Genomic DNA, 72089 nt, shown 5'->3' on the forward strand with positions numbered 1-72089 from the left:
CTTGACAAATGTATAATCTATTGAGCGTTCAAAATCTTATCTTTAACGTTTACCACTTTAAAAAAAACTTAATTATTATAGTTAAAATGTTTAAATTACACTCTGTGTGCACTAAGATTCTATATATTACACCTATTAAAACTTAATATTTCCGGAAAGTGCGTCAAATATCAGATTTTGAACAATATATCTTAATGTTAAATGGTGTGTATAAAGATCTCAAATTTATTGTTAACTGGTGGTGAATCAGTTATATTTGTTAATTGGCAATTTATTTTATATACTATGTATGTTAAACCTAGAATAATAGACAAATGCCGGTTAAAAGTTTAGGCCAAACGTATAAATGGTAAACTTAGGGTTAGTGCATAAGCTAAATAGATTATACGGTAGTTATACGTAGTGTATGGCTGTTATAAACCGTTTAAATTTCAAATACTTATCCTGATATATGCAATGTATTTGAATTAGATTATGTATAGAATTTGATTATGTATACATATATAGGAAATCCTCTATATAAGTTGGTAAAAATATTGATGCATCTTTTATTCTTCATATATTTTTCCATATTAGTTTTTGTTACCATAAAATACAGTAAGTTCTTTTTAAGGGGGGGAAAAACTTATCGTATTTTATGGTAACAAAAAATACAGTAAGTTACCATAAAATACAGTAAGTTGAACATATATTACGTGATATTATTGTGTTGTAAAATATTTGTTGCTTAATTTTATTTTTTTAACTTTATTTTTTTATATTAAAAGAGAGGCCAATCAATGAGTGACAAATGTCATCACCACATTGATTTTCTCTCTTTTAGTATAATATATAGACTAGTATAGTACCCGTGCGATGCACGGTATATAATCTAAATATAAATTTATATAAAATCGGTAGACAATTATTGTCAAAGTAGAGCTTATATTTTATACGGATTAAGCAATATGGCCGGTCAATAATAATTTTAGAATATACGGACTATGTGTGTGCACGGGATATAATCTAGTTTTGTATTATAATCGATTATTACTATACGTAATTAGAAGGTTTTACGTATTTTTTTATGAAATATGATACTCCATAATTATTTTATTGTAGGACGATTGTCATTTACAGCTATAGTGTCTTGACATATGTATAATCTATTGAGCGTTCAAAATCTTATCTTTAACGTTTACCACTTTTAAAAAAAACTTGATTATTATAGTTAAAATGTTTAAATTACACTCTGTGTGCACTAAGATTCTATATATTACACCTATTAAAACTTAATATTTCCAGAAAGTGCGTCAAATATCAGATTTTGAACAATATATCTTAATGTTAAATGGTGTGTATAAAGATCTAAAATTTATTGTTAACTGGTGATGAATCAGTTATATTTGTTAATTGGCAATTTATTTTATATACTATGTATGTTAAACCTAGAATAATAGTCAAATGCCGGTTAAAAGTTTAGGCCAAACGTATAAATGGTAAACTTAGGGTTAGTGCATAAGCTAAATAGATTATACGGTAGTTATACGTAGTATATGGCTGTTATAAACCGTTTAAATTTCAAATACTTATCCTGATATATGCAATGTATTTGAATTAGATTATGTATAGAATTTGATTATGTATACATATATAGGAAATCCTCTATATAAGTTGGTAAAAATATTGATGCATCTTTTATTCTTCATATATTTTTCCATATTAGTTTTTGTTACCATAAAATACAGTAAGTTCTTTTTAAGGGGGGGAAAAAACTTATCGTATTTTATGGTAACAAAAAATACAGTAAGTTACCATAAAATACAGTAAGTTGAACATATATTACGTGATATTATTGTGTTGTAAAATATTTGTTGCTTAATTTTATTTTTTTAACTTTATTTTTTTATATTAAAAGAGAGGCCAATCAATGAGTGACAAATGTCATCACCACATTGATTTCCTCTCTTTTAGTATAATATATAGACTAGTATAGTACCCGTGCGATGCACGGTATATAATCTAAATATAAATTTATATAAAATCGGTAGACAATTATTATCAAAGTAGAGCTTATATTTTATACGGATTAAGCAATATGGCCGGTCAATAATAATTTTAGAATATACGGACTATGTGTGTGCACGGGATATAATCTAGTTTTGTATTATAATCGATTATTACTATACGTAATTAGAAGGTTTTACGTATTTTTTTATGAAATATGATACTCCATAATTATTTTATTGTAGGACGATTGTCAGATTTACAGCTATAGTGTCTTGACATATGTATAATCTATTGAGCGTTCAAAATCTTATCTTTAACGTTTACCACTTTTAAAAAAAACTTAATTATTATAGTTAAAATGTTTAAATTACACTCTGTGTGCACTAAGATTCTATATATTACACCTATTAAAACTTAATATTTCCGGAAAGTGCGTCAAATATCAGATTTTGAACAATATATCTTAATGTTAAATGGTGTGTATAAAGATCTAAAATTTATTGTTAACTGGTGGTGAATCAGTTATATTTGTTAATTGGCAATTTATTTTATATACTATGTATGTTAAACCTAGAATAATAGTCAAATGCCGGTTAAAAGTTTAGGCCAAACGTATAAATGGTAAACTTAGGGTTAGTGCATAAGCTAAATAGATTATACGGTAGTTATACGTAGTATATGGCTGTTATAAACCGTTTAAATTTCAAATACTTATCCTGATATATGCAATGTATTTGAATTAGATTATGTATAGAATTTGATTATGTATACATATATAGGAAATCCTCTATATAAGTTGGTAAAAATATTGATGCATCTTTTATTCTTCATATATTTTTCCATATTAGTTTTTGTTACCATAAAATACAGTAAGTTCTTTTTAAGGGGGGGAAAAAACTTATCGTATTTTATGGTAACAAAAAATACAGTAAGTTACCATAAAATACAGTAAGTTGAACATATATTACGTGATATTATTGTGTTGTAAAATATTTGTTGCTTAATTTTATTTTTTTTAACTTTATTTTTTATATTAAAAGAGAGGCCAATCAATGAGTGACAAATGTCATCACCACATTGATTTCCTCTCTTTTAGTATAATATATAGACTAGTATAGTACCCGTGCGATGCACGGTATATAATCTAAATATACATTTATATAAAATCGGTAGACAATTATTATCAAAGTAGAGCTTATAGATGTTCTCCAAATTAGAATTAATGATGGATAAATTTGTTATTGATCATTCGATATCTTATTTATTAAAACACTTAAGGGTACATAGATAGAATTAATTTCATTCTTATTCACCAATTGTGTTAAGCATAAAGTTATCTTATTCATCTTTACTTCGATAGTAATACCCACAAATTCGCCCCATCAACATCATTACCCAATTACCCCCGGGTCGTGGCTCAGTTGGTAGGGGCGTTGCAGAATGTGCCCACAAGTCACGGGTTCGAATCCCCTTCCCCCCCCGTGACTTGTAAAGCTGTTGCTGAGTCCTCCGCGACTTACCTCTCATACGATGGCCTAGGGGTGGGCACGGTATGGGCCGGTGTGGGCTTCCGGAAATAAGCCTTTTGCAGAACATCATAACCCAATTACTTAACAGCAACCTACACCATTTACTTTATTTAGTTAGAGATGACTTTAGGCGCGGGGGGGGGGGGCGCAAACCCGTACCCGCCTACAATTCTCATCCTCATCCCAACCGTCCACGATTATAATGATACCTACCGCTCCCGATCCCATTTCGAGAGATATAAAATAAAAATCATCGCTTCATCACCCCCCCTCCCATGTATCTACACCCGCCTTTAACCCACCCATCTGATTAGGATAATTGAGTAAATAAAAAAAACATTAAAATATGTAAGTTAGTATTAATTTTTTATTTATATATTCATAATCAATTATATGAAGGATCAATGACGCAGGCGGGTCCAATCTAAAATCCATCACCCGCAACGAATACAGTTTTAATCTCGTCAACCACTAAACCTTCCTCCTTCTCCGCCCACTTAGGGTGGGTGCACATGGGGATCCCCCAAAAACTTGCTCCACTGACAATCTGACATCCCTATATTCGAAAAATAATATATCTACTTTTGGCCAGCACACCCGTACCTGCCTACAATTCACATCCCTATCCCCTCCATCCACGATAGGAATGATACTCAGGACTCTAAATCCCCGTTTCGAGAGGTACAAAATAAAATGCATCCCTTCTGCATCACCCCCTCCCATGTATTCACACCCGCCTCAAACCCACCCCTAGACTCAATTTGTTTTTTTGATAAGAGAGTTTTTGAATTTTAAAACTCTATTCTAAAGTCTTTGACAATTCGTTTATAATATGAAAGTTATTAGTAAAGGATTTTATATGTAAGTTATTAGTAAAAAAAATTATATTCGTAATCAACATAGTAACACTTTTAGTAAGTGTCAGTTATGCATATTATATATATTTGGTAAAAAGTAATGACCTTTTGATATTACTATTCTCACCCTTATTTTTGGGCATATATATACTATTTGCGTGAGATTATAAGGTTGTAAAATATTTGATGTTGTAATTTTTTTAAGTTTAATTATTATTTATATTAAAATAGAGTAGAAACAATGAGTGACATTGTCATCACTACATAATTGATTTCTTCTCTTTTAGTAGAATATATAGATAAATTACGATATATTAGTCAAAATTTCAGTAAACGCCCTTAAGACTTCTATAATATGAGTGAATAATTATTACCCGTGCTCCGTATAAAAATATTACGATAATGAGATTGTGAAAAAAGTTATTTTTGAAGTTTAAGATTTAGTATAGGCTAGGGGCCGTCATACAAAACTATAGGGCCAGGGGTCTCATTTTGTTAGTAAACATTAAGCTTTACTAAATATTTGAAACAACCTTGTTAAATATATTTAAATCAAGAGTTAATGTTTGTTATGCATATCTGTATTTTATAGGACACAAATCTTTAAAAGGTTGATAGTATTATATTCTGTCTTTTTTGTTCCCAATGTTATATATAAAAAATAGAATAATAGGTATATAAAAAATATGTTAAAGATGGCTGCTACTATGTAATTGCTAAAGATAAAACAATATCATTTCATGTGTAATTCTAATTCCCTAATAAGTTTGACTCCTTGTCAAAGTTTTTTAATACGTAATATATCCATTATTTTAGAACTCTAAGTTTATAATAAGTAATCAGAATTATAATTTTTTTCTATAAAAAAAATATACTTTGACTTTACTTAACTTTAATTATCTCTGATATATACGAAATATTAGAATAAACTTACTTTTACATAGCGAAAGTTAACAACAAAAAAATATCATATGGAGTACAACAAATAATTTTATTCCGTATTATTTTTATAGATGTAATCCCATAGAATCAATTTTTTTTTTCAATTAAAAGAGAGGACAGTCAATGAGCGACATTTGTTATCACCACATTGATTTCCTCTCTTTTAGTATATTATATATATAGATATATAGATTCTCACATGTCACTACTTCCTAATTTATAACGGGCATGCAATTTGCATAATATCTATAACTTAATTTCAAATATATATATTCTTTATATATATTCTTACAGTTTACATTAATAGTTTCGTATCTCATCCAAATACTTCCGCATATATATCTCATTCAAATACTTTTGTTAAGACAATTTTAAAAATCTAATCTATATACTATACACTTTTCCTATAATTAATATTTTCTAGAAAAGATTATTGGAACATGGAATATTTTTTTTTTTTATTGACATAGGCTTATGGTGAATATTGTTGCAATTGTAAAACAAATTATGCTACTACGTACTTGTAGCTAAGATGAAATATTATCATTTCATGTGTAATTTTAATTCCCTAATAAGTTTGACTCATTGTCATAGTTTCTTAGTACGTAATATATCCGTTATTTTAGTATTCTAAGTTTGTAATAAGTAATCAGAATTATAATTTTTTGCTATAAGAAAAATATACTTTGACTTTACTTGATTGCAATAATCTCTGCTATATACGAAATGTTAAAATAAACTTACTTTTACATAGCGAAAGTTAACAACAAAAAAATATCATACGGAGTACAACAAAATATTTTATTCCATATTATTTTTATAGATGTTATCTCATAGAATCATATATTTTATTATTATTTTAATTAAAAGAGAAGCCAATCAATGAGTGACATTTGTCATCACCACATTGATTTCCTCTCTTTTAGTATATTATACTAGTATTATATGCACGCGATGCATGCGATATTACATATTATCCCTATAGTACTATGTATGACGTATCTCTCTTATTTCGTATCACCTCTAATGCGCCCTTATTAGAAAATAAACTTTCTCTCTTTTATTTGTATATTTTGATTATGAACGACTCGAAGGACGGTCACCATCAAAAAGAAAGAAAAATTAACAACGAGATTAAATGTGATCATCCAATATATAAAAAAATGAACCATTACGTTCTTTTTGTTTGACAACCTAATACGGAGTACAATATTAGAAGCTCTCACAATATCAAATGGGGATTGTAAAATAAAATTGTGTAAAATCATGCATGAAGCTTTAATTTTTCGAATATTTGTCTTCCGACCCTTTTCAATTTAAATTTGACTGATAGATTGTATGCATATTTTGTATATTATTCTCTATATCATATTTAGCCATATATATTATTGGACGATATTCCTTGATTGATGAGAATGATATAAGTCAACATATATACAAACTAATCTACGTAATTATAGGCTATAACTTAGGTAACGACTAATCATCTATCTAATTACATGAGATATGAAAGGATTGCAAATCCTCATATATTTACATTAATGGTTATATTTATGGGGTATTTCCATTAATAGTTATGCTTAAATAACATAGAGGGTAGTTTAGTAAAATCCTTAGGGACACCAAAAGCGTGATTACGAAAATAACCCTCCCCTCTTAACTTATATAATAGAGATAGATATAGATATAGATATAGATATAGATAGATTAATAATATACGAACTTAATGATTGAAGAAACTTATTCTACCCTTACTAAAATTTTACCGTCCACTCTCTCCCCTTCACTCCTTCAGGCCTTCACTCCGTCCACTTAATTTTTTTTATATATTTTTTTTGACATTAGACTCTGTCCAGTTTAAACAGGTAGGTTCCTAGTAATTGCTGATGTGGATTAGTAACATTTTAAAATTTTGTACGCCCCCTATAAAAGATTTTTAGTTGGTCCATCAATAAATATTTCATGTGGTAGGTGAATTAAAAGTTAAGATGATGGACATACAGACTTGGTTGCTCAATCACTCGTGTTGTTTTCGGTGCTCGTTGTAATCACATGCTTATAAATGCAAATCTTGATTTTATTCTCAACTCACTAAAGTCATGCTCATTGCTCTATTTCTTACCCTTTGCTTTGTACTTCACTACTTTGGTTTTACTTTTTTCAATTTCTTCTTTTTTTTTCCAAAAAATTAATCATAGCCACTCAAAAATAAGAACTTACACAAGACGTGATGCCTTTTCGTATTAAAAGTTCTCGTGTACCAAAATTGAGTGTTAATAAGGTTTATCCATTCATGCATTGGGGTCACAATATAACACGGCATTTTAGTGAACTTTTGTAAGTTTATAGCTCCACTCACACGCATATACATTGTGGTTACAAATCGTAATTCACAACGTACACACCACGGTATTAGGACTAAATTGAACTTTGTCGATAAGGTTTGAAAGTTTTAACTTTTGACTTCTCGAGTTCTTGGAGACCAATGAATATTAAAGTTACAAAATCAAGGATTGATGTATTAGATTTAGATTCTTCTAAAGTTGTGGAAATGGATCAAGTCGGCTCTTTTGGGATGGTAATTAAGATCTCTTTGTCCTTTAATGATCACATCCATATACCCACTGACATATCCAGCATTTTGAAACAGGGTAGACACTTTTAAAATAAATAAAAACTATTCCGTATAATTTTTTCAAAAAAAAGATACAATGAAAATGACAATTTGCGGAGTACTAATTACAATGTTTACATAAAATTTATCAATTTCACTGTTCACTCTTATTTTATAAATTGTAAGATTTTAAAGATTATACAAGATAAATGTATACGGAGTAATCCGTGTTATATAAGCAAATAACAACAAAACTTTAAAATACACGTAGTAGAAATTAAAAATCAGATGAGAATATGACATGTCATCCCCGACAAAAAAAAAAAACTAGAATTTTAAATACTTGGCGAACTAAAAATAAGGTTTATATATTTAATCTGCAACATAGAAACATAAAAGCAAGATGCTAGAGTGGTTAGCAAGGAAATCTAGTCATGATATTGTTCCCTTTGGTCCATGAGTTTGACTCCTATATTGAACAAATTCATGTTTATTTTTCTTTTTTAAAACTTAGCCTATTAAAATAATTTTTCAATTAAAAACCTGGGTAGACATTTGTCTCCCCAGTTTACACTATGCATCGGCCCCTGCATATACCATCTCATAAAACGTATCAGGTTTCATATTACAAAGTACTCCCTCCGTCCCGGAATACTCGACCCGGTTTGACCGGCACAGAGTTTAAGAGACTTGAATTGATTTATTTAAATAGGTAGTAGTTGATAGTGGGGTATTATTTTAATGTAGTTAGTGGAAGGTGGGTTAAGAGGTGGGGTTGGGGAAGAGCAGGGGTTGAATTTTTAATTATTTTTTGTATGGAGTAGGAGGTAGGTGGGTTAATAGGGGTGGAGTGAGAAATAATATAATATTGTTAGAATATTTTCATTTTTAGAAACATGTCAAGTATTAAGGGACGGCCCAATAAGAAAAACAAGTCAAGTATTCCGGGACGGAGGGAGTACATCATTAACCTGTGAGTACGGGTCCACAAAACACAACCTTTAATACGGTTTACCTAAACATAAGAAAAGATGACCCAACCTATACAACCTGTTCAGGAATCAGGAGACTAATGAGCGACACAGCAAGAAATAACCTAATTTTCGACCGCCTAAAGTGGTCGTTAAAACACGAAAAACGGTCGCTAAATGTTTTGGCGACGGCCAACGGTCGCCAAACATCGGCCAGCTTTCACTTGGTCGGTATTTGGAAGAACTTCGACTGGTAAACGGTCGCAAAATTTTAGCGTCTGCTTTAACGTCTGTTTAGCAGTCGTTAAATTAACGATCGCTCCAGTAGTCGTTAAATTATCGACTGACAAAGCAGTCGTTAATTTGGCGACTGTTTAAGCAGCCGTTAATTTTACGACTGTTATATCTGTCGCTGATTTACCGACCGTTTTAGCTGCCGTTAAATTAACGTCTGCTTAAACAGTCGCCAGATTAACGACCGACTTAACAGTCGTAAATTAACGACGGCTTTGTCCGTCGTAAAATTAACGACTGTTATTTCGGTCGTTAATTTGGATTTTTTTATTTCCCCAAACTTATTTGCGGTCGTTAACCTGTCTGTAGTGGTCGTTGAATTAGTATGCAAATAGTATGCAGGAACAATTGTCTTATGACCTGTACAATCGTATGACAACCCTGTTCAAACTCAACCAACAAAACTCATGTTGATGTTCCAACCTGTTAAACATATTGCAATTAGTTCAAACCTGTTAAACATGTTGCAATCCGTTCAAACTCATACATACATAAATACTAAGTACCTAGCACAATTAGTTCAAACTCATACATACATAAATACTAAGTACCTAGCACAATTAGTTCAAACTCATAAATAAATACTAACTACCTAGCACAAAGGTTTCCCGCCGCCACTGGGATCTCGAGGGTCCTGCGACTGCGAGAAAGGAAAACCAGAACACTGACTGAACATCCTCTCATAGGACTCCATTGTCCTTTTCAACTCGGCGACGTCCCTCTGACGCTCTAGTCGCTCTTGTTCTCTCTCCTTTCGCTCTTCTTCTCTCTCCCTTTGCCTCTGGAGTCTCTCATCATCCATAGCTTTTATCATCTCAGCTTTTGTTGTTTCAAACTCAATGGATTTTTGAGACAGCTGTTGTTGAGTTTCTTCCAAACGGGCTGAGAGTTGAGAATACATAGATGGAGTGTATGAGCTAGAAGAACTACCACCCCTTCTAGTAGATGGTTCATAATATAGAGCTGCTCCACTCCCTAGACCAGGAACTTTTCCCTTTTTTCTCCCACCTACTGTCTCAAAGTAGATTTGATTGGGATCTTTATTAATGCCTTTTTCACGGCATTCAGCAACATTCTTTTCGTATGCTTCCTACAAAAATTGAAATATATTAACCCAACTTAATGTTAAAGATAGCAATAGATGAAAAATCCTCATTCAGCAAGTAACAAAAGAGAGTTGTGCACATCCATACATGTATTAAGGAGGACATATAATAAAATGACCAGTGTATACCCTATGTAACTCTTATTGGAAGATAAATGTTCCGAGAAGAACACTGTAATTGCATTAATCATAGTAATAACAGTAGCTAGGAAAAGGTTTTCAAAGTTCTGCCATGGAACAGCAGAACAATGATATTTTAAACCAAAAGAAAATTTCGAAAATGACATATTTATCAATATAGTAAGTAACATATTTAGTTCTGCCATGTTTAGTGTTGGAGAGAGTAACATATTTATCATCTCAAATCTTGAATTTTAAGTCAAACATTGCTGAACTAGATGAAATTAATCTCTAATTTAGAACATGTATCCTAAGTTATAAGAAACTAAATATGTTGATCTTAGAATTGATTAGTAGCAGCTTACAGATCTATTCCATAAAATCAATAAATCATCAAGAAAAAACACAATAAATCAACAAATTAAAAAGCCAGAGCACAATTCCAAATGAGCCATAAAATCAATAAATCGTCAAGAAAAACACAATTCCATAGGTCATATTTTGCCTAAAATGGCATTTTCTCGCCCAACTTTATTAACTTTCTCGCCCAATCCCATAGATTTTCTCGCCCAATCCCATAGTTTTATTAACTTTCTACGACATATTCCAATCTATTTAAGCTACAAATGTTTAAATAGTTTACTTAAAAGAATTAAATAACAATATAGTAAGTTACCTTGATTTGCTTTGCTTTGCTACTACAAAGGACTTTCCCTTTACCCGGCACCTCCTTCGTGTGCGTCTTCAAGTACAATTCACCGGCTGTAGGCATTTTACCTCCATTTTCCTTTGCCTAAATATATAAGTAATGTGTAAGTATTTAAAGTAGTAACAATGTAAATTAATTTAAGTTAAATCATTAAGTTACCATCTTCTTTGCAGCCTCAGTTGTTGAAATGGAACCTTGGAAATGTGAGGGTTCGACCTGAAGGAAATAATGCCCTTGGTCCAAGTATGCATTCTATGTTAAGTCTAATAAATGCGGTTCAGTATTAATTAACAAGTTAATAATTCAGTGAGATCAAGTGAGCTGAATGCCTAGCTAGAGGCCGCTTCAGTTCAAGTGGAATTAATGATATTAATCCACAGCTTACTCTTGACTGAACCCGTAGGGTCACACAAATAGTACGTAAACGGATCAAGTATTTAATGGCATTAAATACTCCATCTATGAATATTCGGAACCGACGGATCTTGGTTTCAGTGGGAGCTAAGATCGTCACAGGCAAGAAATGAATACTCCGGAAACGATGATATTGCCGGAAACGGAAATATGGATCGTATCGGAAATATGAATATTATCCAAGTCGTAGATGTTGCCGGAAACGGAAACATGGTACGTATCGGAAAATATTATTGGAAATGGAAATATTACCAGAATCGGAAATATTGCCGGAAACGGAAATATTGTCAGAATCGGAAATATTGCCGGAATCGGAAAATAATTCCGGAAATGGAAATATTAAATATTTGTTCGAAACGGAAATTAATTCCGGAATCGGAAATATTAAATATTGTTCGTATCGGAAATAGATTCCGGAAATGGAAATTTAATCGGAAGCGTATCGTACGAATTAGCATCGGACGAGGCCTGCCGGACGAAGGCCCAGCACGAAGCCAGGCCGTCGCCCAGCAAGCACGCACGCCACAAGCCCAGCGCGCGCCAAGGCCACGGATGCGTGGGCCTTGCTGCGTGGGCTGCAGCTCGCACGCATGGGCAGTCCTTGTGGCTGCCGTGTGTGTGTGAGTTTGTGCTCATGCGTGATTCCTGAATCAGCAAGAGTCAGTGTATGATTAAATGTCTATTCCTAATTGGATAAATTAATTAAATAGAATTCATGTAGGATTCTAATTCCAATTAATTCGCATCCTACTAGGATTACGATTCCTTTTCCATAACTCTATAAATAAAGGCCTAGGGGTCATAATTTATACACAAGTTTCAAAGTATTCAAAAGTGAGTTTTTTGAGAGAAAATTAAAACACATCTTGCTCATAAAAGTGCCGAATTTTCTAGTACCTTAAGGGCGATTCTAGTTGGTCAATCTTAAGGCGGATCCGGACGTGCTGTGGACTATCTACGGAGGGACGACATTTGGAGTCCTAAAAGACTTGTTCTTGTTCGGTTCGGGCGCAGCTAGGGAGGGCACGCAACAAAGAGTATGCATCTAATTATGCTATATGATTATGTGTAAATAATATGATTCCTGGGTTAATGGTTGTTTCCGCATGATTTATGTAAATGTCATATGTATCATAACCTAACAGTGGTATCAGAGCCTTAAGTTCCAAACTTAAAAATTGAGTTAAAAGGTGCCATGCCAAAATATACACTTGCTTGGATATCCTTTACATCAATCTAGTAATAGTTTTCGCTCAGCGAGGTGTTACTTATTGGTCCTAAAGGGGCAAGGTACACAAATAATTGTGAGTACATGTTAGTTTTGGTGAAACTCAACGATATAAGTAAGGAGTCCTTTTATGTCGTGGCAAATTCGATAGGTTTACCTAATAAGTTCTTAGACGTACCTATCAACCAAGAATAGTTTCTAGACTATTAGCAAAAGGCTTTTGCTTACCTAAAATGTTCTAGGATTAAGTCGACAAACTGTGCTTAGTTCTTCAATGATTTTAGGATCTTGGAATCATTTTATTCACACCTGCCGGAACACATAACTTGAATAAAATGCTTAATAAACATTGAATTATGCATGTATGCTAGAATTTAAGTTTATTAAGAGAAACTGTGAATGGTTATTTATTTGTTTATTCTTTTCAATTGTAGTTTTTAATATGGTTAAATATTACGAGCCCCTTATTATTTTCATAATCTAAATTGCATGAACATGGTTAAATATTACAAATTTGCAAGAATTAAAAAGGGTGATTAATTTTCGTAATTGTTAATTAATTGCAAATTGCGTTTATTTAATTATATGTACGCAGTTTTTCGGCAGTTTCTTCATTACTCATCCGAATTGAGTGATTTTTGTGTCAATTCCGCATGTAAAAGGCATTCTAAAATTTTGACAAAAAGAGTATTTTTCTGCCGAACCCAGAATTCTCAAATTCGAAGCCTAACTATGACTTTTCGAAGGTTTTAGTTTTTCGGATGCAAAATTTCGTAAATTTAAGATGTTAAATTAAATATTTGCGATTCCTGTTGATAAATCTTGAATTTTTGATTGACCTACTGCATATGTTTAACAAGTTTGAATGCCTAGTCTTGTTAATTATGCAATCTAATTTGTAATTATGATTAATTTGTTGAAAATTAGAATAATTTAGAATTAATTTGATTTTCATAATTAATTGTAATTTAATTAAAAACCTATGATTAAAAACCACCATAAAAATTGTAAATTTACGATAAATTTTAAATTTTTATGACCTAGACTTGAATCCATAACAATCGGAAATCAATTGGATAATAAATTTTCGATTTTTCGCCCTAAAATTATGAAATTAATAATATTTATTAATTTGTCATTAATTTTAAATATAAATTTTAAATTTTCTTGCGATTCGTTCAAATAACTTGCACGCACGAAGCAATGGACGCTTCGTGTTACCCTTAAGGGGTGTTGTATAATGCGGGCATGCGACGACGAGCAAGGGAGCTCGTCGCCCGTGCGGCACGAATCAATGAGCAAGGGCGTAGTGCACGAGCGCAAGGCAGCAGCCCTGCCTTGTGTCGTGTGCCACGAGCAATGAACGTATGGGCATGGGCGAGGGGCGAGCCAAGGCAGTCGCGTGTGGGCAGCAAGCGAGCTGCGCCACAACGCGCGCTGCCTCGCACAAGTGCGCGCAGCCTCGCGCGCAGCGAGCGCAAGCTCGCGTGCCACGAGCGCTGCGCACAGCATCACTCGCGCGCACAGCGCGCGATGTCGCCCGCCCAGCGAGCGATGTCGCGCACCAGCGAGCGATGGCTCGCGCGCGCGCAGCGAGCGATCTCGCGCGCCAGCGAGCGATCTCGCGCCCCAGCGAGTGATGGCTCGCGCGCGCAGCGAGCGAGCTTGCGCGCCCAGCGAGCGATCTCGCGCGCCAGCGAGCGATGTCGCGCGCGCGCGCTGCGAGCGATAGCTCGCGTGCGATGGGCGCTATGCGGAGGCTTGCGTTGGGACAGCAGCAGCTATGCTACGAGCGCATGGGCTGCGCGCACATGGCCAGCAATGGCTGTGTGCGTACGGCCCATGGGCGTGCAACGCGTAGGGTGTTTGCGTTACGATTAGATCGTTTTGAATGTTTAATTTGAAAATTTCAGTTCACGTAATTTTAATTAATTTTAAAATTAATAATTTGAATTAATTTCTTGGATTTTAATTTTGAATATTATAATTATAATAAATGGAATTTATTCTAATTATTTTACTAAAATTAAAATCATGAATTAATTTAAATGCGACTGAAATTAAATTAAATTTTTGGATTCAATTATAAATTTATATGAGCTTTAAATTTTAATTAAATTTGTATGTTTCCGGTTAGACTAGAAATACAATTTTATGTTTAAAATTAGTAAAGCATATGAATTTATTGGTTTGAGTGGGAGCGCTTTTTAGTCATAAACTCTTGATTAGGTCTACAAATCCTTAAGGTTAAAACAACTCGATTAGAATTAATAAGGACTGAATAATTGGTAGATTATTGGTGACCTTGATTAATTGCTGCAAATGTTTACGTGATGCATAATGTGTTTTACTAACCAGCTATGTGGGCCATTCATGATAATGAATGGGTGAATGGTATATATCGTATATGTACTGTTTTGCAGGTTATGAAGTGACTAGTATGGCCCAAATAGGATAGAAAATATGGTCTGCGTACCATTAATTTGAATGTAATTGGTCTAAAGTACCAAAGTTATTTTTCAATTCAAATATGGTCTGCGAACCATCAAATAGTTGTAATTAGTTATAGCTTATCCTATTTGAAGAAAATGGTGCCTCCCACGGAGATTTTCAAGACGGACTTTGAAGTCAAAGCTTCAAGATGAAGTCGGGCCATACTAGATCACAAATATCTTATGCATGTTTTAAGTTATTTATTGTTTTAAATATGTCTTAAAATGCATGAGATCATAAGCTTGATTATGTTGCATGATTAAGGATTTTAGTTCACTTAAAATCTAACCAACATAGTAAGAGCCTTAAGTTCCAAACTTAAAAATTGAGTTAAAAGGTGCCATGCCAAAATATACACTTGCTTGGATATCCTTTACATCAATCTAGTAATAGTTTTCGCTCAGCGAGGTGTTACTTATTGGTCCTAAAGGGGCAAGGTACACAAATAATTGTGAGTACATGTTAGTTTTGGTGAAACTCAACGATATAAGTAAGGAGTCCTTTTATGTCGTGGCAAATTCGATAGGTTTACCTAATAAGTTCTTAGACGTACCTATCAACCAAGAATAGTTTCTAGACTATTAGCAAAAGGCTTTTGCTTACCTAAAATGTTCTAGGATTAAGTCGACAAACTGTGCTTAGTTCTTCAATGATTTTAGGATCTTGGAATCATTTTATTCACACCTGCCGGAACACATAACTTGAATAAAATGCTTAATAAACATTGAATTATGCATGTATGCTAGAATTTAAGTTTATTAAGAGAAACTGTGAATGGTTATTTATTTGTTTATTCTTTTCAATTGTAGTTTTTAATATGGCAAACAACAATTCATTCAACATTCGATCAATTCTCGAAAAGGAGAAGTTGAACGGGAAAAACTTCCTTGACTGGCAAAGGAACTTGCAAATAGTTCTTATGCAGGAAGAAAAGGAGTATGTCCTAGATGAGGCGATGCCCGAAGCTCCAGGCGACGGGATCACTCAGGCAGCCCTCAATCGTTGGATTGATGCCAACAAAGATGTGAAATGTCTAATGCTCGCCACTATGAGTGCGGATCTGCAGAAAACGTTCATCAACTCAGATGCTTTCACAATCATCAGTGAGTTGAAGAACATGTTCCAAGATCTGGCTCGAGTCGAAAGATTCGAGACTCATAGGCAAATTCTTGAGACCAAGCTTAAGAAAGGCGAGCCCGTAAGTCCACATGTTCTCAAAATGATTGGACTCATTGAGAATATGAGTCGGCTGGATCAGCAATTTTCTCAGGAAATGGCTATAGACACCATCCTCCATTCTCTTCATAGCGGGTATGATCAGTTCAAACTGAACTACAGTATGAATAGTCTGGACAAAACGCTCACTGAGCTTCACGGTATGCTGAAGACCGCTGAAAAGACGCTCAAAAGTGATAAGCAGGATGTGCTTATGGTGCGTGGGGGCAAGTTCAAGAAATCTGGAAAGAAGAGGAATGCTAAGAAAGGTGGCAACAAGGCCAGCCCAACTAAGCAAACTGGCGCCAAATCTGCAAAGAGGAAGGTCAGTCAAACCACTTCTGAATCCGAATGCTTCTACTGCAAGAAGAAGGGGCATTGGAAGAGAGATTGCTTGAAGCTAAAGGAAGATCAGAAGAACGGAACAGTCGTTCCATCTTCAGGTATTTTCGTTATAGACTGTATACTTGCTAATTCAACTTCTTGGGTATTAGATACAGGTTGTGGCTCACACTTATGTTCCAATCCACAGGGACTAAGAAGAAGTAGAAAGTTAAGCAAGGGTGAAGTCGACCTACGAGTGGGAAATGGAGCACGGATTGCTGCATTAGCTGTAGGAACTTACTATTTGTCGTTGCCCTCCGGGCTAGTTTTGGAACTGGAAGAATGTTTCCATGTTCCAAGTCTTACTAAAAACATCATTTCAGTTTCTTGCTTAGATGCTAAGGGATTTTCCTTTATAATAAAAGACAATAGTTGTTCGTTTTATTTTAAAGAGATGTTTTATGGATCTGCTAGATTAGTCAATGGACTTTATTTATTAGATCACGACAAACAAGTATATAACATAAATACCAAAAAGGCCAAAAAGGATGATTCAGATCTCACCTATCTGTGGCATTGTCGATTAGGCCATATAAACTTGAAACGCTTAGAAAGACTTCAAAGGGAAGGAATTCTAGAACCATTTGACTTAGAGGATTATGGTAAATGCGAATCATGTTTACTTGGCAAAATGACAAAGCAACCTTTCTCTAAAGTTGGAGAAAGAGCAAATGAACTATTGGGTTTAATCCATACAGATGTATGTGGACCAATGAGTACAAATGCTAGAGGTGGTTTCAGCTACTTTATCACTTTCACTGATGACTTCAGTAGGTATGGTTATGTCTACCTAATGAAGCATAAGTCTGAATCCTTTGACAAATTCAAGGAATTTCAGAGTGAAGTAGAGAATCAATTAGGCAAGAAGATCAAGGCACTGCGGTCTGATAGAGGCGGTGAATATCTGAGCTATGAATTTGATGACCATCTGAAAGAATGTGGAATTCTATCAGAATTGACTCCTCCTGGAACACCACAATGGAACGGTGTGTCAGAACGGAGGAACAGAACCTTGCTAGACATGGTCAGGTCAATGATGGGTCAGGCCGAACTTCCATTAGAATTTTGGGGACATGCACTAAATACAGCTGCACTCACTATAAATAGAGCTCCGTCTAAAGCTGTCGAAAAGACTCCATACGAATTATGGTTTGGAAAGCCTCCAAATGTGTCTTTTCTTAAGATTTGGGGATGTGAAGTATACGTCAAACGATTAATTTCAGACAAACTTCATCCAAAATCTGACAAATGTATCCTTGTGGGCTATCCAAAGGAAACAAAGGGGTATTACTTCTACAATACATCTGAGAACAAAGTGTTTGTTGCTCGAGATGGTGTCTTTTTGGAGAAGGATCACATTTCCAAAATGACAAGTGGGAGAAAAGTAGACCTCGAAGAAATTCGAGTCGAACAACAAACTCTAGAGAATGCTCAAGATGACATTCAGGATGAAACTCAGAGATCTTTAGAAGAATCTGGTGAGAATCATGGTCAATCTAGAAATGTTACCCCGCGTAGATCGCAAAGATATAGATCTCAACCGGAAAGGTACTTAGGTATTTTGACGAACGAGAGCTATGACGTTCTATTACTTGAAAGTGATGAACCTGCGACTTACAAGCAAGCTATGACGAGCCCTAGCTCCAAGCAATGGCAAGAAGCCATGCAATCTGAATTAGACTCCATGTCTGAAAACCAAGTATGGGATTTGGTCGATTTGCCAGATGGCTACCAAGCCATTGGAAGCAAATGGGTTTTCAAACTGAAAAAGGACAAGGATGGGAAACTTGAAGTTTTCAAAGCTAGATTGGTTGCAAAAGGTTACAGGCAAGTCCACGGTGTGGATTACGATGAAACCTTTTCACCAGTTGCAATGCTAAAGTCTATTCGAATAATGTTAGCAATCGCTGCATATTACGATTACGAAATATGGCAGATGGATGTCAAAACTGCTTTCTTAAACGGCGTTTTAACAGAAACTGTGTTTATGACACAGCCTGAAGGTTTTGAGGATCCAAAGAATGCTAAAAAGGTATGCAAGCTAAAGAAATCAATCTACGGATTGAAGCAGGCATCCAGGAGCTGGAATATACGTTTTGATGAAGCGGTCAGTGACTTTGGTTTCATCAAGAACGCAGACGAATCTTGTGTATACAAGAAGGTCAGTGGGAGCAAAATTGCTTTCCTAGTATTATATGTCGACGACATATTGCTTATCGGAAATGACATTCCTATGTTGAACTCTGTCAAGATTTGGCTTGGGAAATGTTTTTCGATGAAGGATCTAGGAGAAGCACAGTACATATTGGGCATCAAGATTTACAGAGATAGATCTAAAAGGATGATTGGACTTAGTCAAAGCACTTATATCAATAAGGTGCTTGATAGGTTCAAGATGGCGGACTCCAAGCGAGGCTACCTACCCATGTCTCATGGAATGACTCTAAGCAAGACTCAGTGCCCAAAAACACTTGATGAGCGTAGACGAATGAATGGGATTCCATATGCATCATTGATTGGTTCAATAATGTATGCTATGATATGTACACGCCCGGATGTTGCGTACGCACTCAGTGCTACGAGCAGATACCAGTCAGACCCAGGAGAGGCGCATTGGACTGCTGCCAAGAACATTCTGAAGTACCTGAAAAGGCACAAAGATGACTTCCTGGTCTATGGTGGAGATAATGAATTAATTGTTAAAGGCTATACGGACGCAAGTTTCCAAACCGACAAAGATGATTTCAGATCACAGTCTGGGTTTGTCTTCTGCCTCAACGGAGGAGCAGTAAGCTGGAAAAGTGCTAAGCAAAGCACCATTGCGGATTCTACAACTGAAGCGGAGTACATTGCTGCACATGAAGAAGCAAAGGAAGCTATATGGCTAAGGAAGTTCATAGGAGAACTTGGTGTAGTCCCCTCCATTAAAGGACCAATAGCCCTGTATTGTGATAATAACGGAGCTATTGCACAGGCAAAAGAGCCTAGACACCACCAGAGAGTCAAGCATGTACTTCGTAGATTTCACCTTCTACGAGAGTTCGTTGAAAGAAAAGAAGTCGAGATAAGCAAAATTGGAACTGATGACAACATATCAGATCCATTAACTAAACCTTTGCCGCAAGCGAAGCACAACTCGCACACTGCAGCTATGGGAATCAAGCATATTGGAGAATGGCTTTGATGTCTCTGTTTAATGTTTTAAAGTTTTAGAGTTTAAATCTTTGTAAAACATTATTGGTTAATCATTCACAATAAATGAAAGGAATTCATTTTTCCATTTAATTCGTGGTTTATTAAATGATGAGTCCCTTCAACTTGACGATATATTCAAGATAGACTGTCAGGACCAGTCCTGTGACTAAGAAATGTCTATCAAGTGAACTTGAATGTCAAAGGTTGAAAATGGTCCCTAATCGGAGTTTTCTATAAAATTGGACGCATAGAAAACGTTAGACGATTAGAATGCAAGATGACTAGTAGTTCTATTTCTTGAACTATGTGGACATGGCAATGTCATAATCATTTGCATAGATACTTACTTTGGGAAGACTAGTATCGGACAAGACCTATGAAACTTTACTGTAAGAGATGAAAGTCTGTCATAAGTAAATTTCATTAAATTATTAGACACTAAATCCTCAATACCTGAGTGATTTGAGATTACTTGTTTGAGAACTGGTTGCTTTGACGTTGACCAACCGTCGCACCGTAAAAGGAGGCTATAAAGGCAACGCTCAGGTAATCACCTATCAAACGAAGTCTAATCTCAAGATCGCAAGATTGGGATTGTCCTCCCATAAATCGGGATGAGATGCTTAAAAGTTGTACAAGGCCACTCGGAGAGCTAGAAACTGTGAAATGCATGGCCGTGCTCGGATGAATCATAGGCTATGATTATCTGTTTATTTGATCAGTTGAACTCTGAAACCGAGGAACACCTCTGGACATAATAAGGATGACAACTCTTACCTTATGTTCAAGAGCAAGCATCGAGCGACAAAGGAATTAGGAAATGCACACTTGTCCCTAAGGACAAGTGGGAGACTGAAGGAAATAATGCCCTTGGTCCAAGTATGCATTCTATGTTAAGTCTAATAAATGCGGTTCAGTATTAATTAACAAGTTAATAATTCAGTGAGATCAAGTGAGCTGAATGCCTAGCTAGAGGCCGCTTCAGTTCAAGTGGAATTAATGATATTAATCCACAGCTTACTCTTGACTGAACCCGTAGGGTCACACAAATAGTACGTAAACGGATCAAGTATTTAATGGCATTAAATACTCCATCTATGGATATTCGGAATCGACGGATCTTGGTTTCAGTGGGAGCTAAGATCGTCACAGGCAAGAAATGAATACTCCGGAAACGATGATATTGCCGGAAACGGAAATATGGATCGTATCGGAAATATGAATATTATCCAAGTCGTAGATGTTGCCGGAAACGGAAACATGGTACGTATCGGAAAATATTATTGGAAATGGAAATATTACCAGAATCGGAAATATTGCCGGAAACGGAAATATTGTCAGAATCGGAAATATTGCCGGAATCGGAAAATAATTCCGGAAACGGAAATATTAAATATTTGTTCGAAACGGAAATTAATTCCGGAATCGGAAATATTAAATATTGTTCGTATCGGAAATAGATTCCGGAAATGGAAATTTAATCGGAAGCGTATCGTACGAATTAGCATCGGACGAGGCCTGCCGGACGAAGGCCCAGCACGAAGCCAGGCCGTCGCCCAGCAAGCACGCACGCCACAAGCCCAGCGCGCGCCAAGGCCACGGATGCGTGGGCCTTGCTGCGTGGGCTGCAGCTCGCACGCATGGGCAGTCCTTGTGGCTGCCGTGTGTGTGTGAGTTTGTGCTCATGCGTGATTCCTGAATCAGCAAGAGTCAGTGTATGATTAAATGTCTATTCCTAATTGGATAAATTAATTAAATAGAATTCATGTAGGATTCTAATTCCAATTAATTCGCATCCTACTAGGATTACGATTCCTTTTCCATAACTCTATAAATAAAGGCCTAGGGGTCATAATTTATACACAAGTTTCAAAGTATTCAAAAGTGAGTTTTTTGAGAGAAAATTAAAACACATCTTGCTCATAAAAGTGCCGAATTTTCTAGTACCTTAAGGGCGATTCTAGTTGGTCAATCTTAAGGCGGATCCGGACGTGCTGTGGACTATCTACGGAGGGACGACATTTGGAGTCCTAAAAGACTTGTTCTTGTTCGGTTCGGGCGCAGCTAGGGAGGGCACGCAACAAAGAGTATGCATCTAATTATGCTATATGATTATGTGTAAATAATATGATTCCTGGGTTAATGGTTGTTTCCGCATGATTTATGTAAATGTCATATGTATCATAACCTAACACGACCTTGTTGGTCAATGAACCCCCTCTCCTATTTTTCTTGGCCCGCTCAGATCTTTTCTTGAATTCACCATCAACATCCACAAACTTCATCATTTCTGCATGCACTTCATCAGGCATCCAAACTGGCTTCCTCCCACTCATTCTTTTTGTGACCTGGTAATGCATGTCCCTGACTCGTTTGAATGCATTTGCATGGTAATCATGCACAGCAAGGTGATCAAACTCAGGCAACCATTTATAGGTTCTCTACACAAAAGAAAATAAAAGAAAGGATCTTTTGTTATGTTACAATTATAACAAGTTGATAAATTAAAAGTGATACATTAAATGATATAAAAATGAATAAACCTTGAACAAGGTGAACCAATGCTCTTTTGTATCCTTGTCAACTTGGGTGTAACACGTCCAAGGACTCTTGAAATATTGCTGGATGACGTTAGTAATATCCCGGGAAATGGAACTATGATCAAACCTTAGATAGGGAAATAGGAAAAAACACAAGTAATGTTAGTTTACAAATTCCTTACATGAGATAAAATAATTTAAATGTAACTCTAAGTCTTACCAAAGTTCACCCGGTGCCATCCAAATCACTCCAGTATTCTCAGATTCTTCATATTCTTGTGAATCAGGAACCAACTCTTGAGAGTCTGGACCTTGAGTTTCATCATCATCAAAGGTATCATGTGTGTGTTGGGTGACCCGTGGACCAGCTCCAAGGCCACCTCCACGACCACCTCCATGGCCACTTCCATGGCCACCTCCAAGGCCACCTTCACGACCACCACGTGCACCTAAACGATTGCGGATGGTTGAATTTTCTCCTCGATATGACATCTAATAACAAACAACAAACAACACGTGGCGGTCGGTAATTTTGGTCGGTAATAAGGCGCTTTCTTGTAGTGCCTCTTTTATTTAGTAGAACAGTGAACCAGGATGGTTTTAAACCTAATCTAGAAACACACCTAGTTCCATTGCTGTCAACAAGATGTGAAGAAGAGCTTACAGAATCCAACGAAAAGGGTGCTACAAGATCTTCTAAGGCTTGGCATCATCCACAGCTTCTGAAGGTAATTACTGATTTGAGCACTTGCATTGTTGTTGTGGACATTACCATGTATTTAAGGGTGTCTGGAATAGGGCCCTACTCATATGCTGCCATAAGCATGTCCCTCTAAACCCCTGGATTTGCTGGGAGACTTTGATACTTGGACTCTTGGTCACATCAAATAATATGAAAGCAAACCTTACCTAACTCCCAAAATTTTGATAATACGGCTGTCCTATTCTCACGATAATTGATCCGTGCCCAACACCCAAGTTTGAGCAACTTGCACGTGCATCACTGCCCATTTAGATATGCATTGGACACATTTTCACTCCTTGTTTCTATTAGAATTTTTCTTAAATATTATTTTGCAGGTTCTTTCAGAAGAGCTGGATTGTGCTATTGCTGACATAGTGACTCTTGAGCTTAATGTTTGTGATACTCAACCTAGTTGTCTAGGGGGCATGAACAATGAGTTTATATTTTCTGGAAGATTAGACAATCTCGCCTCTAGTTTTTGCGCACTCAGCTTACATTTTTTTGCACAATTCTAACACTTAGCTTACATTTTAGACCAAATTCAGCAGCTTTGTTAGTGAAATTAAGTCACCATTATAGAAATCACCACAAACTACAAAGCGAAAACCCAAGTTCATTATAACATTCCGCTCTACCTATCTATCTTTATTCTAAGCTTTTTACAAATAATCAAATTATACAAAAAACCCAAAGCCATAAATCTACAAATAGACCTGATTCTAAAAAGTTAGGGTTTGAACACATTGAACCAAAATCAATAAATCAAAAGGAACAAAGATTACCTGGTTAATTGGGTGTAGGGTAGGGCTGGCGAGAAAGAGTGATAGCGGCGGTGGGGTATGGCTGGCGGCGGTGGGCGTGGGGGTGGGGCTGGCGGCTTCGGCGAGGGTTGTTGGCTTCGCCCAAATCGGTGGCCCACGACTCACGAGGAAGAGTGACAGCGGCGGTGGGTTGGGGCTGGCGGCGGTGGGGATGGGGGTGGGGCTGGCGGCGCCGGTCAGTTGGCTTCACCCCTTTACCCCAATTCGCGAGAAAGAACTTCACCCCTTTTTTTTCTTTCTAGAATGTACAATGAGGAGTTTAGTTGGTCGTAGCTGCTATAATTTTTTTTTAAAATTTTAACGACCGCTAAATCGGTTGGATTAATTAAATAAGCGGTTGGTAAAATTTTAAATATTTTTTTGAACTAATAGGATTTTTACTGACTATTAGTTAGTCGGAACGCATGGAAAAGCAGTCGCTAATTTATCGACTGCTAAAAATACAGTCGGTAAATTTAAAAAGTAACGACCGCTTTCTCATCGGTCGGTAAATTGCCGACTGCTTTAATTTTGGTCGATAAATTCAGTTTTACCAACCACTTTTGTGGCGGTCGGTAATTTTGGTCGGTAATCAAGCGCTTTCTTGTAGTGCGAGAATGGAGTGTATTGTTAATAGTCATTTAGTCGATCCATTTCTTTGTCAAGGTTTAATTTTTACGTAGTCAAGTATCTCTTCACTAATTGAGGGTTGTCATGTCAATGGAAAGCGAGGTCTATTCTTGACATAGAAGATAAAGCTGCTCACATAAACAAATACTTCGTATAATAATAATGACCGAAACAACTTGGCCAACGTATCTTTTCTCAATCGAACATATTTCTTATAGAGCTTTTAAGCGATGGAATATAAATCACTTAACTATCCAGTAGCTAATGTTTGATATAAGATAAGTAATAACGTACATAATTCATTTCGTAATTTTGCGTAATAATTAACATCCTTTGTTTTATCGATCTCCCAAACCTATGCTAACAAAATTACCCTCCTCGATCCCAAACTATACAAGTGAATCATTTGCTAAGGTAAACCAAACAACTAACAATGGTAATGCCTAACTTTACACTTTTTTTTTCCTTTTCTATTTTCTTTCCTAAATTTATACCAAATAGGTCATAAGGCTCCGTTTTATTCGACTTATTTTTAATTATTTAAAACATATTAAGTTCAGATAATATAAGTTCAGAAAAAATATTTTTTTTCACATATTTCACACAAAAATTAGTTTATTTCACATAAAATATCGGTTATTTCCTCTTGTGGAAATCAGGTTTATCTTGACTTCAGATATGGTTTAGTCGTTTACAAACCTTTGGGACACCAACTCCCAAGTTACATAGGAGTAACGGCTTGGAAAATTCTACTTCCTCCAATTCATAGTAATTGCAACACTTTGTTTTTGTACTATTCACATAATCTACTTTATTTATTTTTTATGATATATACTTTAGGAAAAACATGATCTTGTTAGATTCGACTTAATGTATATTTTGCGAAAATAAATTTTTTAAATTTTTAAAATTTTTTAGTCATCGGTAATTAAATATATCAATTGTTCAAGATATGCATTGACAAGCGTGAAAAACAAAGTGTTACATTTCATGAATGTTAAGGAGTCGAGTTAGTTTATGACAACACTTGCTAGTAGCTTCTGCTCTGTATTTGTGTCAATCTAGCTTTTTATTAATTGCGCCCGTTCAACACATTACTTAGATAGAGAGAAAGCATGCCGACTAGTACGTACTATTTCGGCTTGGTCAACTTCTAAGAATAATTAAGAAAAAAAAAACCAGCTTTTGCCAGCGAAATTTAAGTGAAAAATAATTGCAGAAATAATTGGCAATTTTAGACATAATTTTTCATGCAAGCCATGTTACTCTATCTATGGAGTAGATTATAGTCGGCTGATGCAATAAATAGGGATGAAGCAGTCCAAGTAGCAAATATGGGGATCACTTATTACAGAAGAAGTTTACAGACACTCTTACAAACCAAGTAACCAACCCTCCCAAATATATGTAGTTGTCAAGTACTTTCTTTGTCTCAAAAGTCCATATTTTTTTTGCAAAACGAAAAAAAAAAATGGTCCCTTTTTCTAGCTTTAGTAGTTAGATTATGGGCTCTAGTTACATGGATTTTAGAAACTTTAGGAATACAAAAATAATTAGACACATTAACTAAATCAATAATGTTTGGGCTCCCAATTGAATATCAATTGGGTCACTAAGTCCAAAGCCCAATGGCTCAAGTCAACAACATCAAACCTGCTACAACCAAAAAGGCTATTCAGCCATCAAACAAGGCCCAAGGCCCAATATCAATAAATGACCTATGGGCATTTATTATGCAAACACTATAAATAGGCCGCCAAGGCTCACACCTCAAGGTACGTCCAATTTATTGCCTTAAGACTACTCTCTAGAGAACTTCTCTCTCTAGAATCCGAGCATTGTTCTTACTTAGGCATCGGAGAGGCTTTCCTCGGAAACACCCCCGAGACTAGTGACATTGTATTCGTGCAGGTGAATTCGGACAATTAATCATTCAAGCTAGCAAGATCTTCAACACACTCGAAAGGGCCTTCATTCGAAGCCCATTGTTCTATCCACTTCAACACCGGAACAATTTGGCGGCGTCTGTGGGGAACAACACTTCAAAGCCTTAAGAAACACCCCATTTTTCACTTGAAAAATGGAAATTCCCAACAATGACAACCAGGACGATGTCCTTGTCCAAACGGATTCAGGATCCGATGAGGGGGAACAACTGCATTCAGTGGCGAGATCACAGCCGACAAGGGCTACCGCCGCAACAGCTAGCAGACCTCCACTCCCTTCTCGAGAAGAGCTCGCCGCAGCCATGACCATCATGCAGAATTTCCTCTTCAATGAGAAAGAACAGGCACAGGCAGCGGATCGCCGAGAAGCGAGGAGAATCAGGCGACAACTTCTGCTGAACAAGCCACCGCCTAACGAAGAGACTGCGGGACCCGAACGCACTCTCCCTACAATGTCGGGGACACACTTAACGACAAGATGGAGAGAGAGTACGTGGGATACGCAACAAAGGGCAGAACAGCAACCAGAATGGTTTGAAACACCATCTCCAACACCGCAAGCTATCCAAAGCGGGGCAAGTGACCGCACTCGGATCCGAAGCTCGGTACACAGTAGGTTGCGCTCTTCGGTCCATGATAGGCTAGGCATCCCCAGTAGATCTAGTAGGCAAACCGAAGCCAGTGGCCAGTCGAGAAGGAGAAGGAGGAGTGATCGAACTCCTAGCCCCCTACACGCCCCCGAACAATCCCACAGAGGAAACTCGAGGAGCGAAGGTATCAGGGCGAGGCTAGGAAAGAGGATCATGACCCAACATCTTCCCCGTTCTCAAATGATATTGTTATGGAGGAGATTCCTAAAGTGAGGCTACCAGCACACTTAACATTCAGCGGAATTACGGATCCGAGGGATCACGTCATCTCTTACGAGCAGCAAATGTTCTTGAGCCCCTACTCCGAGGCTTGTTGGTGCAAATACTTCCCAACCACGCTGATAGGAGTTGCAGGGGAATGGTTCAGGTCGCTGTCGAAGGGATCGATCAAAAGCTGGAAAAAGCTGAAAAAGAGGTTCTGCGTACAATTTGTGAGCAACAATCGCCCCGAACGAACTACAGCAGAATTGACCTCCATACAACAGGAACGAGATGAAAGTCTTCGGGACTTCATGGCCAGATTCATGAAAGAATCAACAAACATCCCGAACCTGTAGCCAGACGTAGCACTCTACGCCTTGAAGCACGCACTCCGAGAGGGGAAATTCCGAGATAAACTGTCAATGAAAAGCCCCTCCAAAATAGCTGACGTGCTTCAAATGGCAGATGCGTTCATCAGAACGGAAGAGTTCAACAAGGCAGCTGTAAGGTTGAAAGGTCCCTCGGATACGAGGGATACCAAGATGAATCAGAGTAAGCCCGAGGGCAACTCAAGAAAGGGGAAAGAGAAGGTGGGCGCGAGAGAGGCAAGCCCAAAGAGAGACGGGAGGAAGGGTGAATTTCAACCCAAATATACCAACTACACTCCACTCACCATACCCCGAAGAGAAATCTTCAGCCTCCACAAGGACGATGAAAAGTGGAAGCTACCAGACAAACTCAGATCGAACCCCCTTCGTAGAAACAAGAACAAGTGGTGTGAGTTCCACGATGACTTCGGCCATACCACCGAGGAGTGCAACTCGCTGAAGGACAACATCGAGGACCTCATCCGCCGAGGCTACCTAAAGCAATACTTGCTCGATCGAAGAACGGAGAGGGAAGAAAAGGAAAAAGCAACGTCTGGAAAACTACAAGAGCAGGCCCAGAGAAGAGTCCATGAGACCGAAGGGCAAAAGAAAAAACCAATCGTTGTGGTGTTTGGAGGGCAAAGATCCGGCCACGCCAGCAAGCAACACTTGAGGGCTCTCTCCCACCGAGTCAACTTCAGCACCGTAGGGGAGAACCAGCCTACACCCCCGAACGTGACTTTTACTGCTGATGATTGCCTCGGTACCCAGTACAAACACGACGACCCGTTGGTAATTGAAATGGATCTCAATAACCACAACGTTCACAGAGTACTGGTCGATGGAGGAAACGCCGTCAACATCATCTTCTGAAACTGCTTCGAGCAACTCATCATTGAGGAAGGAGAAGAGTCACTGACTAAGGTCAGTTACCCGCTGATCGGCTTCAACGGATCCGCAGCAATTCCACGAGGAAAAATCACCCTCCTCGTTACCATTGGCCAAGGCCTAGCGGCAAGAAACGTCCGAGAGGAATTCTTAGTGATGGATTGCGATTCGGTATATAACGTCATCATGGGACGAACCATGATTCACAAAATACAAGCAATCCCATCCACGTACCACCAGATGATGATGTACGTCTCGGACGCAGGTTTCGCCGAACGGATAAAGGGTGACCAGGAGGTGGCAAGATCAACCTGTCACACCGCCATCCGAAAGCCGAAGCTAGGAGACAGTCCCAAAGCTGAGGATGAGAAAAGTTCCCCCCCCGAGAGAGGAAAAAGATGCAAAGAAGAGAAAGGCAGGACCGAACAGTCTGATAAAGCCCGCAGAGGTCGATGCTCGGCCTGAGACCCTTTCCCCCGAGCCAGACCAAGAAATGGAAGACATCCCCCTGGAGGATGATTCAGACAGAAGTGTCAGAATAGGCAGAGGCCTAAGCTCGGGACTCCGAATCGATCTGATCCAGTTGCTGAGGGATCACAAAGACATCTTTGCATGGTCGGCAGCCGATATGCCAGGGATAGATCCGGAGATGATCTGCCACAAGCTAGATGTCAATGCCGAGGCCCGACCAATCAAACAAAAGAAAAGGAATTACTCCTCGGAAAAGAACAGAGCTATCGTCGAAGAGGTGAAGAAACTGCAAGAAGTAGGTTTCATCGAACCGTGCATGTACCCAAAGTGGTTAGCCAACGTGGTCATGGTCAAAAAAGCAAATGGCTCGTGGCGCATGTGCGTTGACTTCACGGATCTGAACCGGGCTTGCCCGAAAGACTGCTATCCCCTCTCGAGGATATATCAGCTAGTGGACTCTACCAGTGGCCATACCTTACTTAGCTTCATGGACGCCTTTTCAGGGTACCATCAAGTATTCATGCACCCCGACGATAGAGCAAAAACTGCTTTCATCACAACCGCGGGAGTGTTCAACTACAGAATGATGCCCTTCGGATTGAAAAATGCCGGGGTTACCTACCAAAGGTTAGTTGATCACGTCTTTGCCGATCAAAAAGGAAGAAACGTCGAGGTTTATGTGGACGATTCCATAGTAAAAAGCGTGAAGGAGGAGGATCACATCAAAGACTTGGCCGAAACCTTCGCCAACCTGAGGAAGTACAAAATGAAGCTGAACCCGAAGAAGTGTGTCTTTGGGGGTAAAAGCAGGAAAGTTCCTGGGATTCATGGTGAGCGAAAGGGGAATTGATGCAAACCCAGACAAGGTCCAGGCTGCATTAGACCTACCCGAGCCGAAGACAAAGAGAGACGTGCAGAGGCTAACATGCAGGTTAGCCGCACTCTCAAGATTCATATCGAAAGCTTCGGACAAGGGGGGACCCTTCTTCAAAGCTCTCAAACCAAAAACGCTCTCAGGAGGAGAGGCTGAGCCTATCAAAAAGAAAGGCGTCCCGAGGAAAGTGGACCCCGAGCTGACATGGGAACAAGAGCAGAACGATGCATTCCAACAGCTCAGGGCTCACTTGGCCCAACTGCCGGCACTAGCCAGGCCGAAAGAGGGGGAAACCCTATACTTATACGTCGCAGTTAGCCTCGGGACAGTAAGCGTAGTACTCCTGCGGGAAGAAGAGAAAAAGCAACAGCCAATCTACTTCACCAGCCAAACCCTAACAGATGCCGAGACTCGGTACCCACTCATTGAAAAAGTAGCATACGCAGTGGTGGTGGCAGCCCGAAAGCTTAGACCCTACTTCGATTCCCATCAAGTAGTGGTGCTAACTGACCAACCACTGGAAAAAGTGCTAGACAAGATAGAGAGGTCGGGAAGATTGGCTGCATGGGCTTTCGAGCTATCTGAGTTCGGCATCAAGTATCAGCCGAGGACCGCCATCAAAGCACAAGCACTCGCTGACTTCTTGGCCGAATGTTCATATCAGGAAATGTTGGATGACACCAAAAGAACATGGGAAGTATACACTGACGGATCTTCCACAGTGAACGGCTCGGGAGCCGGAGTAGTGCTGATACCTCCAGTAGGAAAAAGCATCGAATATGCCCTGAAGTTCGGTTTCAAAGAAACCAACAATGAGGCCGAATATGAGGCCGCGATCGCAGGGATAGAGCTATGCTTATCTCTGGAGGCCGAACATGTTTGCCTCAAAACTGATTCTCAGCTCGTAGCCAACCAAATCCGAGGGGAGTATGAGGCCAAATGGCCAAGTATGACAGCCTACCTAGCAAAAATTAAATCCTTAACGTCAAAGTTAAGATCCTTTGAAGTCATCCTCATTCCCCGAGGTCAGAACACACAAGCAGATGCACTGTCCAAACTTGCAAGCTCAACGCTCATCGACCTAAACAGGTCGGTCCATGTGGAAGTACACCAAGAGAGAAGCATTGACATGCCACCCCCCACAGTCTGCAATCTACGTCCCGAACCAAGCTGGATGGACGCAGTCATTGCATACAAGGAAAGGGGAGAACTTCCCGAAGACAAGCTGCAAGCAAGAAAGTTAAAAAGATTTAACCAAAGGTTCGTCATTGGCGCCCACGGAGAACTCATGAGGAGGTCATTCTCAGCCCCACTGCTGAAATGTGTCGGCCTAACTGATGCCGATTACATCCTAAGGGAAATCCACCTCGGCATATGTGGAAATCACATCGGAGGCAGGGCATTGGCACACAAGGCACTAAGGGCCGGGTTCTGGTGGCCCACCATGGTTTCCGAGGCAAAAACGCTGACAAGAAAGTACGGGAAATGCCAGAAGTTTGCACCAGCAATCCATCAGCCAAGTCAGACCTTACAATCAACACTCTACCCCTTGCCATTCGCACAATGGGGCTTGGATATCATCGGTCCATTCCCCTCGGCTGTGAACCAGAAGAAATGGTTGATTGTCGGAGTCGATTATTTCCGCAAGTGGATTGAAGCCGGAGCAGTTTCGTCCATCACTGAGCCACAAGTTCGCAAATTAATTTGGAAAAACATCATCACAAGGTTTGGTATACCGAGGCTAATGGTCTTCGACCATGGAAAGAAATTTGACAACACACCACTGCAGACGTGGTGCAAACAGTTCGGTATCCAACTCGCCTACTCGGCGGTATGCCATCCTCAGAGCAACGGCCAAGCCGAAGCCGCGAACAAACTCATACTCAACGCACTCAAGAAAAGAGTCAAGGACGAAAAGATAAAGTGGCTAGAAGAACTCCCTGGAACACTCTGGTCCCTTCGGACCACCGAGAAAGAAGCCACGGGACATACACCCTTCCACCTGGTATACGGTTCTGAAGCTGTCATCCCTGTAGAGATCGGAACAGAAAGCTTGAGGGTCCAAGCATACAACAAGTATGATGGAACCCACAGACAAAGCAATGATCAGCTTCTGACCGAAGTCCTAGATCTACTAGATGAAGCTCGGGACGAAGCCAGAACTCTCAACGCAGCTTACCAGCAGATGGTTAGCAAGCACTACAACCGAAGAGTCAATGCCAGACCCCTGAAGTCGGCGACCTAGTGCTCAGGAATGCTGCTGCAGTTCAAAAGGGAAGGATCCATGGGAAACTCTCGGCAACATGGGAGGGGCCATACATCATCCACTCCGAAAAGAGGACTGGCACCTTTATGCTTAAACAGTTAGACGGAACAATATTGAAGAACCATTGGAATGCCGATGTTCTCAAGAAATATTTTGTATGACCTTACCCCCTTTGTAATCCAATTAAGTTTAACGAGTAAGTTTAATGAGAAGAGGAAAGCCACTGGCACCATGTGTTTCATTAAACATATCTCTAATGTCTTTTGTTCTATTACCATTTTTATATATATATACTTGCATGCAACTTCGGATCTGATCAATCCGAATCTAAAAATAATCCGAGGTAGCCACTCCTTGGAAACTAAACCCAAGGAGTAGCTGACTCAATCCATCCCGCAAGGTACCGTCTAGAATCCCCGGATTCGCGATACCCAAGGAAATTCCGTTCGCAACAGGGTCTCTCGAATAGTTATAAAGAGTTCGGCTCAGATCCAAGGATCCCCGAAGCTCATAACTAAGAGTCAGACTTGCGACTTCTTGCCCAGGTTTTCGAACCACAAGAAGTCGGAAGAACGGACACAGACGTTAAAGAGCTCAAAAGTAGACTCTTAACAGGTCCACGGATCTGAAGAGCTCAGAAGCAGACTCTAAACACGTCTACAAGCGTTAAAGAGCTCAAAAGTAGACTCTTAACAGATCCACGGATCTGAAGAGCTCAGAAGCAGACTCTAAACACGTCTACAGGCGTTAAAAAGCTCAAAGTAGCCTCTTAACAGATCCTCGGATCTGAAGAGCTCAAAAGCGAAACTCCTGACAGAAGAAAACCAGCGTTTCCAAAGAAATCAAAAACTAAAGTCCAAGGCTACCGAGTCCCTCACCAGAGCCTAAGGAAAGCTCAAAACTCAAAACGAGTCTCTTAGACAATCTACGGATTTGGAGAACTCGCAAATGAGGAAGCAACTTAGCAAAACGGCGGATTCAAAAGCAAAAGTAGATACTTCGGAAACACAGAAAATTAAAACGAAACAGCAAAGTCATTTTTCATTCAATATTTGGGGGAACGAATACAATCATACCAACTAAAGCTCGGAACAATCCGAGGAATCCTCAAAAATTGAAAGCAAAATGACCTAAAAAAAAAGCTAAATCGGCAGCCATCAACAGACAAAATATCGGCCTACCGAAGTACTAAGAAAGAAAAAAGAAGTTATTAAAGTACAACGCAGCGCCTAGGCAAAAGGGGAAAGAGTCAAGCGCAAGTTCGGAGGTCTTCAACTGGAACCGACCGACTCTGAAGAAGACGACTGCCCGAGTCCCTAAGGGACATCACCAACATGTCCCTGAGGAGAAGATCGCGAAGAAGTGCCAGCGGTGGTGTCACCTTCCGAGGCGACCTTCCGAGCTTGCTGCTCCTTGGCAGCTTCTTCACGCTCCTTAGCAGCATCGTCTCTATCAGCCTGACATTCCACCAAGTTATCCTCGGCCTCGAGCCAGGCACATGCTCGGCCCACTTGAAGTCAGGCATATGCTTGGCGAACATCCGACGAGCACTGAGGATCCCCTCCCAATACTGGTCTCGACACTGCTCGGCAGTATACAGCGAGGCCTTCTGATGAGTGACATTTATGTCGCTCATAGGGTAGTGATTAGGCAATTATTTGAGTCGTTCTATCCTATTTTTAGTATTTTTAATCTCTATTTCCCTTAATTTCTTATTTTGATTATTTATAACTTAGTTTAGTGTTTTTAGCAATTTTTGTTAGTTTTTAGATCTTAATTCCGTAATTTATTTATTTTATTTGTTTTATAATTTTATAGTTTAATTATTTTAGTTTTCGTTATTAATTTTCTATTTTTATTTCTATTATTATTATTATTTTTATTATTATTATTATTATTATTATTATTATTATTATTATTATTACTTATTCTATTATTTATTTATTTTTATATTTCTCGTTCCCCACTAGTCTTTTGTTTTATTTTTGTAGGTGTGTGTTGTTCGGAGTGTCGGGAGTACAAATTTCAATAGCCGAAACCAATTGCATCACATGGTCAACACAAAGTCAACTTTGGCTTTGAGAACAGCAAAACAGGGGGAGCCGACTTAACCTTCACCACACATTCTCTTATCCTACACCACATCAATCACCATCCACCTTCATCTCTTCGCTGCTACAGCAACAACAACACCAATACATGATCCTTCACCTTCCCTCCCAGCCACAGTACACCATCTCTCCACCCCCATTCGAAGCCTCCATCACCTACACACCACCATCTCCCCCAACACGCAACACCAACAAGTCAGCCATCACCGGAATCAACAACACACAAACGCACACAACAGCCCAAAATCATCTTCAATGCAACCAAAAACAGAGCAAGAAACAGAGCAAAAAGCAGAGCAAAAACAGAACAATTCGGGTTCGACCGAACCCGTAATGGAGTTCGACGAACCGAAAATTTAGAGTTCCTGCAAGTCTGACCTCCCTTATGTTCGATCGAACATTTGAGCGCTCAAGTTCTAGTACGGATTAATGAAATTCTATGGCTGCGATTGAATTGACAATGGACGGTGATGATCGATGCGTGATGAGTGATGATAAATTGATATGTTACAGGATTCTAAATCCTGTTATCAGCTTTGTGATAAAAAACCATAGAATGAAGAAGGAGATAGCTTGCAGCATAAGAAAGAAGAAGAAGAAGGTTTAAGAACAGAAATAGAAACAGACGGAATAGAAAGAGAGAATCAAGAAGGGAGAATTTAGAGAGGAGTTTGTAATATATTTCATGAATGAATCTCAGCTTACAGCATTTGAGTATATATTACAATTCCAGCTAGTTAACTTGTGATTTAAAGCTAACTCTAGTAACAACTGAATAACAGAATTCAGTTACACCAAATAACAGAAAGTCAATATTAGTTTTGCAAAGTCAATGCGTTGACTATGATCTTGACTTATTTGTAATTCTTCCCTTAACATTCCATCCCCCTTAAGCAAACTTGTCCTCAAGTTTGAAGGATAGTAAATTGTGGATACTTAGATTCAAAAATGGAAGCATCCATCCAAGTAGCATCATGAGGAAGAGTGTCCTCCCATTGGACTAAAAACTGTACTTTAGCCTGATTGTTGGACTGCACCACCCTTTGATCCAAAATAGCAGCAGGAATGAGGTCCACAGAAGAATCTTTGCCTTGCAACCAAATAGGAATGTGTGTTGCAATAGGCAAGGAACCATGAAACACTTTCAGTTGTGAAACATGAAAAACATTATGAACTTTAGCTGAAACAGGAAGCTGTAACTTATATGCAACCTTGCCCACACACTCAATCACCTGAAAGGGTCCATAATATTTGGGAGACAGCTTCTGGTTGCTCCTATTTTGTACTGTCAACTGTCTATATGGTTGCAACTTCAACCATACCCAGTCTCCCACAGCAAAGGATCTATCAGATCTCTTTTTGTCAGCTTGATATTTCATTCTAGATTGAGCTCTTGTAAGATGAAATTTGACCAAATCAATCATCTGCTCTCTTCTGTGAAGGCTTCTATCTACTTCATCCACTGCAGAACCCCCTGGAAGGTAAGGAAGATGTAGAGGTGGGGATTGCCCATAGACTACTTCATAAGGTGTGAGTTGAGTACTAGAGTGGAAATGAGTATTAAACCACCACTCAGCCACTGGTAGCCAGGCAGCCCAATCTTTAGGCTGATCACTACACATGCATCTTAAGTAAGTTTCCAAACATCTGTTAACCACTTCAGTTTGACCATCTGTCTCAGGGTGATAAGATGAAGATAACATGAATTCAGTACCATGTATACTGAACAAACCTCTCCAAAATTGGCTCAAAAATATAGCATCTATCACTGACAATGCTCCTTGGCCAACCATGCAGTTTAAAGACATTGTCTAAGTATGACTGAGCCACTTGAATAGCAGTGTAAGGATGAGATAAAGCTATAAAGTGACTGTATTTGCTCAACCTATCCACCACCACAAATATGACATCTTTTCCCCCTGACTTAGGTAAACCAGTAATAAAATCCATAGAGATGTCAGACCATACAGTTTCAGGAATAGGTAATGGTTGCAACAAACCAGGACTAGCTGCAGTGTCATACTTGGAAGATTGACAAATCTTACATTGTCTGACAAAAGACCTCACATCTGTTGCTAATCCCTTCCAGTAGAAGAGACTCTGGACCCTCTTAATGGTTAAATCCCTTCCTGAGTGTCCACTTTCTGGAGAAGAGTGCAACCAATTGATCACCTTATTCTTTAAAGTCAAGTCTGATCCTAAAACTAGTTTGCCTTTTCTCCTGAGTAAATCATCTTGCAATGAGTAGTTGTCAACAAATTCACCATTCTGCAACTTAGTAATGATGGCTAACAAGGTATTATCCAACACATAACTGGCTTTGATCAAAGCAGTAAGACCAGATTGAACAACTGATATTGCCATACACAAAATGGTGGCACCAGGAACTCTAGAAAGAGCATCAGCAGCTAAGTTTTCCCTTCCTGATTTGTACTGGATATCATAGTCAAACCCCATGAGTTTAGAAAGCCAAAATTGCTGGAATGGTGTGGATACTTTCTGTTGGAGAAGCCATTTCAAGCTTTTCTGATCTGTTCTAATAATGAAATGAGAGCTCATTAAATATTGCTCCCACTTTTGAACAGCAAACACAATAGCAAGTAACTCTTTCTCATACACAGATAATTTCTGCCACTTAGGTCCTAAAGCTCTACTTATGAAGGCCAAAGGATGATTATCCTGCATCAATACTGCACCAATCCCTGTATTAGATGCATCAGTCTCTACCACAAATGTTTTAGAGAAATCAGGAACTGATAGGACAGGTGCAGAAACTAAAGCTTGTTTAAGGGTATTGAAAGCCTTCTGAGCTGTATCAGACCAAGCAAAAGCTCCTTTCTTCAACAGATCAGTTAATGGTTTACTAATGAGAGAGTAGTGCATCACAAACTTTCTGTAGTACCCAGCCAGGCCTAAGAAACTTCTCAATTCTTTGGCTGATGTTGGTACAGGCCAACTTTCCACAGCAGCTATCTTATTGGGATCAGTTTCTACCCCTATGGCAGAAATATAATGACCAAGGTACTCAACCTTGTCAATAGCAAAGCAACATTTACTAGCTTTGGCAAACATCTTGTTACATCTCATCAGATCAAACACTTGAGTTAAATGGGACCAATGTTGTTCCTTGGATCTACTGTAAATCAGTATATCATCAAAGAAAACTAAAACACATTTTCTGAGTAAAGGTTTGAAAACATGATACATCCAACTCTGAAATGAGGCAGGTGCATTGGTTAGGCCAAATGGCATAACTAGGAACTCAAAGTGACCCGAATGTGTTTTGAAAGAAGTTTTGTAAACATCACTTTCCTGTACTCTAAGTTGATGGTAGCCAGCCCTCAAATCCAGTTTAGTAAACACTGAAGCACCTGCTAATTCATCAATTAACTCATCAATAACAGGTATAGGGAACTTGTTCTTAACAGTCCTGTTGTTTATTTCCCTATAGTCTACACATAATCTCCAAGTGCCATCCTTCTTTCCCACCAAAACTACAGGAGAAGCAAAGGGACTTGAACTGTTTTGAATAACACCCCTTTCCAGCATATCTTGAACCAATTGCTCAATCACATCTCTCTGCTTTAGTGGATATCTGTAAGGCCTAATGTTCACTGGTCTTGCATTGGGTTCCAATGGAATTGTATGATCAAATACTCCCCTGTGAGGTGGTAATTCTTCAGGGTCAGCAAATATATCCTTGTACTGCTCTTTCAAAGCTTCCAATGTACTGTCCCCTTGTTGTGGAGTAACTGATTGTTGTACAGGGTGAAAAGACATATCTCTTACTTGTAACAAACAGAGTTGAACTGCATTGGTTAACAACTTTGCTGAAGGAGCACCCTCTACTACTTTCACTTTCTGTGGGTGTATACCTTGTAAGACAAACTGACAACCATCCAAGTGAAATTCCATAAGCAAAGCTTTAAAATCCCAACATATAGGTCCTAGTGTTGCTAACCATTGGACTCCAAGAACCATATCACAGCCCCCCAAAGAGATTAGCATCATATCAGCTGTAAAAGATTTCCCTTGCATAGTCCAAGTGAAACCTTTGGAAACATGTTGGCATGCTAAATGATTGCCATCAGCTACAGTTACATGCTGTGATGGTATAGATTCAATGGCACATCCCATTTTCTTAGCCAACTCCTGGTCCAAGAAATTGTGAGTGCTTCCAGAATCCACTAGAACATGGAACAATTTGTTGTTTCTAGTGCCTGTCACTCTCATTGTTTGGAAGTTCTGGTTGCCAGATAATGCATTAAGAGACAAAATTGGCTCAGCTACCCCATCACTGTCTAGCTCATCATCATCCCCATCATCCTCACTGACTTTTGATCCCTTGTCCTCATTACTACTAGATATTTCCACAGTAAACAACTGTGGTTCTTTAAATTGGCATTTATGTGATCTCTCATAGGGTGCATCACAGTAATAGCACAAACCTTTAGCAATTTTATCAGCTCTCACATCTGCTGGAATGTGTCTAAAGTTCTTGTTATATCTTGGGTTGAATTTGGTTGTTTGAGTGGGTTTTGTGTTTGGTGTAGGTAGCAATGCAGGTAGGTTGGTGTTTATGGGTTTGCTGGAGTTAAGAGGTACAGCTTGTATAGCTTTTTGATTGTAGTTAAAAGGGTATGGTTTAGAAGTATATGCTTTATGTGGAAATGCTGCTAGTTGTTCTTCTTGTAACCTAGCAAATTCAACTGCCTCAGCAATTGTATTGGGTCTAAAGGCTTTAACAAAGGGTTTAACAATAGGATTTAAACCCCCAATAAAGCTTTCCAACAAAAATTCTTCAGGTAACCCATGATGAGTGTTTATAACATCTGATTTCAAATCTTCAAAATTATCCAAGTAAGTTTCTATAGAATCAGTTTGCTGCAATTTGTTAAACTGTTCAACAGTGTTGGTGCCCCTATTATCCCTAAATCTAGCAGATAAATCTAGGCAAAACTCACCCCAATCCACATTTCTTTTAGTTGACAAGTAACTAGTTACCCACTTTTCTGCCTTATCAACCATATTAAGTGAAGCCAAATCTACTTTATGATCATCACTGATGTTGCAAAGGCTAAAATATCTGCTACATTTCTTGATCCAGACTCTACTATTAGTTCCATCAAATTTAGGAAAAGAAATTTTTGGATTATATCCAATAGGTTTAGCAGTATTACCCTCTCTTGGAGTTTCATTGTGTCTGCTGTGTTCAGAACTGGAATCTCTCATCTGATTCCTCGATTCCAGCAACAGATTCATCACCCCATCCAATTTCTTGGATTGATCTTCAATCTGAACAGATTGACTTTCAACCCTCTTTGATTGCTCGAGCAACTTTTCCTCCAATTGCCTCAAATGATCATCCATTGCTGCTCGTCTGGTTGCAGGAGCCAGATTGAATTTTCAGTTAATCAATCAATTTGGTTCCAGGTCGACACTCAAATTTTTACAGAAGATCACACTGTCTAATTGATCGAATGTGATCAAATTAGCTCTGATACCAATGTTACAGGATTCTTAATCCTGTTATCAGCTTTGTGATAAAAAACCACAGAATGAAGAAGGAGATAACTTGCAGCATAAGAAAGAAGAAGAAGAAGGTTTAAGAACAGAAATAGAAACAGACGGAATAGAAAGAGAGAATCAAGAAGGGAGAATTTAGAGAGGAGTTTGTAATATATTTCATGAATGAATCTCAGCTTACAGCATTTGAGTATATATTACAATTCCAGCTAGTTAACTTGTGATTTAAAGCTAACTCTAGTAACAACTGAATAACAGAATTCAGTTACACCAAATAACAGAAAGTCAATATTAGTTTTGCAAAGTCAATGCGTTGACTATGATCTTGACTTATTTGTAATTCTTCCCTTAACATGATAATGATGCGTGAGATGATCGAACGGCGAGGAACAATTGAGGATTGATGATTGATAATGATGGACGATGATGATTGAAGATGATGGAGGAGGGAGCACCAGAAGTTGCTTGCAATTGAAGCAGTGAAAAAAGGACGAAGGAAAGATGAAGGGTCTGGTATTTATTTTTGGGGGCTTTTGTCGTGAAATGAAGGAGGGCTGGCTTCTCTTCTTCAATTTTCTCTTTTCCTTTTCTTTTTCATTTATTTTTTTTCTTTTTATTCCTTTTATTCCTTTTATTTTATTTTCAGATTTTGTTTTCCATTTTTTAATTTTCTCTCTTTTATTTCTTTTTAGCTTGGAGTATAAATACCCAATTTTTGGGTAATGATTAGGAGAGATTCATAACAATGTAAATAATTAGTTTTTCTCTCATTTTTTTAAGGTTTATGCTTAGTTTTTGAGAGAGAGAAAGTGATGAAAATCAATGGAAAAATTGGGGCTTTTGAATTGAAGTGTGGCGATTTTGTTTAAGATTTCCACCATTAATCAATGAGAAATTTCTTACTCTCTCTCCTCATTTATTTCTTTATTTATTGTTTTTATTTATTTGTTTAATTAGTTTAATGTTTTTTGTTTAGTTTAATGATTCATGTTTAGATTAGTTGTTATTAATGTTTAGAATCATGTTTTTAGTTGTTAATTTCGTTAAATTTCTAATTTTTAGGATTATGGAGTAGTTTATTGATTAGGGTTTGGTGAGAACTCAACATTGATTGGTTTGGGTGTTTGTGATTGGAAATTAGGAATTTTCATGATTAAATTATTATATGTTTAAGCATTTCCAATACATGTTGCATTTAACTTGATCAATTAAGTGTTCCATGATTGCTTGGAGTAGTCTAGTTGGGTTGGAAAGGGATTAAAGACCTAAACTTGATTATGTATTTGAATTAGGACTTTGATTTACCCCGGGTATGATAGGGTAGAACGGGAGTTCATCCTTGATGCTTAGGGAAATTGCTCGCATGTCGGGAGATGGTTGGAGCTATTTGTGAATTCAACGCTTATCATGTAGTGCTTGTGAATCTTCCCCGTTTTCAATTGTCTTATGTCCATCCCGTGATTTGTTGTTGTTTGACCCATTTCCTAATCTCGTTTACTTTTGATTTCTTAGTTTAGTTCATTTAGTTTTAGTTGGTTAGTCGACTTTCCAACTCGTTCCGACCTAGCTTGTTGTTCGATTAGCATAATCTAGTGCACCTTAGTCCTTGTGGATTTCGACCCTTACTTATCGCTTTACTTGTGTTTAGTGATTAGTTTAGGTTTTTGTTTGATTAGGAGAGACTAGTAACGACCTAGTTTTCCCCTTGATCACCTTCTCCTCTTCAAGCTGGCAAACCTTAGCCTTAAGCTCAGCAGCTTCATGCTCAAGCACGGGAATCCGCTCAAGGGCAGCTGTGAACTTCTGAGCACTCTCACGAAGGTTCAGGATGACAACATCCTTACTCTTCAGCGCAGCCTCAAAGCTAACCTTCTCCTCGGCCTTCTCCTTCTTAAGAGCCTCGTGCTCCCGAGCATCAGCCTCCATTTTCGACCTCAGGTCGGTAATCCCCTTGCCAAGCAGCTCAAGTGTAGCCGTCTGCTCCCGAGTAAACTCGGCAACCAAGCCTTTTGCCTCTTCGAGCTCGGCAAGGAGAGTGTTCGCCTTCTCATCCAGAAGAGGGACATCATGGTCGTAGCGCTCTTCGAACCTGGCCAGCTTCACCTCATCGAAGTATTGGCACTCAGCAGCAAAGGAGGACCAGAAGTGCGCCTGCGAGGATGAAAAGAAAAATAAATACCAAAAGAAGTATGAAGGCAAAATTCATAAAGGAAGCGATGTTTACTTTACCTCATTCAAATGAAACTGAGCCATTTGAGTAGGGTGGTTCGCCTTCTGCCCAGGAACACGCCAATCAGGGATGCCCTGAAGCATGTTCTCCCTAGAAGCACTGGGACCAATCATAGACTCGGGATGAGCCTCAGGATCTTCCCCCAGATAAGAGGCCCGAGCAAACCGAGCCATGGTTTCCCTAACCTTCCGAGGCACCCTCCTGACGGGAACGTCAAAGGATGGGTAAGCCAAACGCTTAAGCACCGAGGTAGATGTGGAGCCCAAAGTCTCACGGAACTTCCTCTTCGCTCCGTGCTGCTGAGCAGACTCACCACCCTCTGGAACCGCAAACTCAGCGTCCTTGCTAGCCGAAGGGCCACCCTCCGCGTTCCCCGAAGAAGTAAGATCTACTACCATCTTCGGGGGAATTTGTAGATCACCTCCCTATCCGGCTGAAGGAAATAATGCCCTTGGTCCAAGTATGCATTCAATGTTAAGTCTAATAAATGCGGTTCAGTATTAATTAACAAGTTAATAATTCAGTGAGATCAAGTGAGCTGAATGCCTAGCTAGAGGCCGCTTCAGTTCAAGTGGAATTAATGATATTAATCCACAGCTTACTCTTGACTGAACCCGTAGGGTCACACAAATAGTACGTAAACGGATCAAGTATTTAATGGCATTAAATACTCCATCTATGGATATTCGGAATCGACGGATCTTGGTTTCAGTGGGAGCTAAGATCGTCACAGGCAAGAAATGAATAATCTGGAAACGATGATATTGCCGGAAACGGAAATATGGATCGTATCGGAAATAAAAATATTATCCAAGTCGTAGATATTGCCGGAAACGGAAACATGGTACGTATCGGAAAATATTATCAGAAATGGAAATATTACCGGAATTGGAAATATTCCCGGAAACGGAAATATTGTCAGAATCGGAAATATTATCGGAATCGGAAAATAATTCCGGAAACGGAAATATTAAATATTTGTTCGAAACGGAAATTAATTCCGGAATCGGAAATATTAAATATTGTTCGTATCGGAAATGAATTCCGGAATCGAGAATTTAATCGGAAGCGTATCGTACGAATTAGCATCGGACGAGGCCTGCCAGACGAAGGCCCAGCACGAAGCCGGGCCATCGCCCAGCGAGCCAAGCGCAACAACCACACGCCAAGCATACGACCAGGCCCAGCGCAAAAGCCAGGCCCAGCCGAAGCTTGGGCGCGCGCGCGGGGCTGCGACGAGTGGGCTGGCGCTGTGCGTGGGCCGCAAGGCCTGCGTGCGGTGCTAGCGTATTACTCGAAGTGTGTTACTCGAATCCTAAGGCTACCGGGATTCGTCATATGATTAAATCTAATCCTAAAAGATTTAGTTTATTTAATTAGAGTCCTAGTAGGATTATAATTAAATAAATTAGTATCCTAATAGGATTCCAAATCCTTTTCCATAACTCTATAAATAGGTGCCTAGGGTCACATATTTACGACGAGTTTTCAAGTATTCAAAGTGAGTTTTTGAGAGAAAAATTCAGTCACACAATTGCCTAAAAGTGCCGAAAATAATAGTACCTTAAGGGCGATTCTAGTTGGTCAATCTTAAGGCGGATCCGGACGTGCTGTGGACTATCTACGGAGGGACGACACTTGGAGTCCTAAAGACTTGTTCTTGTTCGGTTCGGGCGCAGCTAGGGAAGGCACGCAACAAAGAGTATGCATCTAAACTATGCTAAATGATTATGTGTAAATAATATGTATTCCTGGCTTAATGGTTGTTTCCGCATGATTTATGAATTGTCATATGTATCATAACCTAACAGTGGTATCACGAGCCTCTTATTATTTTCATAATGTAAATTGCATGAACATGGTTAAATATTACAAATTTGCAAGAATTAAAAGGGGTGATTAATTTTCGTAATTGTTAATTAATTGGAAATTGCGTTTATTTAATTATACGTACGCAGTTTTTCGGCAGTTTCTTCGTTACTCATCCAAATCGAGTGATTTTTGTGTCAATTCCGCATGTAAAAGGCATTCTAAAATTTTGACAAAACTAATATTTTTCTGCCGAACCCAGAATTCTCAAATTCGAAGCCTAACTATGACTTTTCGAAGGTTTTAGTTTTTCGAATGCAAAATTTCGTAAATTTAAGATGTTAAATTAAATATTTGCGATTCTTGTTGATAAATCTTGAATTTTTGATTGACCTACTGTATATGTTTAACAAGTTTGAATGCCTAGCCTTGTTAATTATGCAATCTAATTTGTAATTATGATTAATTTGTTGAAAATTGGAATAATTTAGAATTAATTTGATTTTCATAATTAATTATAATTTAATTAGATACCTATGATTAAAAACCACCATAAAAATTGTAAATTTATGATAAATTTTAAATTTTTATGACCTAGACTTGAATCCATGTTAATCGGAAATCAATTGAATAATAAATTTTCGATTTTTTCGCCCTAAAATTATGAAATTAATATTATTTATTAATTTGTCATTAATTTTAAATATAAATTTTTTAAATTTTATGCGATTCGTTCATATAACTTGCACGCACAAAGCAATGGACGCTACGTGTTACCCTTAAGGGGTGTTTTATAGTGCGGGCATGAGACGACGAGCAAGGGAGCTCGTCGCCCATGCGGCACGAATGCAATGAGCAAGGCCATGGTGCACGAGCACAAGGCAGCAGCCCTGCCTTGTGTCGTGGGCTATGAGCAATGGACGGATGGGCGAGGGCGAATGCAAGGCACAACAGTCGCGTGTGGGCAGCAAGCGAGCTGCGCCACAACGCGCACTGCCTCGCGCAAGCACGCGCAGCCTCGCGCGCAGCGAGCGCAAGCTCGCGTGCCACGAGTGCTGCGCCCAGCGTCGATGCCTCGCGCAGCGAGCGCTGGCGAGCGCTGGCTCGCATCAAGCGAGCGCTGGCGATCGAACGCAGCGAGCGATGGCTCGCGTGCATCGAGCGCTGGCGCGCGCGCAGCGAGCACCAGCTCGCGTGATGCTTTGCGAAGGATAGCAGCAGCAGCTATGCGACGCAGCGCATGGGCTGCGCGCACATGGCCAGCGATGGCTGTGTGCGTGTGGCCCATGGGCGTGCGATGCGTGGGGTTGTTGCGTTACGATTAGATCGTTTTGAAATTTTAATTTGAAATTTTCAGTTTACGTAATTTTAATTAATTTTAAAATTAATAATTTAAATTATTTTCTTGGATTTTAATTTTGAATATTGTAATTATAATAAATTTTATTTATTCTAATTATTTTACTAAAATTAAAATCATGAATTAATTTAAATACGACTGAAATTAAATTAAACTTTTTGGATTCAATTATAAATTTAAATGAGCTTTAAATTTTAATTAAATTTGTATGTTTCCGGTTAGACTAGAAATACATTTTTATGTTTAAAATTAGTAAAGCATATGAATTTATTGGTTTAAGTGGGAGCCCTTTTAGTCATAAACTCTTGATTAGGTCTACAAATCCTTAAGGTTAAAACAACTTGATTAGAATTAATAAGGACTTAATAATTGGTAGATTATTGGTGCCCTTGATTAATTGCTGCAAATGTTTACGTGATGCATAATGTGTTTTACTAACCAGCTATGTGGGCCATTCATGATAATGAATGGGTGAATGGTATATATTGTATATGTACTGTTTTGCAGGTTATGAAGTGACTAGTATGGCCCAAATAGGATAGAAAATATGGTCTGCGTACCATTAATTTGAATGTAATTGGTCTAAAGTACCAAAGTTGTTTTTCAATTCAAATATGGTCTGCGTACCTTCAAATAGTTATAATTAGTTTTAATTATAGCTTATCCTATTTGAAGAAAATGGTGCCTCCCACGGAGATTTTCAAGACGGACTTTGAAGTTAAAGCTTCAAGATGAAGTCGGGCCATACTAGATCACATTTATCTTATGCATGTTTTAAGTTATTTATTGCTTTTAAATATGTCTTAAAATGCATGAGATCAAAAGCTTGATTATGTTGCATGATTAAGGATTTTAGTTCACTTAAAATCTAACCAACATAGTAAGAGCCTTAAGTTCCAAACTTAAAAATTGAGTTAAAAGGTGCCATGCCAAAATATACACTTGCTTGGATATCCTTTACATAAATCTAGTAATAGTTTTCGCTCAGCGAGGTGTTACTTATTGGTCCTAAAGGGGCAAGGTACACAAATAATTGTGATTACATGTTAGTTTTGGTGAAACTCAACGATATAAGTAAGGAGTCCTTTTATGTCGTGGCAAAATCGATAGGTTTACCTAATAAGTTCTTAGACGTACCTATCAACCAAGAATAGTTTCTAGACTATTAGCAAAAGGCTTTTGCTTACCTAAGATGTTTTAGGATTAAGTCGACAAACTGTGCTTAGTTCTTCAATGATTTTAGGATCTTGGAATCATTTTATTCACACCTGCCAGAACACATAACTTGAATAAAATGCTTAATAAACATTGAATTATGCATGTATGCTAGAATTTAAGTTTATTAAGAGAAACTGTGAATGGTTATTTATTTGTTTATTCTTTTCAATTGTAGTTTTTAATATGGCAAACAACAATTCATTCAACATTCGATCAATTCTCGAAAAGGAGAAGTTGAACGGGAAAAACTTCCTTGACTGGCAAAGGAACTTGCAAATAGTTCTTATGCAGGAAGAAAAGGAGTATGTCCTAGAAGAGGCGATGCCCGAAGCCGCAGGCGACGGGGTCACTCAGACAGCCCTCAATCGTTGGATTGATGCCAACAAGGATGTGAAATGTCTAATGCTCGCCACCATGAGTGCGGATCTGCAGAAAACGTTCATCAACTCAGATGCTTTCACAATCATCAGTGAGTTGAAGAACATGTTCCAAGATCTTGCTCGAGTCGAAAGATTCGAGACTCATAGGCAAATTCTTGAGACCAAGCTTAAGAAAGGCGAGCCCGTAAGTCCACATGTTCTCAAAATGATTGGACTCATTGAGAATATAGACACCATCCTCCATTCTCTTCATAGCGGGTATGATCAGTTCAAACTGAACTACAGTATGAATAGTCTGGACAAAACGCTCACTGAGCTTCACGGTATGCTGAAGACCGCTGAAAAGACGCTCAAAAGTGATAAGCAGGATGAGCTTATGGTGCATGGGGGCAAGTTCAAGAAATCTGGAAAGAAGAGGAATGCTAAGAAAGGTGGCAACAAGGCCAGCCCAACTAAGCAAACTGGCGCCAAATCTGTAAAGAGGAAGGTCAGTCAACCCACTTCTGAATCCGAATGCTTCTACTGCAAGAAGAAGGGGCATTGGAAGAGAGATTGCTTGAAGCTAAAGGAAGATCAGAAGAACGGAACAGTCGTTCCATCTTCAGGTATTTTCGTTATAGCTTGTATACTTGCTAATTCAACTTCTTGGGTATTAGATACAGGTTGTGGCTCACACTTATGTTCCAATCCACAGGGACTAAGAAGAAGTAGAAAGTTAAGTAAGGGTGAAGTCGACCTACGAGTAGGAAATGGAGCACGGATTGCTGCATTAGCTGTAGGAACTTACTATTTGTCGTTGCCCTCCGGGCTAGTTTTGGAACTCGAAGAATGTTTCCATGTTCCAAGTCTTACTAAAAACTTCATTTCAGTTTCTTGCTTAGACTCTAAGGGATTTTCCTTTTTAATAAAAGACAATAGTTGTTCGTTTTATTTTAAATAGATGTTTTATGGATCTGCTAGATTAGTCAATGGACTTTATTTATTAGATCACGACAAACAAGTATATAACATAAATACCAAAAAGGCCAAAAAGGATGATTCAGATCTCACCTATCTGTGGCATTGTCGATTAGGCCATATAAACTTGAAACGCTTAGAAAGACTTCAAAAGGAAGGAATTCTAGAACCATTTGACTTAGAGGATTATGGTAAATGCGAATCATGTTTACTTGGCAAAATGACAAGGCAACCTTTCTCTAAAGTTGAAGAAAGAGCAAATGAACTATTGGGTTTAATCCATACAGATGTATGTGGACCAATGAGTACAAATGCTAGAGGTGGTTTCAGCTACTTTATCACTTTCACTGATGACTTCAGTAGATATGGTTATGTCTACCTAATGAAGCATAAGTCTGAATCCTTTGACAAATTCAAGGAATTTCAGAGTGAAGTAGAGAATCAATTAGGCAAGAAGATTAAGGCACTGCGGTCTGATAGAGGCGGTGAATATCTGAGCTATGAATTTGATGACCATCTGAAAGAATGTGGAATTCTATCAGAATTGACTCCTCCTGGAACACCACAATGGAACGGTGTGTCGGAACGGAGGAACAGAACCTTGCTAGACATGGTCAGGTCAATGATGGGTCAGGCCAAACTTCCATTAGAATTTTGGGGACATGCACTAAATACAGCTGCACTCACTAGTAGAAAAAACCCCTGTTGCAGCCCCCTTGTTGCAGCGTACATGTATAAATACGCTTCAACAACCAGTCGGTCAACGCGGGTCAAACCCCTTTAAAGGGTTATCGCAGCGTACATTTTAGTTGTTCGCAGCAAATGTGTTTGTTGCAGCGTACAAAATAAAAGCCCGCAGCAACAACCCGACTTTATTGCAGCGTACATGTTATTGCCCGCTGCAACAAGCCCGCGTTTCAAAATTTTTTACTTTCCTATGCAACAAACCGCGCTCAAACGAGCGGGCTCAAACGTACGTTGTTCTTTCTCTGCTCCAAGCTTTTTCCCTTAAACAAATATCCAAACAAACCGTCGAACTCAGCCGTCGAACTTAGCCCTGCGTCGCCGTCGAACTCAGCCCTACGTCGCCGTCGAACCCAAGCGTTGCTCAGCCCTACGTCGCTGTATTCCCTGGTGTGTGGTGTTCTCGCCTCATCTCCCCCATCCCGTTCAATTCTCGCGCGGCCTGTCACTGAAAGGTTATATTCTTGGTCGGCCGGGGGTTCAGCATCTCCCCGTCGCGTCGTGGTTCCGGTGGTTGCTCGGCGTCGTGGTTCCGGTGGTTTTGCTATGGTGTGTTCAATTTTTATTTTCGTATTTTATTTTCGTTTTCAGATTAGGGTTCAATTTTAGTTTTTGATTTTCGTTTTGATTATTGTTTTTGATTTTCGTTTTTGATTTTCGTTTTGATTTTCGTTTTGATTTTCGTTTTTGATTTTCGTTTTGATTTTCGTTTTGATTTTCGTTTAAGGGAAAAAGCTTGGAGCAGAGAAGTTTCAGGCAAGATCCTATAGGGTTTCGGGAAGTTTTGGTTCTGTTTCTTTGGCCTTAGGGAGGGAAGTGTCCTTAGGAGTCTTAGGATTCCCAGTTTTTCTGGCTGGAATGCTGGATACAGATGGGAGTTTAGTCTGATTTTATATGTGCTTCACAAGCTGGACTCCTAACAAAGCTGAAATACTTTTAACCAGTGGGTTTAGAATTAAACCTAAATACTTCATATTTCTTGCTTGCAATCTAGATTGGAGTAACCATAAAACTAAAGGCAATTGATAATTTTAACACTGACGTATATGATATATACAAGTATTAGAATATAACTGCAATCACTAAGCATGACTGCACGAGTGCTCATGTATCTCTGTATTACTCTACTCTCTTGAAAATCCTAGATGTTTTGAGATGTAGAGGAAGAAAATTAACTGCCTTTTATTTTCTTTATCTTTATGTACTGATGGTAGACCACAAAGTGCAGATATGCAAGTTCTTCCTTCAACAACGATGTCGATATGGTGCTAACTGCCGGTTATCGCATGGTATGTTTGTGAATTGTGTATAATTCTGCTATGCAGAACAGTTAGACTTTGGAGTTTGGAGACAGTTGCTGTGTTGGGTAGTAGGAATTTAAATGGCCCTAGTGTAGGTGGTCTAATTTGTAAGGGCAGAGTTTTGTATTTAATCACTCTAAGCAAAGAATGGTAGCCTAATTTGTTCTGTCTATTTGACCAATCTAGATTTTCCAGGTTTACGTACTAATCTTCTTTTGTGATATAAAAGTACAATCTCTGCATCTGTTTCCAGATTCTTTACTTGTAGATTTCCAATATGTAGTTCAAAATCCCCATATATAAATATTGCAGGCCATTTTGGTAATTCCAGCTGTTATCTTACCTATGTATTGTTATCTGCTACAGGAACACTAATGTCCCTGTCTTCCCTGAAGAAGTATGTGTCACCTAGTTGGGGGCAGCCATTTGTAGGAGCTAGCATTTTGGCAGTTTCAGGGAATGGAGCTAGCATTTGGAGAGAGGCTGAACTTGAATCTTGGGACGACAAACTCAATAAAGGCCTGGTTGTATTTCGTGACGATGGAAGCTCAGAGACGGTGGGGGCAGAAGCAATGTCATTATCATTCGAGTGACAGATCGAAGGAGACTGATCATAAGGTTAGAAGTTGTTCACTCTTCTCTTTTCATGCTATTTGACATCTTGTAGCTTCATTTTTGTAACATCTTTAAAGATTTATTATTATAGACTCTACGAAGGCTTGCTCAGAACCGTGAGGCAGCAAGGAAAAGCCGGTTGAGGAAAAAAGTAAGACATCTAATTTTGTTTCTTGCATGTACTTTGGTGTTGGTTAATTATTTAATTTGTTTTCTCATTTAATTAATTAATGGAATTAGCTGAAGAAGGATTCCATGTGGGGAAAAAATAAGTCATAAAGCTAATATGAAAATCGGCTAAGTTTCTACTTGTTTTTATTTTTTGGTCTTTAACATGCTCTTGTATTATCTTTCTTTTTCTTTCCCTCCCTTTTTCTTTTTTGGAAATAGGCATAGGTTGTTCTTGGATTTGGGTGGAAATAGGCATATGATTAGTTGTAACTTTCCAAGACTCAATCCAATCTATTTATGTACATTTGAGACTTGTTTGGCTATATAGGTCATATTTAGGCTAAAATGACATTTTCGCTCCCAACTTTGAACTAATGAACCTAAGAACTCATTTCAAACTTACTACATGATTTATATGATTAGCTTTAACTTTCCAAGACTCAATCCAATCTATTTATGCACATTTGAGACTTGTTTGGCCATTATAGGTCATAATTAGGCTAAAATGACATTTTTCGCTCCCAACTTTGAACTAACGAACCTAATGACTCATTTTATTCTTATTACATGATTAATATGCATAGTATTAACTTTATAAAACTCATTCTAATCTATGTATGCACATTTAAGGCTCATTAGATCGCTATAGGTCATATTTAGAGCTTAAACGACATGTCCGCTCCCAACTTTGAACTAAAGAACCTAAGGACTCATTTTATTCTTATTACATGATTAATATGCATAGTATTAACTTTCTAAAACTCAATCTAATCTATGTATGCACATTTAAGTCTCATTGGGTCGTTATAGGTCATATTTAGAACTAAAACGACATTTCCACTCCCAACTTTGAACTGAAGAACCTAATGACTCATTTGATTCTTATTACATGATTAATATGCATATTATTAACTTTATTAAACTAATTCCAATCTATTTATGCACATTTAAGGCTCATTAGATCGCTATAGGTCATATTTAGAGCTTAAATGACATTTACGCTCCCAACTTTGAACTAAAGAACCTACGGACTCATTTGATTCTTATTACATGATTAATATGCATAGTTTTAACTTTCTTAAACTAATTCCAATCTATTTATGCACATTTAAGGCTCATTAGATTGCTATAGGTCATATTTAGAGCTTAAATTTAGAGGTTTGTAATAATGTCCTCATTTAAGTTTTATTATCCTTCATGTTGACTGGAAATACCAAAGCGTATTCAAGTTATAAGTCAGTTAGTTGGTTTCTTATCTATTGATAGTACGGAGTATATAATATTCTTGCTTAGAAAGCCTTCTTTTATATGGCCTTGAACTGATGAGTATAGAACTATAAATGCAGGGTCTGGATACAGCCAACCCAGTCTTGACCATAGGGGACAAACTAAAGCTGGTAAGTTCATGGCCTTTCTTTAGTTGTACAATCATATCTTTCTTATTTGTCTTGTTTTTTCAAGAGTTCGTCTAAGGTTTCTTCCCTGTATTATTAATTAGAGGTGATTCTGATGAAAATATTCTACAGACCAACCCAAGTTGGATAAAAATTGATCCTTGATGAGCTATTGTTGTAGATATTCAATTCAGGGTAACATGGGGGGGGGGGGGGGGGGAGGTGGATAGGCTATCAATTTATTATACTGATTCTTTAGTTGTACAATAATATCAATTTATTGTACTATGAAGGTTCATGCATACAACTCTAGTTTGAAAGTAAGATAATATTTGTTATGATGGTGTTTGTCAGAATGAGCTGATATGGAATAGCTTTGGTTATTACTGTTTTGTTTGATTTTATCTGTCATTTATGTTACTGTATTAGTCTATTCTCATTTGGTTAAGAAAGCTGCGCTCCTTTTTATTATTCCCCCAAAAGGCTGTGGACAATCATATGCCTCTTGCTGTCAAGAATCGTACCGTTGAGCAGATTCGTGGACTGGGACTTGTGTAAATGATCTGAAGTCTGAACTATTGCTTTAGTGTTAGATGACTTAGATCATTTATGATCTGCTTGAGATCACCAGCAGTATGGTTTAGTGTTAGATCCGACTTCAAGATTGCTTTTTTGGTGGCATGCAACTATTTAGAAGCCAGGACAGGAAATTCAAGGGAGGTGAAAACGAGAGTGAGGGGTAGATCATATTGGAGGAGACAGAAGAAAGAGGAGGGCTAATTAAGAGATAGCATAACAGGGGAGGTGCACATAGGGAAGGTGGCATTAGGTTTCTATAATATGGGGTAGGAGTGTTTTTGTCCCTTTCTTTTAATATTTGGGAGTAGCAAAATAGTCATGTACGAATGCGTCGTAGCACATTTCGATCAGAGATACTAGCAACCGACTTGCATTCGTCACCAAGGCGATGCGCTTGCTAAAACTTCCGACTTGAACTTTGACACAGATCTAAATTCTACGACTGTGAAACCAGTTGATTAATATGCTTAGTTTTAAGTTTCTAAGACTTATTCTAACTACTTATACACATTTAAGGCTTGTTTGGTCGTTATAGGACATATTTAGGCTAAAATGACATTTTCGCTCCAAACTATGAACTAAAGAATTTAAGGACTCATTTTAAACTTACTAAATGTTTTATATGCTTAGTTTTGACTTTCTAGAACTCATTCCAATCCATTTATGCATATTTAAGGCTCATTGTGTCGTTATAGGTCATATTTAGGCTAAAGTGCCATTTTCGCTCCCAACTTTGAACTTAAGAACCTAATGACTCATTTTAAACTTATTATATGATAAATATGCTTAGTTTTAAGTTTCTAAGACTTATTCTAATCTATTTATGCACATTTAATGCTTGTTTTATCGTTATAGGTCATATTTAGGATAAAATAAGGTATTTTCGATCCCAACTTTAAAATAAAGAACCTAAGGACTTATTTTAAACTTATTACATGTTTAATATGCTTAGTTTTAAGTTTCTAAGACTTATTCTAACTACTTATACACATTTAAGGCTTGTTTGGTCGTTATAGGACATATTTAGGCTAAAATGACATTTTCGCTCCCAACTATGAACCAAAGAACCTAAGGACTCATTTTAAACTTACTAAATGTTTTATATGCTTATTTTTAACTTTCTAGGACTCATTCCAATCCATTTATGCACATTTAAGGCTCATTGTGTCGTTTTAGGTCATATTTAGGCTAAAATGACATTTTCGCTCCCAACTTTGAACTTAAGAACCTAAGGACTCATTTTTAAATTATTATATGAATTATAAGCTTAGTTTTGAGTTTCTAGGACTTATTATAATCTACTTATACCCATTTAATGCTTGTTTGATCGTTATAGGTCATATCTAGGCTAAAATAAGGCATTTTCGCTCCCAACTTTAAAATAAAGAACCTAAGGACTCATTTAAAACTTATTACATGTTTAATATGCATAATTTTAACGATCTAAGACTCGTTCCAATCTATTTATGCACCTATAGGCTCATTGGGTCGTTATAGGTCATATTTAGGCTAAAATGACATTTTCGCTCCAAACTATGAACTAAAGAACCTAAGGACTCATTTTAGACTATTAGGACATTGTCATTAGTTTCTTGAATGTTAAAATGTGATATTTAATTTGTATTTAATCTAATGTTTAATTTAAATTTCTGTTTTTGTAAAGGTCTACACTCCGAGGATTGCGCCTTATGCGAGGAATTTGATGTGGTTCGTGAGCAATGGGCTAAGTTTTTTACCAGCAAGTATTTATTATTGGCTTTAGCGCGCTTGATCGAGTTGGTTTAGTTGTTATAGAATAAATTTTATATTAAAATGTATGTTTATGTTGAAATTGGAACATATATTTAAATGTAATATGTGCACTTTGGTTTTGGGATATATAGTATACAAAACTCCAGTTGTTGTTTTTATATTTGTTATACAGGTTGCGTTATTCTATTATTGTTTTGACAGGTTTCTATATTTGGTGCAAGGCACTCTAGGTATCCCTAAACAAAATTAGAATTTTCCCGCCAAAAGTGCTTTGTTGCAGCGTACATATATATTGTACGCTGCAACAAGGGAAAAAAATTTCGCAAAATTTCAGACTTATTGCAGCGTACAAATAAATGTACGCTGCAAAAAGTTGAGTCTTTTGCAGCGTACATATATATGTACGCTGCAACAAGTCCAAAATTTTGCCAATTTTTTGGCACTTGTTGCAGCGTACATACATATGTACGCTGCAAAAAAACCCCTTTTAGCAGCGAACATTGTACGCTGCAACAAGTTCAGACTTGTTGCAGGCCCCCCAGTTGCAGCATACGATGTACGCTGCAACAGGGGTCTAAAAGCCCGCTGCAATAAGGGTTTTTTCTACTAGCTAGTACTCACTATAAATAGAGCTCCGTCTAAAGCTGTCGAAAAGACTCCATATGAATTATGGTTTGGAAAGCCTCCAAATGTGTCTTTTCTTAAGATTTGGGGATGTGAAGTATACGTCAAACGATTAATTTCAGACAAACTTCATCCAAAATCTGACAAATGTATCCTTGTGGGCTATCCAAAGGAAACAAAGGGGTATTACTTCTACAATACATCTGAGAACAAGGTGTTTGTTGCTCGAGATGGTGTCTTTTTGGAGAAAGATCACATTTCCAAAATGACAAGTGGGAGAAAAGTAGACCTCGAAGAAATTCGAGTCGAACAACAAACTCTAGAGAATGCTCAAGATGACATTCAGGATGAAACTCAGAGATCTTTAGAAGAATCTGGTGAGAATCTTGGTCAATCTAGAAATGTTACCCCGCGTAGATCGCAAAGATATAGATCTCAACCGGAAAGGTACTTAGGTATTTTGACGAACGAGAGCTATGACGTTCTATTACTTGAAAGTGATGAACCTGCGACTTACAAACAAGCTATGACGAGCCCTAGCTCCAAGCAATGGCAAGAAGCCATGCAATCTGAATTAGACTCCATGTCTGAAAACCAAGTATGGGATTTGGTCGATTTGCCAGATGGCTACCAAGCCATTGGAAGCAAATGGGTTTTCAAACTGAAAAGGACAAGGATGGGAAACTTGAAGTTTTCAAAGCTATATTGGTTGCAAAAGGTTACAGGCAAGTCCACGGTGTGGATTACGATGAAACCTTTTCACCAGTTGCAATGCTAAAGTCTATTCGGATAATGTTAGCAATCGCTGCATATTACGATTACGAAATATGGCAGATGGATGTCAAAACTGCTTTCTTAAACGGCGTTTTAACAGAAACTGTGTTTATGACACAGCCTGAAGGTTTTGAGGATCCAAAGAATGCTAAAAAGGTATGCAAGCTAAAGAAGTCAATCTACGGATTGAAGCAGGCATCCAGGAGCTGGAATATACGTTTTGATGAAGCAGTCAGTGACTTTGGTTTCATCAAGAACGCAAACGAATCTTGTGTATACAAGAAGGTCAGTGGGAGCAAAATTGCTTTCCTAGTATTGTATGTCGATGACATATTACTTATCGGAAATGACATTCCTATGTTGAACTCTGTCAAGATTTGGCTTGGGAAATGTTTTTCGATGAAAGATCTAGGAGAAGCACAGTACATATTGGGCATCAAGATTTACAGAGATAGATCTAAAAGGATGATTGGACTTAGTCAAAGCACTTATATCAATAAGGTGCTTGATAGGTTCAAGATGGCGGACTCCAAGCGAGGCTACCTACCCATGTCTCATGGAATGACTCTAAGCAAGAATCAGTGCCCAAAAACACTTGATGAGCGTAGACGAATGAATGGGATTCCATATGCATCATTGATTGGTTCAATAATGTATGCTATGATATGTACACGCCCGGATGTTGCGTACGCACTAAGTGCTACGAGCAGATACCAGTCAGACCCAGGAGAGGCGCATTGGACTGCTGCCAAGAATATTCTGAAGTACCTGAAAAGGCACAAAGATGACTTCCTGGTCTATGGTGGAGATGATGAATTAATTGTTAAAGGCTATACGGACGCAAGTTTCCAAACTGACAAAGATGATTTCAGATCACAGTCTGGGTTTGTCTTCTGCCTCAACGGAGGAGCAGTAAGCTGGAAAAGTGCTAAGCAAAGCACCATTGCGGATTCTACAACTGAAGCGGAGTACATTGCTGCACATGAAGCAGCAAAGGAAGCTATATGGCTAAGGAAGTTCATAGGTGAACTTGGTGTAGTCCCCTCCATTAAAGGACCAATAGCCCTGTATTGTGATAATAACGGAGCTATTGCACAGGCAAAGGAGCCTAGACACCACCAGAGAGTCAAGCATGTACTTCGTAGATTTCACCTTCTACGAGAGTTCGTTGAAAGAAAAGAAGTCGAGATAAGCAAAATTGGAACTGATGACAACATATCAGATCCATTGACTAAACCTCTGCCGCAGGCGAAGCACAACTCGCACACTGCAGCTATGGGAATCAAGCATATTGGAGAATGGCTTTGATGTCTCTGTTTAATGTTTTAAAGTTTTAGAGTTTAAATCTTTGTAAAACATTATTGGTTAATCATTCACAATAAATGAAAAGAATTCATTTTTCCATTTAATTTGTGGTTTATTAAATGATGAGTCCCTTCAATTTGACGATATATTCAAGATGGACTGTCAGGACCAGTCCTGTGACTAAGAAATGTCTATCAAGTGAACTTGAATGTCAAAGGTTGAAAATGGTCCCTAGTCGGAGTTTTCTATAAAATTGGACGCATAGAAAACGTTAGACGATTAGAATGCAAGATGACTAATAGTTCTGTTTCTTGAACTATGTGGACATGGCAATGTCATAATCATTTGCATAGATACTTACTTTGGGAAGACTAGTATCGGACAAGACCTATGAAACTTTACTGTAAGAGATGAAAATCTGTCATAAGTAAATTTCATTAAAATTATTAGACACTAAATCCTCAATACCTGAGTGATTTGAGATTACTTGTTTGAGAACTGGTTGCTTTGACGTTGACCAACCGTCGCACCGTAAAAGGAGGCTATAAAGGCAACGCTCAGGTAATCACCTATCAAACGAAGTCTAATCTCAAGATCGCAAGATTGGGATTGTCCTCCCATAAATCGGGATGAGATGCTTAAAAGTTGTACAAGGCCACTCGGAGAGCTAGAAACTGTGAAATGCATGGCCGTGCTCGGATGAATCATAGGCTATGATTATCTGTTTATTTGATCAGTTGAACTCTGAAACCGAGGAACACCTCTGGACATAATAAGGATGACAACTCTTACCTTATGTTCAAGAGCAAGCATCGAGCGACAAAGGAATTAGGAAATGCACACTTGTCCCTAAGGACAAGTGGGAGACTGAAGGAAATAATGCCCTTGGTCCAAGTATGCATTCAATGTTAAGTCTAATAAATGCGGTTCAGTATTAATTAACAAGTTAATAATTCAGTGAGATCAAGTGAGCTGAATGCCTAGCTAGAGGCCGCTTCAGTTCAAGTGGAATTAATGATATTAATCCACAGCTTACTCTTAACCGAACCCGTAGGGTCACACAAATAGTACGTAAACGGATCAAGTATTTAATGGCATTAAATACTCCATCTATGGATATTCGGAATCGACGGATCTTGGTTTCAGTGGGAGCTAAGATCGTCACAGGCAAGAAATGAATACTCCGGAAACGATGATATTGCCGGAAACGGAAATATGGATCGTATCGGAAATATAAATATTATCCAAGTCGTAGATGTTGCCGGAAACGGAAACATGGTACGTATCGGAAAATATTATCGGAAATGGAAATATTACCGGAATCGGAAATATTGCCGGAAACGGAAATATTGTCAGAAACGGAAATATTATCGGAATCGGAAAATAATTCCGGAAACGGAAATATTAAATATTTGTTCGAAACGGAAATTAATTCCGGAATCGGAAATATTAAATATTGTTCGTATCGGAAATGAATTCCGGAATCGAGAATTTAATCGGAAGCGTATCGTACGAATTAGCATCGGACGAGGCCTGCCAGACGAAGGCCCAGCACGAAGCCGGGCCATCGCCCAGCAAGCCAAGCGCAACAACCACACGCCAAGCATACGACCAGGCCCAGCGCAAAAGCCAGGCCCAGCCGAAGCTTGGGCGCGCGCGCGGGGCTGCGACGAGTGGGCTGGCGCTGTGCGTGGGCCGCAAGGCCTGCGTGCGGTGCTAGCGTATTACTCGAAGTGTGTTACTCGAATCCTAAGGCTACCGGGATTCGTCATATGATTAAATCTAATCCTAAAAGATTTAGTTTATTTAATTAGAGTCCTAGTAGGATTATAATTAAATAAATTAGTATCCTAATAGGATTCCAAATCCTTTTCCATAACTCTATAAATAGGTGCCTAGGGTCACATATTTACGACGAGTTTTCAAGTATTCAAAGTGAGTTTTTGAGAGAAAAATCCAGTCACACAATTGCCTAAAAGTGCCGAAAATAATAGTACCTTAAGGGCGATTCTAGTTGGTCAATCTTAAGGCGGATCCGGACATGCTGTGGACTATCTACGGAGGGACGACACTTGGAGTCCTAAAGACTTGTTCTTGTTCGGTTCGGGCGCAGCTAGGGAAGGCACGCAACAAAGAGTATGCATCTAAACTATGCTAAATGATTATGTGTAAATAATATGTATTCCTGGCTTAATGGTTGTTTCCGCATGATTTATGAATTGTCATATGTATCATAACCTAACACCGGCCGCAGCAGCATCTTCGGAACCAGGAGCCTCGGTGGAGCCAAGAGGGGGGTCAACTTCGAATTTCTCCACCATTTAAGTAATATCAGCAACGGTCCCCCCCACTGGAGTCAAGGGCTTCAGAGGCGAAGGTATAGCAACCTCTTCGGCCATAGGCTGGTTCACAGGCTCGTCCTGCACCAGAACCGCCACACTCTTCAGCTTCTGGCCTGGAAGCGGAAGCTTACTGCGAAGGCTCTTATGAGGACCCATTTCTCCCTTCTGCCGAGCAAGATAGCGCTCACCTGCCTCGGCAAGACTAGGATCTTCGGCAACAACCTGCCGAATTCTTTCCTCAGTCAGATAAGGACGACGGCTCAAAAACTCGAGGACCTCAGGACTAGGAGTTACCTTCGACGAAGAAGTAACTTTCTTCTTCAACTTCGAAGGGGATCTCTCTCTCTTCTGCCTCTTGGGAGAAGTCTCTCTTCCCAAAGTCTCCCTCTTCTTCAACTTCTTCGACTCCTACAAAAGAAAGAGCACATGAGAGGCGATCAAAACATAAGAAAGCAAAAAAGAGCACGGATGTAAGATCGCTTACTTCGGGAGCAGCAAAAGAAGGAGGAGACGAAGCAGAGGAAGTAACAGGCGCAGCAGCTGTTACCTCCGGTCCCTAAAAGAAAAACACAGGAGACGAGGTCATGACCGAAACCACAAGAGTTCACAGAACCAAAGTCTAAACAAAATGAACAAACTAATCAGCGTTACTGGAGCAGAGGTAGTTACCAATTCAGGAAGCACCATCCGCCTCGGAATGGCCTCTCCAGGGTTCTGAGAGTCCCAAGGGTCAGCTCGAACGTCTCTTAAGTGTGCGAGAGCGTGATCCAAGAACTCGTGATCCTCGAGCTTCGGCTGCCGAGGATTCTGCTTCTTGAAGTCGTACGGCGGGTAACGAGTGAGAACCCCGTCACCGTTGAGCTGGTAACCAAGCACCTCGGGAACGATAGCTTTCTCACCTTGATCTGCACAAAGAGGATAAAGAGGATGAGATTCAAACAAATAAAAAGGGAGGTTAACACCTCAACTGAAGCACGATCTCAGCAAAAAAAAACCTCACCCCTGTCGTAGATCCCGGGTAATGTAATGCAAGTTCGGAAGCCAATGCAACGGCTACCGAGCAGACTTGGCTTTGAACCACTCCAGCTGCATGGCATGGTCAGAATTCTCTCTGTCAACGGAGCCAACCCGCAACATCGAAGGATCCGGCTTCACGAACCACTTCGGAGGTGAGAAATAGTGAGGGTGCTTTGGATCCACAGAAACATGGACTAGCAACCATTGATCCTTCCACCCATAGATCGAAGAGACGGACGGAAAGGCAATCATATAAAGGTCCTCGCCTTTACGCTTGTTTTTATTATTGATGGCCCACCAGCCAGCCTCAGCGTTCGCATTCCTAACAAGCTCGTGCATCTCTTTGAAAACCTCGATCGATGGCTCATAGCCGAGGTAGTCACACATCCAGCGATACCCCACAATATGGCGCATAGACTTCGGCGTCAGCTGGCCCAAAGAGACGTTGTATTCCTCCAGCACACGAGCGATAAAAGGATCCAAAGGGAACCGAAGCCCGTAGTCAAAATGATGGAGGTACACAACAATGTACTCCGGAGGAGTACGAGTCACCCTTGCATTATTCTGCGTGGGAAGCTCGCACCAGTAGCCCAAGGCGTGCTGAATGCCATACAAATCTTCGGCGAGCCGATGATACCTCCCCTGCTTGGCTTTCACCAACCACTTCCCATAAACAGCCATACCGTCCGAGCCAGCTATCTCGGTTTTGTCCTCGAAAAGGCTAGCAAGCCTCCCCAAGGGTCAGCCTCCTCCCACCGCCTCGGAAAGAATGGGCGAATGGGAAAGCGGCCCGTCACACCAGCCCCTTGGCTCGACTCAGCACGGGTTTCATTTCCCGAACCCTCTTCAGCATTAACCTCGGGAGACGTTGACCTAGGCCCTTCGGAAGCAACTTTATTCTCCTTCTCACCACTAGAGGAGGACAACACACCGGATTTCTTCTTCCATCTTCCCCCAGCCATGGCAAATTGGGAAGCGCCGAAGATACACAGAAAAGAGTAGAAGTAAAAGGAAGCGAAAACGGAAAGCAAATTACCTCTCCGGAAGCGGAAAATGCCGATGAAACGGATGAAGTCAGGTCCCGAAGCAGATTCACAGCGAATTTGCAAAGATCTGAAGAAAACACCCGAAGAAATCGCCGGAATTCTTAAGAATTATGGAGAGCGTTTGAGTGAATAAAGTTCAAAATGAGGAAAGAAGTGCGGTATTCATAGGCCACGTTCTGAGAACCGCCCAACTTCCGCCCCTCAACACTTGTCATCCATTCGCGAATTCAAACCACTTTCTTTTCGAAAAAAGAGAGGGAACCTTTGGACTTCTAACAGCTGGAAACCCACCCATTTAATTCTAAATGGATCGGGTCTGGGGGGCATGTTGTTTGGGCTCCCAATTGAATATCAATTGGGCCACTAAGTCCAAAGCCCAATGGCTCAAGTCAACAACATCAAACCTGCTACAACCAAAAAGGCTATTAAGCCATCAAACAAGGCCCAAGGCCCAATAGCAATAAATGACCTATGGGCATTTACTATGCAAACACTATAAATAGGCCGCCAAGGCTCACACCTCAAGGTACGTCCAATTTATTGCCTTAAGACTACTCTCTAGAGAACTTCTCTCTCTAGAATCCGAGCATTGTTCTTACTTAGGCATCGGAGGGACTTTCCTCGGAAACACCCCCGAGGCTAGTGACATTGTCTTCATGCAGGTGAATTCGGACAATTACTCATTCAAGGTAGCAAGATCTTCAACACACTCGAAAGAGCCTTCATTCGATGCCCATTATTCTATCCACTTCAACACCGGAACAAATAATATCATAGATTAAGCTGGAAATCTCCGACTTCACCTTCTTGGGTTGTTGAATTGCATGCACTAGTTCCAAGCAGTCAGTGAACACTTCAATCCGACAAGAAATGCCTCGCATGTCATTAAGACCGAGCGAGGATGCCATTGTTTTAGCTTGAAGATATACCTTATTTTTGTCATGTAACCTTTTTGTTCATTTAAGCATACTTTTGACATTTTTCACCGTTAAAAAACTCACATGTTTTCACCTTTTATTAAGGAGCTCAGCAGCTCACTATACTTTTTATGTGAGTTAATCACACATTTTCACGTGAAAGACGGAGGAATCTATATCTGTATATTAATATACTCCCTCCGTCCCGGAATACTCGATCCGGTTTGATCGGCACAGAGTTCACGGGACTTGAATTGACTTATTTAATTTAATAGGTAGTAGTTGATAGTGGGGTATTATTTTAATGTAGTTAGTGGGAAATGTGTAAAGGGGTGGGGTTGAGGGAGAGTAGGGGTTGAATTTTTAATATTTTTTGTATGGAGTAGAGGGTATGTGGGTTAATAGGGGTGGAGTTAGAAATAATATAATATTGTTAGAATATTTTCATTTTTAGAAACAAGTCAAGTATTAATGGACGACCCGATAAGGAAAACAGGTCAAGTATTCCGGGACGGAGGGAGTATTAAAAGATAAGGTAGCTAAATGTGGTGATGACACATGTCTTTTTTATTTAATTTTTCTTTTAATGTCTAAGCGTATATAATTTGTATTAGTTATTCCCTCCGTTCTTAAATATTAGTCCTCTTTTGATTTTTTTCATCCGTTTCAACTCCATATTTAAACGTAAATATCTCCAAATACGTACGTTAAAGAAATATAAAAATTTGATATTGTTAAACTACACATTGAAACGATCAAAACAAGATCTCACATGAATAAATTTCAAATACGTATTTGTGAGGGGGTCGAAAAAGCGCGAGGCTAATGCGTGACCTGTCCCTCGAGGGTGTGACGATTATTTTTATTCAATCAAGTGTAATTGGATTTCCTGTGAGTATACACCCAATTGACTAGTAATATAGGAGTCGCCATTCAGTTTTTAACGACAATGAGAAAAACTGACAAAACCCGGTTATCGAGACATAAAGGGAGTGCAATTATGTTTGACCACGACGGCCGTAGGTTCCCTTGTGATCCTTGGTGTGGGGATCTCTCAATATACACCCGCAAGGTAGAGATTGAGGGTTCGGGGGAATGTAACTACCGAGAGGAGTAATTCGCTCGTCGATAACTCCAGAGGCAGGATATCCTTACTAGCTCAGCATAAATAATTGAAGGGACATGCGTTAACTATTAAACTAATCTGAGTTGATTTTAGCAATATGCAGCATATAATACTAACTCGATCGTGATTATCTGATTTAAATTACATTAAGGGACCTAGCATGATAATCCGATTTCCCAAAGATATTATATTTATTAGGCGTGATAGAACATCCATATTAGGTTAGTTTAACAGTTCATAAAAAGGGCGAGGAAAGCAGCTAAATCATCGAAAAGGAACACATTACGACGCACCCTTGAGAGGTGCGTCACGGTTCTCAGAAAACTAACCACTTTGACTTTGCTATTTCTCCTTTTTATTTAACGAATCTCGATTATGGGACAGGATACGTTCTGTTCGATTTATGGATCGATTGCGACAGAACGCGTGAACAGTTTCGCAGCGAGAGGCTTAGGCTAAGGGGTTTAGAGTCAATACTCAGAATATATTATGTGTTGTTGTGTGTTGTTTCACGTCGAAACTAGGGGCCTATTTATAGGGAAGAGTTCGTGGAAAGATAGAATTGCAGAGTTCTAATCCGCAAAGAATTAGGAAAAGAAACGTACCCAGGTATTTTCAGCGCCCAGGCCTGGGCGCCGAAGATTTCGGCGCCCAGAGCCAGGCGTTGAAAATAGGGTCTGGGCAGTTTTTTGTTTAGTCAGATTCGGATTCTAAAATCCATAGAGTTTGAGATTAATTTGAGTCTTTTAGCGCATATCAATTTGTGACGGAATGCGTCTGGGCCCGTTACGAACTCTAGGCTCGTTAGGATTTAAATTAATACGTAACTCTTATTTCCGAATCCTATTAGGAATAGGATTCTCGCAGTTTTCTATCTCATTTAGGATTTATGTTGGAATGCAACACCTAATTCTGACAGGTTTTCATCTTTTATGATCTGCCACTTTTAGGAGCTACCTTTTACGGCAGTTACTATTTTTTAGCAGGTTTCCATAAATAGCAGGTTTCGGGTAAAATGAAATGGGGAATCGAGATTCGTTTATTTTATAGGAAATGCGTTGTCAAGTGGAGTTTTTATGCTTTCATCATCGAACCTTTCCCTTGCGGGAATGGGGACAAAAGTAGGTGTCTACAGTATTGGAAAGAAAATAGAAGATTCTCTCCAATTGTAAATAGTGACAAGATTCCAAAAGGGACTAATAATAAAAAACGGAGGGAGTACTAAATGCTTAACTTATATTATTAAATATAGGATATAGAAAATCAGATCATCTCCTGTGTGGCCAGCCACACCGTCAACTTAATGGTGTGATGCACACGCAGCTACTATATATGGAGAAGGTTATTGACTGGTGTTCTTGACTATTTATGTGGTGTTACTTATACATTGTATTCGTTGTTACTTTATTATTATTTTATTATTTTCGGGTAAAAGACTTTATTATTTTATAATTTTTTATTGGACCGAATCCTTGAGAAGGATTGCCTACGTATCTTGTCAGAATTAGGTCGCGCGTAGTTCTAGCTTTTTGAAAAAAAACTTTTTTGAAAGGGTGTTCATTACTCGTCTGCTTCCCCCCCAAGTGTTCGTGGTTCTTTTGAGGGTTAGAAAAAGGAGTACGAACACTTTGTAGAAGCGGGAGGGTAGGTGGCAAGAGAGAACAACGCCCGATTTAGGGCGAAGGAAATATCGGCGCCCAGGCCTGGGCGTTAGAAATAACAGCGCCCAGTCCTGGGCGTTGAAGTTTTGTCCTTCGCTTTTTCTACTTTATCGAGTTTTATGCCGTTTGTTTAGAGTAATGCGCAGAATGTTTACTTATGAGTTTTAATGTGTTTTATTAGATGCCTTAACTCCGGACTGAATTTTATTAAATATAGTACTTTTTCAATTGGTCTAAGTTCGTGAGGTTAGCGAATTCCGCTCCATCTATGTCGGCTAGTTGGACTGCTCTGCCAGGTAGGATGGTCTTTACAAAATATGGTCCTGTCCAGTTAGGCCGGAATTTTCCTCGAGGGTCCGTAGTAGGTGCGCGGACTTCTCTTAATACAAAATCGCCTTCTTTGATGTTTCGAGGTTTGACTCTTTTGTTGAATTGCCTTGCGATGCGCTTTTGATACACTTGCACGTGATGTAGAGCTCTCAACCTCCGTTTGTCTAAAAGGACGAGTTCGTCGTACCTAGCTTGAACCCAATCAGCTTCGGGTAGCTTGCTTTCTAGGACGATCCGGAGGGAGGGAATCTCCAACTCGACCGGTTGGACTGCTTCCATTCCGTATACCAAGGAGTAGGGTGTTACTCCAATGGAGGTGCGGATTGAGGTTCGATAGCCCAATAATGCGAAGTGTAATTTGTTGGGCCAATCCTTATAATTTTCGGCCATTTTTTCGATTATGACTTTAATATTTTTGTTGGCCGCCTCTACCGCGCCGTTCATTTGCGGCCTATAGGGAGAGGATTTATGGTGTTTGACATGATATTTTTTGAGCAGGTCTTGGACTTCGGCCCTGAAGTGGGAACCTTGGTCACTTATGATTTCATGTGGAACCCCGTATCGACAGAATATGTTCTTTTCTAGGAATCGGGCGACATGTTTGGCTGTTAACTTTGCATAGGAGACTGCCTCTACCCATTTAGTGAAGTAATCAATTGCAACTAAAACGTACTCGTGTCCCCCTACGCCTGTTGGTGTTACCTTGCCGATTATATCTATACCCCAGGTGGAAAAGGGCCATGGAGAAGTGAAGGTGTATAGTTCTGAGGGAGGTAAATGGTTAAGGTTACTGAAGATTTGGCATTTTGGGCAAGTTTTTACAAAGTGATGGCAATCGGTTTCCATAGTGGTCCAATAGTACCCTGAGCGGGATATTTTTCGGGATAGCATTTTTGCGTTCATATGGGATCCGCACAGGCCGTTATGGTATTCTCCCATTAATCTTTGGGCTTGGTTTTGATGGACACAAAGTAACTTGAGTTTATTCGGCGTGTATTTGTACAGTTCTCCCAGAATTATGCTATATTGTGAAGCGAGGAGGCGCAGGGCCTTTTGTGCTCGCGGGGAAGTGTTTGGGGGGAATTCCCCACTTGTTTTGTAACGAAGGATGTCCGTGTACCATGGTTCTTCCTCGGTGTTTTCAGGTTCGGAGTCTATGGCACAATAATAAGCCGGCTCTTTCCTTCGCTCGACCCGAAGGGTCATTCTGTCCCATTCATTCGGGATGTTGAGCATTGAAGCTAGCTTTGCTAGTGCATCCGCGAATTGGTTGTCGTCTCTTGGCAAGTACGTATACTCGATTTTTTCAAATTGCTCGACTATTTGGTCCAAGTGAGCTTGATATTTTGAGAGACTAGTGCTTCGGACCTTCCATCTTTTGGATATATGGTTGATTATTAGGGAAGAATCCCCGAAGACTTGTAGGTATTTGACTCCGAGGCTCACTGCGGCCTCTAGCCCAACTATGCAGGCCTCGTATTCGGCGGCATTGTTTGTGACCTCGAAGTCAAGTTTGACGGAAATTGGTATATGGGCTCCTTAGGGACTGACTAGGAGAACTCCGACGCCGCATCCTTTTTGGTTGGACGCACCATCGAAGTATAGTGTCCAATAGTCGTCTTGTATCATCAGAAGTTCCTCGTCGGGGAGGAGGTAAGCTTCCGGGGTTTCCTCATTCGTGGCATGTTCGGCCAGGAATTCGGCTACCGCTCTTCCTTTGATTGTTTTTTCCGGCATGAATTTTAGGTCGAATTCTGAGAGCATGACTAGCCATCTGGACAGGCGACCACTCAGGGCGGGCTTTTCGAACACGTATTTTAAGGGATCTAGTTGTGACACTATATGAACAGTGTGGGCCAATAGGTAATGCCTGAGTTTTTTGGATGCCCAGACGAGGGCGAGACAGGTTTTCTCAAGTTCTGTGTATCTCGTCTCATACTGTATGAACTTCTTGCTCAAGTAGTAAATGGCTCGCTCGGACCCATGTACACACTGTGAGAGCATAGCTCCTGCTGCAGTATCCGTGACGGTTAGGTATAGGCGTAAAGGGATTCCAGGCAAAGGTGGGGAGAGGACGGGTGGCTTGCTTAGGTATTCTTTGATTTTATCGAAGGCAGTTTGGCATTGTTCATCCCATTCGGCCTTTTCCTCTTTTCTTAATTTTTTGAATATTGGCTCACAAGTCATAGTAAGCTTGGAAATGAACCTACTAATGTATTGCATCTTTCCTAGGAAGCCCCTTATCTGTTTTTCAGTTTTTGGTGGGGGCATTTCGGTAATGGCTTTGATCTTAGATGGGTCAATCTCGATTCCTCGCGTACTAACAACATATCCTAGCAACTTTCCCGAGGTTACCCCGAACACACATTTTTGTGGATTTAGTCTCATGTTATATTTCAAGATTCGAGTGAAGAATTTTTTAAGTGCCGGGAGGTGACCGCGCCGGTCTTTAGGTTTGACGATCATGTCGTCCACGTAGACCTCGATTTCTTTATGTATCATGTCATGGAGTAACGTGGTGGTTGTTCTTTGATAGGTGGCCCCCGCGTTTTTCAAACCAAAAGGCATTACAGTGTAACAATATGTTCCCCAAGGGGTAATGAAAGTTGTTTTTTCAATGTCTTCTTCTGCCATTAGTATTTGGTTATATCCGGCGTACCCGTCCATAAAGGAGAGGAGCGCGTGTTCTGCGGTATTGTCTACTAGTATGTCAATGTGAGGTAGGGGGAAGTCATCTTTAGGACTGGCTTTGTTGAGGTCTTTTTTAGCTACGGGGACAATATTGGCCACCCATTCTGGGTAGTTGGAGACTTTTATAAAGCCGGCATCTAATTGTTTAGTGACTTCTTCTTTTATTTTCAAGGCTATCTCTGGTTTGAGCCGCCGGAGCTTTTGTTTTACTGGCGTCATTTTGGGATCTAGCGGAATTTTATGCTCAGCGATTTCTCGATCTATTCCCGGCATGTCTTTGTAGGACCAAGCAAAGACACCCTCGAATTCCCGCAAAGTGGAGATTAGATCGGCCTTTTCAGTGGGAGTTAAGGTGAGGCCAATTTTAATAATTTTAGGGTTTTCTTCTGTTCCAATATTTACCGATTCTGTGTCTTCAATTATAGGAGTTTTGAGTTCTTGTTCATTTACAGCTTTTATTAGTTCGGTATATTCCTCTTCTGGCTCTTTTTCGTGCTCATTAGTGGCGAGACATTCTGCATTATTACTCTGATCTTTAAGCGGTACATACTCAAAAGTTTTGTTTATCTTATTAAAGTCATGAAACATTACATCAAAAAGATCTCCCGGAGTAGAGATTTCCGGGTCTAAACTATTTTTGGGAGGGGTTACAATTTTGCTAGGCTCGGACTCGGAGTCAGACTCGGATTCAGACTCTAATTCTTCGTACATCGGACCCTCTCCCGCAGATATCTTGAACTTTATCCCACGAGCATTAGTCCATTTGAAAGTCTTGCGCCACCCTCGTTGGATTTGGTCATCTTTTGAGGGTGATGGAGCGATCAACTTAGTAGGATCGAACACTTCATCTTGGAGAGCTAGTGCCATAATTTCTGTTTCTTTCTTCGCTCTTTTCTTTTCTAACCCAAACAATAGCCCGAAAGCATGTGAGTTGGGGAGCGTTTTTGGCATAGCATGGTTCTTTGGGACGAGTGGCCTTTGAGAACGTAAAGGGTCGTGTCCCAGAGCATGCATCTCTTGGGTTTGTGCGACCTCTAGGTACAGATGTTCGGGATATGCTTCTTCCATCGCGTTTCTTGATGGCTATCACGGGCAAGTACTCAGGGGCCCTGCATTATTGTTGTGGAGTAGGAGACACATTAGTTTGTTTCGTGAGTCGGTTTTTTTAGGCATTCTATGACTACCCTTAAGTCGGACTAGTATATTTGGACTGTTATGTGTGCACTTTGAACTCTTTATGTTTTTGAAAATCTCTGCCCGTGTGACATTCATGATTATTTGCATGGCCGACTTTTAGTGTCGAGCATTGCCGTCGTAGGAGGCCTAACAACGACGCAAGGAGTTATTAATTTTTCGCGAGTCGCTTTTGAAATCGAGTGCTTTTCTTACGCCCTCGTAGCAATTCCTTTTTTATGAACGTTCTTTGCTACGTATTTCCCTTTCGTGCGGGCACTGAAGCTGCTGTGCCTGACCAAAAGACCAAGCAGCAACTTCAGCGCCCAGCTAGGGGCGTGAGAAATTTTGGCGCCCAGCCAGGGGCGTTGAAAATGCGTCCCTGGCTGGTTCTCGTTTTCTGTTTTCTGTTTATGCGACTTCGATTTGCGTGCTTGCCTAATAACGTCCTTTACGCGTAACAGCGTTTGTGGGATTCGTTACAGGCCATCCCGAGCGTCGCTTATTTTGTGGCGATCATTCGGGTTTGCGGAACACGTGTTTCGGTATAACTCTTTGGCAAATTAGTCTATGAATGTTTGGGCAATTTTTAAGGTCATTGGTTTTCTAGGATAGTTTGTCACACACAATCACATATTTCGCTACACATAACTACATTACAAACATGGATTTGAAAATTAAATATGCCACGTAGTTTATGATAGGCTTCTATGGGTAGTATTTGCGCCTGGCTTGGTACCGCTTCTATCGTAGATCCAACACATGCCCCGGTCGAGGTAGTGTCTTCAACAGACGAATTTCGCCCAAGAGGCCAACCCGCAAGTGCAAGCCAAGGGGGCATGCAGGCGAGGGGGACCTAATGGGCGAGCGATTGGGTTCGGGATAGGTGTACTACCTGCACAAGTACCGAGTGGGAAACATGCGCGGCGTATGCACCCCCCCTATTGGCGAAAAAGGTATCCTTAGTCCCAACTCCCGAGGGAGCCGAGATTCGTTATGATGTTCTGCCCGTTCACATTAATATGCTGATTTTCAGGTCGTCCCAACTTGATGGGGAAATAAACGCGGGATAGGATCGTTTCACCCTTCGGCTATTTTAATTACCTACAAGCACGAGTATTTCCTTCACTATCCCCAGTGGAGTCGCCACTGTGAGGGGGTCGAAAAAGCGCGAGGCTAATGCGTGACCTGTCCCTCGTGGGTGTGACGATTATTTTTATTCAATCAAGTGTAATTGGATTTCCTGTGAGTATACACCCAATTGACTAGTAATATAGGAGTCGCCATTCAGTTTTTAACGACAATGAGAAAAACTGACAAATTCCGGTTATCGTGACATAAAGGGAGTGCAATTATGTTTGACCACGACGGCCGTAGGTTCCCTTGTGATCCCTGGTGTGGGGATCTCTCAATATACACCCGCAAGGTAGAGATTGAGGGTTCGGGGGACAGTAACTACCGAGAGGAGTAATTCGCTCGTCGATAACTCCAGAGGCAGGATATCCTTACTAGCTCAGCATAAATAATTGATGGGACATGCGTTAACTATTAAACTAATCTGAGTTGATGTTAGCAATATGCAGCATATAATACTAACTCGATCGTGATTATCTGATATAAATAACATTAAGGGACCTAGCATGATAATCCGATTTCCCAAAGATATTATATTTATTAGGCGTGATAGAACATCCATATTAGGTTAGTTTAACAGTTCATAAAAAGAGCGAGGAAAGCAGCTAAATCATCGAAAAGGGACACATTACGACGCACCCTTGAGAGGTGCGTCACGGTTCTCAGAAAACTAACCACTTTGACTTTGCTATTTCTCCTTTTTATTTAACGAATCTCGATTATGGGACAGGATACGTTCTGTTCGATTTATGGATCGATTGCGACAGAACGCGTGAACAGTTTCGCAACGAGAGGCTTAGGCTAAGGGGTTTAGAGTCAATACTCAGAATATATTATGTGTTGTTGTGTGTTGTTTCACGTCGAAACTAGGGGCCTATTTATAGGGAAGAGTTCGTGGAAAGATAGAATTGCAGAGTTCTAATTCGCAAAGAATTAGGAAAAGAAACGTACCCAGGTATTTTCAGTGCCCAGGCCTGGGCGCCGAAGATTTCGGCGCCCAGAGCCAGGCGTTGAAATAGGGTCTGGGCAGTTTTTTGTTTAGTCAGATTCGGATTCTAAAATCCGTAGAGTTTGAGATTAATTTGAGTCTTTTAGCGCGTATCAATTTGTAACGGAATGCGTCTGGGCCCGTTACGAACTCTAGGCTCGTTAGGATTTAAATTAATACGTAACTCTTATTTCCGAATCCTATTAGGAATAGGATTCTCGCAGTTTTCTATCTCATTTAGGATTTATGTTGGAATGCAACACCTAATTCTGACAGGTTTCCATCTTTTATGTTCTGCCACTTTTAGGAGCTACCTTTTACGGCAGTTACTATTTTTTAGCAGGTTTCCATAAATAGCAGGTTTCGGGTAAAATGA

The 72089-nt window shown here is 39.4% G+C and overlaps 3 protein-coding genes across 3 annotated transcripts; 2 read left to right on the top strand and 1 right to left on the bottom strand.

The window, feature by feature from the left end:
• Positions 1–9580: 9580 nt before the first annotated feature.
• On the bottom strand, positions 9581–23599 carry LOC110784574 (uncharacterized). Its single transcript, XM_056829702.1, has 6 exons — positions 22820–23599; positions 22603–22726; positions 22258–22500; positions 11290–11346; positions 11098–11214; positions 9581–10286 (listed from the first exon to the last, which is right to left on the bottom strand). Exons 1-6 carry the CDS (start codon positions 23089–23091, stop codon positions 9789–9791), a joined length of 1311 nt encoding a protein of 436 aa, XP_056685680.1. The 5' UTR covers positions 23092–23599; the 3' UTR covers positions 9581–9788.
• A 4394-nt stretch (positions 23600–27993) lies between these two features.
• Positions 27994–28812, top strand: LOC130461556 (uncharacterized). The gene has a single exon (XM_056829703.1). It carries the CDS (start codon positions 27994–27996, stop codon positions 28810–28812), a length of 819 nt encoding a protein of 272 aa, XP_056685681.1.
• A 20774-nt stretch (positions 28813–49586) lies between these two features.
• On the top strand, positions 49587–50671 carry LOC130461107 (zinc finger CCCH domain-containing protein 18-like). Its single transcript, XM_056829045.1, has 2 exons — positions 49587–50062; positions 50441–50671. Exons 1-2 carry the CDS (start codon positions 49981–49983, stop codon positions 50665–50667), a joined length of 309 nt encoding a protein of 102 aa, XP_056685023.1. The 5' UTR covers positions 49587–49980; the 3' UTR covers positions 50668–50671.
• The last annotated feature ends 21418 nt before the right edge of the window (positions 50672–72089 follow it).

This window comes from Spinacia oleracea, chromosome 5 (genome assembly GCF_020520425.1).
Source record: "Spinacia oleracea cultivar Varoflay chromosome 5, BTI_SOV_V1, whole genome shotgun sequence".
Classification (NCBI taxonomy): Eukaryota; Viridiplantae; Streptophyta; class Magnoliopsida; order Caryophyllales; family Amaranthaceae; genus Spinacia; species Spinacia oleracea.

Bases quoted from the DNA above. Each gene is read 5' to 3' on its own strand.
- LOC110784574 (XM_056829702.1), bottom strand. From the start codon at position 23,091: ATGTCATATCGAGGAGAAAATTCAACCATCCGCAATCGTTTAGGTGCA. The intron at 22,501-22,602 runs GTTTATTCATTT...TCTTTTGTGTAG, and splicing joins ATTGGTTCACCTTGTTCAAG to AGAACCTATAAATGGTTGCC. The intron at 11,347-22,257 runs GTCGTGTTAGGT...TATTTCCTTCAG, and splicing joins GGGGTTCATTGACCAACAAG to GTCGAACCCTCACATTTCCA.
- LOC130461556 (XM_056829703.1), top strand. From the start codon at position 27,994: ATGAAAAGCCCCTCCAAAATAGCTGACGTGCTTCAAATGGCAGATGCG.
- LOC130461107 (XM_056829045.1), top strand. From the start codon at position 49,981: ATGGTAGACCACAAAGTGCAGATATGCAAGTTCTTCCTTCAACAACGA. The intron at 50,063-50,440 runs GTATGTTTGTGA...TATCTGCTACAG, and splicing joins TAACTGCCGGTTATCGCATG to GAACACTAATGTCCCTGTCT.